This window comes from Nymphalis io, chromosome 13 (assembly GCF_905147045.1).
Source record: "Nymphalis io chromosome 13, ilAglIoxx1.1, whole genome shotgun sequence".
Taxonomy (NCBI): Eukaryota; Metazoa; Arthropoda; class Insecta; order Lepidoptera; family Nymphalidae; genus Nymphalis; species Nymphalis io.
Genome location: NC_065900.1, coordinates 7,821,064 through 7,893,152, shown reverse-complemented (window position 1 = coordinate 7,893,152; position 72,089 = coordinate 7,821,064). Strand labels below are relative to the sequence as shown.

Genomic DNA, 72,089 nt, shown 5'->3' with positions numbered 1-72,089 from the left:
TTCCTATACTTTAAATAGTTTCGCTTTCAAAATTATAATTTAATGAAGTTTACAATAAATGAACAAATATTTTAGTGAATTGAAATACAGGATTGTTTTATGATAATTATAATAAATACTTTACAGACTTATGCTAAGGATTTGAATGGCTTTATTAAAACATATCTTTTCTTCTTACTATTTGACTTAACAACAAAATTTAAAAACCGCTAGCTTGTATAAAGGAAAAGGGCCACAGGTTTCTTTTATATAATATATAATCTCTGTGTAAAGTATTTCTCAGGCATTTTTTTATCTATTGGTAGTACTAAGTTACTGCTTAGAAACACAAACACATGATATAAAATTAATTTGGTATGTTTGCTTATGTTTCAGACGACTTTAAGCCTAAAACAATCGATTGAGATTATATTTTTTTTATGACAATTCAAAATATTTAAGAAAAGTTAAATATTTTAAAATAATAAAATATCTCTATTTAAATCTTCCATAATATACATGTATAAAATCTTTATTCGAGTAAACGTTACAAGTCGTCCAATTTCTAGAACACTTAGATATTCGAATTTCGTACATCAAAGGCATGTTTGCTAAACAAACAAGCGCAAATTACGAGTAAAGTGATAGATGAAAAATTATTCCGGGAAGAATTTTTCAAAAGATCCAATTAACTCCGGGCACTCGAAAGGGTTTTGTGGGAATAGAAGGAGCAGTGACTAACGAATTTCGTTGATGCTTAAAAGCGTTCGAATTTCGAAGCTATAGCCAAAGGAATAAATTATGGCCAACCTCAGTTTACGGTTTTGCTGAAGCAGCGTCTTGCCGGACGTTTTCATAAACATAGACTTTTTTACCGTAAGGCCATTTCTTTTTTAAAACATTGTTCAAATTACAACGTCTAACTAAACTTATTAAGTCAATTCCAGATTAAAAATAGAATGATTTAGTTCATTAGAGATAAATGAAATGTTTGAAAAGGAATACCTAAAATTAAAAAAAAAGTAAAATGGACGTAAAGTAAATAAAAACTGGGAAACATATTATAAACAAAGACTAAATAAGACAGTACTTGTTTTATTTTAAGAAAAGTATATACATTTACAGCTGCGGGCGTGAGAAGCGAATACAAATTGTGTTCCTACATTTCTAAAAGCACTGTCGCGAACGAGCAACAAACTTTCTTGATATTTATCAAATCGTCTTCTCTGTTTCGCCCAACGTATCTATCATCTTATTTCAAAAAAGTATTCTAATTGCAATAAAAATTTGAATTGTGTTTTTCTTGACGTTTGAAGAAATAAGTAAAAGTTAAAAAGTACCCACCTGTAAATGTCCCACGGCTAGTATAAGGAATTTCTCTTTTTGAGCAGAAACCTTGGAGCTTATTCGACCATGCTGCTCTAATACGGGTTTATGGATAAACATGTGGCAGGTTAAGAAGAAATCAATAATTACTTTCCGATTTCGTTTCATAAACGAAGCTCTAAAAACATTTGATTAAATGAACTTATATTTTTAAGCCGAGATGGCCCTGTGGTAAGAACGCGTGAATCTTAACCGATGATCGTGGGTTCAAACCCGGGCAAGCACCACTGAATTTTCATGTGCTTAATTTGTGATTATAATTCATCTCGTGCTTTACGGTGAAGGAAAACATCGTGAGGAAACCTGCATGTGTCTAATTTCACTGAAATTCTGCCACATGTGAATTCTACCAACCCGCATTGGAGCAGCGTGGTGGAATATGCTACAAACCTTCTCCTCAAAAAGAGGAGAGGAGGCCTTTAGCCCAGCAGTGGGACATTCACAGGCTGTTACGGACGGATATCTTTGCTCAGATATAACAAAAGATAAATCATTATTTTATAAATAGAATGAATACATTAAGGTTTATAAATAAATGAGCTCCGATATTTAAAAAAATATAAGACATATTTTTTTAATATCGGTGACTCGATTTATCTTAAGAGCGTTGCATTTTTCTAGTAAAACGATTCAAGTAACCATTGGTCTGTTAAAAGAAAAGTGGCTACTTTTAAGATTGTGTAATAAATGGTATGGTATAAAAAACACGAATAATAATTCTTTGAAATATTTGTTAATCAAAAATTTGCAGTAGTACTATGTGGTGTATTTCATACTTCGACTCGATTTTCATTGAACATAATAAAACTATTATTTGTGTTGTAGTGTTTTTTGCAATTCTTCAAATCAGTTATAAAGTTTTCTTTTATTATAAATAAATATTATATTAATAAGAAAACTAATTTTATAATTGCAAAAATGAATGTTGTTTATTTGTTACGCTTTCACCTCTTAACTATTGAAATCTTGTATGAACGTTCTCAGGGGTACAGAGAAGGACTTATGGTAACACCTCACTCCTTTCCTCCATGCGCACTCGAAGCCGCAGACGAAAACTAGTAAAACTAATGATTTTAACTTTTAACTAAGAAATATCTTTAATACCAGTTATGTGAATATTAAGATTTTATTTGATGTTGTAACAATCCGACTTGTAAGCTTATTTATTTTCAAGTAATAATAAAAGTAAATTGTAAGAGATATCTAAAATAGTAACGATTTTCATTATATTGATTTATTATTTATCAAGACATAATAGAATATGTATGAATTTTATTTGTTTGTTAATTATGACAAATAAAATTGATTTCAGATGGAAAGTAGCATGACAGTGAGGGGTCGACGGTATTCGTCGTAACTACGGATTTAAGGAATGGGAGACGGCTCTCTCCCCTTTTTCTCTCGCGCTGTAGACCGTAGTACCTGAGGAGGCTACGGCAAATAAGTTAAGTACAACATTTGTAAAAGTGCGTTTGTAATGTTTATGGTTAGCAATATATTTTGTAAGTTTCTGTACTTAAATATGTTATGTAAGGGTTGTTATTGTGTGATTATTTAAATTGTATATTAGTACTTTCTATATTTAGTTAAATCCACGAAAGACGAGTCTAAATATAACAGTTTGCATTACACACTTGCAGTAGCTCTATTTTTTATTTCTTCAAGTATGTTTTAGAACCTCCTGCCGCTTAGATAGCAGCATTAATATTAGTTAAGATAAAATGTTTAAAATGGCCATGTTTATAAATTTAAAAGTAGTAGTTAATTTAACTTGCCTAGTAATTTGTATATTTATAAATTTCGTGTTTATAGTTTTGTTAAGCCTTTTATGATTTCCGTATAATCCTTTTCAATCTTAGTAAAATATATTTTAAGTTTAATAATATTGTATCAATTGGTACAAAAGAAAATTATAAAACCATTTATACAAAACATATTTTTTTAGTTGTAGCTTATTATGTCAACGTATTCGAGATTAAATTGTCGGTCCGAAAGCTTTCCAAGCAAAAGCTTCCAAAACTGAAACAGATACACGAAAACTTTGTACGAAAGATTTGTAGATATCCAATATGTTTAATATTATTTTAAACACTTTCTGTAAATAGAATTACCGTTTGCACTTTGTGATCTATCTTTTAGAGATATTACAAGATATTTGATTAAAAGTATGAGGAAAAAAGACGTGATTAAGATTTATTAACAAGGTAAATCTAGATAAATAGGTTGGTTCGATATTAGTAGTATTATAATATTAGTAAATTTACCTATAATTATATATATAATCATTGTGGGATAAAATTCTACTACTACGAGGGCTTGACGGGTGGTACGTATTTTGTATACAATGTATATATTTACTACGGACTCGTAACACTTTGTTTTATTATATCACTACATATCATAAAACAAAGTCCCCCTGCCGCGTCTGTCTGTCTGAACGCAATAAATTCAGAATCCACTCAACAGTTTTTCACACGGTTTTTGTAATGGACGGAGTTGTTCATGAGAAAGGTTTAAGTCTTATATTAAGATTTTGTGTAAAATAGATAAAAAATGATTGTTGAAGATGTCGGGAAAATTCTTGCACTGGGAACTTTACTGTGTACACCGATAGAGATAACTCTATCGGCATACATGGTGCACGCCACGCCATACATATAAATGTATTGCAATATATTATGTAGAAGGTCTACATAATATATTGCAATAAATATAAATTTTCCACCTATAGCTTGAAGTGTATAATATCCACCCATTTTTGCATTATTAACATTACGTATCATCGATAAGATATGTGGAACCAAGCGGTCTTTATAAATTGTACATATATTTTATGCAATTGCAATATTTATGTATCCTCATGAGACTCATGGATTGTTCAGTTGGTGTCATTATTTTACTTAATATTGTGTAGATGGCATCTTAGGATGTCCAATGTCCAAACAAGATATATAAGTAGTTTGACCATATTGAACTTTCTGCTGACGTTGGAATAAGATGATTTTAAGCAAATTATATAGCGACGCATATAACGTATGAAAATACTTTATTTTGGCTGATTTCCAGTAAGATACTTATAGTGGAGATATTTAAAGGTTCTAGCGGCGAAAATATGTCTTCTAATTTAGCTTTCCCTAAGAAGGACGTAAGATTATGAATCCCTGTCCAGTTCGTACTAAGCTTTTGAATATCGATTTTAAGCATAATGTCGACAACGTATTTCTTCATATGAAAATTAATTGTAAAAATGAAATAATTGAAACAACATTGACTGATTAATCGGTTTAATCTAGCTGAAATGCATAACCCATTATATATAGAATAGTAACAGTAACAGCCTATTAATGTCCCATTGCTGGGCAAAGACCTCCTCTCCTTTTGGAGGAGAAGGCCGAGATGGCCGAGTGGTTAGAACGCATGAATCTTAACCGATGATCGTGGGTTCAAACCCGGGCAAGCACCACTGAATTATATATAAATATAGTAATAACATCAAGAACCAAATATTCGCCGAGGCTTTATCCTTAAGATAATTTGCTATAGATTCAAATTTCTTTACCCAAAAACTTGCATAAGCTAAAGTTTTATTACATGGCTTTCTTTGTTGTTATAAAGAGCTAATATCAATATGTAGACTTATTTACATTATGTCAATTCGACGTTATTTTCATATTAATAACTTCAATAGATTTTGCGGCAATAACATATTATATTGTCAACTTCATTGATAAATAATGTTATTACATAAGTTAATTTTTATATAATATAAACCTCTACGTTTTGCGCAAATCAATCACCATGTCATCAGTAGTTTCTGAGATTAGCGCGAATATACATTCAGACAAACGTAGCGAACACTTTAATTTCTATTGATTTACACTAACATAACTATATGTACTTATTTATATAAATGCTATGTATGTATACATAGGTATACAGTATGATAGTTTTAAAGCGTCGATAAAATTATTTTTATATTTCAAACAAATTATTTTTATGTTATTATACGAATCATGTTGTTTCATGTTTTAAAAGCATTTCATTGTTCGAAGCGAGCAATGTAGTTACGTAGGGAAAATGGGATGGTGCATTTTGCTTCCTGTGCCTTGGGCTGCAAAATGAAATGGCCACGAAAGCCTTTTCAGTTTGTGATATTATTTTTAAGTAAGATTGCATATGATTAAGGTTCGGTGAAACTTTATATGTATATAATTTTTAGTATTGTAACTTGTTATTACTTAGATTTGACTTAGACTAGATTTGACTCAGAATAACAACTTATTAGTATGCACTAATTTCCTTATACATTTATAATAAATTTTCTGCATGTTGAAACTTATGTAATTTTAGTGCCCGAAAACCCAATTCCCTAAATTAGTTTTGTGTACACTGTAAATTTTTATAAATCTACTTTTTATGGAGAAATAATGTATGTAATTACTTAGAGGAATAGCTTTGTAAATATTTCAAAGAATCTTATTTTAATACATTATTTTCTACGTAGTATAATATTATACAAGATGTAAGTTATGAGTTTGTTTCGGATTAACTTAAAAACTATTTATCTAATTGGTACGGGTTAAAAATATTATACCATTGTTGGAGAGAAAGTGCTTAGTCCGCAAATAATACAATACAGATACAATACCCATTTTAGATCCCAATTTATTTATAAAAAAACTTATGTTAAATAAAAATATATAATAAAATTAGTTCACTGTTTTCGCCACTTTTATTAATCCTTTTTAAAACAAATAATAAAAAGTATCAAAATTTCACAGTTTGAAAAAAATATTTAAACTTAATACTTAAAAAAAACATCTTAAACACCACAAATACAGTAGAGACAAGACAACACCAATTATAATGTTCATTGCTCGGTGGTTAGAATAATAGACAGGAGCCGGTTGGCGTGGTTGGTAGATACTTATCTTTCACGCCGAAGGTTGTGGCTTTGATTTCCATCCAGAACAGATATTTGTGTGCATGAACATGTCTGTTTGTCCTGAGTCTGGGTGTAATTATCTATATAAGTATGTATTTACAAAAGAAAAGTAGCATATGCAGTATATCAGTTGTCTGGTTTCCATAGCACAAGCTCTGCTTAATTTGAGATGGCCGTGTGTGAATAATGTCCTAGGATATTATTATTATAACACCGGAATGTTATTCGAAGATTGAAAATTCAAAGCCCGGCAAGCACTACTGAATTTTCGTGTGCTTGATTGATTGATATACATCTCGTGCGTGATGGTAAAGGAAAACATCGTGAAAATCTACCACATGTGTATCTACCAAACCAGATTAAAACAGCTTGATTAACTTGGTTCCAAGCCTTCTCTCCAAAAAGAAAGGGACCCTTGAATTCAGCAGTGGGACATTTACAGGCTGTTACTATTTAGAGACTCATAATATAATTGCCGCATATTTTGTCCGCTTAGTGTGCCAAATTATGCGGCTCTATTATTATATTATAATAAAGCAAGTGCTGCATATAAATTGCAGCAATAATTTTATTTAGTTATATTTGTATTTATAGTTCAAATTGTTCTATGAGATTATTATTAGTGTACATATGACTTCTACAATATAATTTCTTTTATAACTATAGTTTATACAAACGAAATCTCGAAAAACATTGCCGGCATTCAATTCGTTTTACAGTACTGATATGAATATCAAATGATCTATCTGATTTCAAATCTATGTCAAATGTTATTCAGACAAGTAACACGTTTTGTATGAGAAAACTACCGTATATTGGAAAAATTGTTCACAATGAGACTCTCATCTACTCATATGAGGATACATTGTCTGGAGCGGAACTAATTAGTGGTTTTATTATTAGACTTGCTCGGTTTAGTTACGAGTGAAGTTATGAACATAAAATAAGTAAATAGGAACTTTAGGACGTCATAACAATGAAAATGTCACTTTATGAAATGGGCCTACTGTTGATTAATGGAGTTAGAGTGGTGGGCTGTTCGGTGTTCTTATTCGTTTATTCATTCTGGTACCCATGTCAGAGCGAAACAATATCGTAAATTATAATCCAGAATATTTTACAGAAACGAGGATTTCGATGAAAAATCCGTGTATTAAATATAAATTTATTATTTCAATATTTCCACACTATATTTACTCCGGCGATATGACGTCATGTTATGTTTTTTTTTAAATTTCTTTCTGCATAAAATACGGTTAAAAATATAAGACAAATAGTTTGTATTATATTTGTACTGATTATTTAGCTTCAAGGTAGATTGATAGATAATTTATTACATATATGATAAGTACATACAAATTCATATATGTTTTCGTTTAATTTTTCTATAATAATTATGGTCGAATTTCGCCCCCTGAGCGAGCACAACAATTCTTTATATAACCTTGGTAATAAAATGTGAAAATAACGTTTTCAATTCAATTAAAATATTTCAGCTTAAAATGAAGCTTACGGTTTCTAATATTTAGAGGTATATACAATAGAGGTTCGCTTAGGCATTAATTATTTAATCAGGGTGGTCTGAGATGGAATAGAAACAATAAATGTCACGCGATATGATAACAACGCGATAGACAGTTTATGAAACGGCGTCGGTCCTGATAAATGGCGCTTCGGGACCCGACGGATGTAGTTTATGCATGGTTCTCGTCAAACTCATTATAAAACCCCGAGGAATTAATTTGGTGTGTCGTTGGATTAATTTTAAAACGTACATAATTATTTACTCGTTTATTTTGAGAAAAATTTGCATAGGTTTATGAAATAATTTAGATTGTTACTATTTTGAACGTGATCGGAATTTTAAATTGAAACGTGAAACGAATAATATATCAATAATCATGGGTTGACCTGGTTGAAAAAGTTTAAATCCATTTGTAATAATTCAAAAAAATTGTTTAAAATTATGTTGTCAGTAATGTACCTGGAAACACTTTATTTTTCTTTGTCATAATTCACTTCGGCATTCGTAGACCGACGATTTGAAAAAGGTGACAGGTATGGGATGGATGCGGGCTGATCAAAAACGGAATGGTTGTTATTCTACGGGGGAGGCTTTCGTCCAGAAGTGGACGGCAATAAGCTGAAAGCTGAAAAATAATATTCAAGATTATAATTGGTATCATGTATTTGTTTAAAAGTGATACGTAACATAGCGAACTAAATGAAAAGTAAATACCGCATGGCGGTTTCGATTTAGATAAAAAATATACCAATAATGCGTAGCACGAAATTAAAAACGTTCAGTAAATATTTTCAAGGGTTGCTTTGAATGAAATTGTATTCCAATATGGCGGGTGGGGCATTGAGAGTGATGTTTAAATAGGCTGCTAATCCTACCAATATTGAAATATCTGCGACAATATTCAGGCGGGATGCGGTGATCCGCTTTTATTAAAACACCGTTTTGCATGCGAAACGGTAGAAAAAACGAAGGTACGCCACTATTACGTGTTCACTGTCGTCTCTGCGTATTAAGGGCACAACAATAGGTATTACTTTTTCAGACTTTCAAATTAGAGCTGTGTTGTCTGCAGTCGCGCGTTTGAATGAATATTAAAAATACTATTTTTAATTACATATTTTTCATTTTTTAAATATTTATATTTTATGCTTTACAAAAGTGGATATTTGTAGCGTGACTTGTACCAGAAATCGATTCACTGAAATTTATCTTAATACCCTCAAACGTGGGATAGTGGTAAGTAGTGAAACGGTTCATTGCCGTAGTTAAAAGTATCTAGATTTAAGATGCTACTAAATATTACTTAGGGTGAATACATAATTTTTCCAGAAAGATGGGAATGATTCCTTTTATGTTTCTATGTAACAAGTATTAATGGTCCTGGCCGGGCCACCTTTCTTCTGTCATTTGCGAGCAATTAGGACACCCTCGTTTCATAAATTGCGTAAGAATATGATTAATATCGTTTTTATTATGTCACTACATTTTTAAGGACATTTCAGATCATAAACATTAGTAATTTTATCATTTAGTCAACTTGATCAGAAATAAGTTTATAGCATTAATGATTTGAATTTCAGGGTATAATCGCAGGGTGTAACTGCGATTATACCCTGAAATTATTTAAATAAAATTTCATTGCAAATTTCAAATTAATAACTCTCTTTTAAGTATATATATATAAGTAATACCAACGGGTATTAGGCTTTATGCAATCTTTATGGAAAAAGTTATTATATTTCAATAGATCCGTCTATAAGAAAAAACTAAAGAGCTTACCGTATCAGGTTGTAAGACGAAACTTCGTTGTAGCTATTTCGATTTTACAACAAATTCTTAGCAGAAACGCGTCTCTTCTTACCAATCCGTTTTGGAACGGTATCCAAAGCTGGATAGAAATGGTAAATGAAAAATAAAACTAGAAGCTTATGCCAAGTTCACGAGTAAGCCGCGCTAGGAGAGAGTAAGGAAACAGCACTTCACTTAACTGCCTTGTTACAAATGTTATAAAGTTGACCCTAGAGTACATTTACACTTTTTATTACTTAACGTGAGTGCTAGTTAAGGTTAAGATTAATTGAAGCTAACAATGAATTTTTTTTACCGAGCGGTTTTTAATATAAGTTAAATATTAGCTACACATAATCGAATACGAGTAAGTAAAATACGTATGGTAAGGGAATTTGCCAACATTTTGGTTTATGATTCATAGCGTAAGATTGAATAATTAAAATTGTTTGGTCCAGTAAATTAACCTCAGAATATAGTTATATGCTTATTATAAAAATCAAAAACAGTCTCAGGATACTTTTATTACGCAAGTGGTGTAAGCTTTATGGGACGTATTATTGATAACACCGTTTCTACACAAGTGTGGATTCCGACCATCGACCATGACACTTCAGTTCGTAGCGTCGCGGTATGTACAAGCGATCCCGTAACGCCCCCGAAGAGACGGTGAGGGTACCGCTGGTTTTTTAGTGGGTGTTCCGGTGCATTGGAATTCCAGGTGCCGGCGAATCCCACATGGGAGGGTTCCCACTTCATGTGGGGTAAACGTGTAAATGCGTTTTTCCAGCGAATTAAAAAAAATGACACTTCTGTTACTCCATCAAATCTGTTGCCATCCTTTTCTGCAATTCATACCGCTTTTGATATTTTCATCTAATAATGTGTTTAATGAGAGAACTAAATATTAACCACAATCTTGATAATTAAAACGAGAGCAAAAATAATTAAAGCTAAGTAAAATGAGTTATAGCTGTTCGAAAAAACAATAAAATTATTATTTCTTTTCTACATTCTGTTTGACAAGGACAGAACTCAAATTTCTTTACGATACATGATTTTAGGCTAAGAATAAATGATTTGCTAGCACAGTTTAAATGACTCTCACTTTCAGATCCTACTCATAACTCTACTTTTCTTTTCGATCCTTTCACTGTCTACGCTGTTTGACATTGGAACAAGCTCCCAATAGACATCACAAAGGCTTCCATCAAGTTCACATTTAAACATCGTCAGGGAGTTTTTTTTTTAAAACACGACCTTAGTTTATTCCTTATCTATTGCTATTATTTATTTATTCTTCTTGCTTGTACTATAAAATTGTTTGTTTTTTATTTAATTAGTATCTTAGATCTTTTTCATAAGCTGTTTTGTTTAAATATATGTTAATTCTATAATGTCTATATTTACATCAAGCTTATGTGTGTTTGTTTTAAAATTATCTAAATAATTTTAGTACCTACCGCCTTCGTGTATTTCTAATTAGCATGAAGGTTGACTAGTAAAGAATACTTTCAGGTATTAAGTCCGCCTTTTGTTCTGCGTAGTCTGTTAGTCAATAAAGTTTTTTTTTAATAAAAGAAAATTATTTATAACTTTTACTTTTAAGAAATTGTTTTTGTTTCAGTTTTATGGATTAAATATATTGCACAGGAAAGAGAGAAAATGTCCATGCTTAAATTGTATATTCATATGAATTTATAGATTTAGAACTATAGAGAACTCTGACGAGCTACCTCGTCCAGGGATGTGTTTGACCAACTTAACTGCGTGTGTAGGGAGTGTGAGTATTTTCCATAGCGTGTTGATTTAAATCTTATTAGTAGCAATAAAAAAAAAACGTATATCTTTGTATATAATTTTAATTGAATATTTCAGATATGATTATTGCTGCTATGAATACATATTTCTACAAAATGATAAGTCCGCTTGAACTCCTCGTTGTTCAGTGTAAAGTTTCCAATTAGTACAAACAGGACGTTACGGCATACACCGTTGCCATTAGACGATGTGTCATAAAATGGTAAAAATGAGTAAGGTTCCTTTGTTAAGAAATATTTATATTACAGTAATTTTTAAGATAGAAGATTTTACAACAATAATTATTAATTATAATATAAAACGCACATTTATACACACACAGAACGATTTTCTATTTTGTTTTACTTTTATTAGAATAATTGATCGATCTGGAAGTGGATACATTGGTGAATAGTAGCTATCTAAAGATCACATATCAGATCAGCTTTAATATGGAGGAATAATTACTAATAAGTTTAGCCTAAAAACGTTAAATTTCGCGCGGAAGGAATATTATTTTAATTGCTAAAATCTACAGAATTAAATAAAAAAAATAATCAGTCGGTCACAAATTGAGACAAAGACTGTCTCAAGTCTCAGTTCTCAACAAAGAGAAAACATTTTAAAAAAATCGTTTAGCACTAATTATTAAATTTTCATATAACAAAATAGTAAAAATGAACTGGTATGTCTTAAAATAAACGGTTTACATTATTTTTATACAAAGAGAACTCGAGTTCGTTTAATAATTCGTTATGGTTAGTTAGTTAAATACTTCCAGCTTATTTAAACGTTTACCTCCGCCCGAGGTGGGAAACGCGGTGCAAATTATATTTAGTACAGAAATTACACGATTATCCTGTTTATTTGAATGGCTAAATAGATTATGTATATGGAATTCTACAACAACCTTATCCGTTATTCATTAGGTTGTGCTGCTTGCAAATTAAGTTGGCACTGTCCCAGAAATTGATATTTTCGATAGTAACTTGTACACAATATAAAAACTAGATAAAGGCTATGTTTATATGCTTAAACAAAAGATGAAAAAACGTTTATAGGTTCAAACCTGGGCAGCACTACTGAATTTTTATAAGCCTAATTTTTGTTGATATTTCACCTCGTGGATGCTAAAAGATAATCGTTGTCAATCGAACGTTAAAAAATTTGCATGTGTCGATTGAAAACCTTGTATGGATTTAGTTTTTCAAATCCAATGTGGTTTGGTGGATACCAACGTAGCAGCGTGGTGAAAGAGGCTCTTGTCCTCAAAAGAAGAGGTCTTCGGTTAGCACTGGGATATTTTTCTTCATATTGCACATACCACCATACACTTTAAAACCGAAATGTTATAAACTTTTTCGTAAATATCACAGCTACTAAAGCATATACTTTGTTTAGCCCTGTCAACACATAAGTTAATAACATACAAAGATAAGCGTAACATGACATTTCTTTAAATAATTTATAAATTTATACATTAAGTGGATACAATCACATCAAACCTATGTTCGTTCATTTTAAAATGCACTGTGAAAAGGAAGTGATTATTTTAATGGTTGGAAGTCATAAAAAATGTTGGTGTTGGTTTCGTCATTAATGTGATGGACATAAAATTATTTTTCTGATAAAAATCTGTAACAAATGTAGGTGAAGTACCAGCGAAAAGACTTTTAAAAGAAAAATGGTATATCATTCGCAGCGTATTTTTATTATAAGGTAGATCAATTTTTCAGTAATGTTTTTAAAAAAAATAGCGAGTGAAAATAGTTTTTCCAGAACGATTAGGGAAATACATACATATTTTTTTATAATTCATATTTCGAATTTCGTTAACAAACTAACTTATAAATGCCCAGTTTTAGTATTTATATATAACTGTATATTCACATTTCACAACGCTTACATGCGCGTAAAAAATTGCTAGCAAAAACACGATAATTTTACTTAGACTAATATTTGAATGTAAAATTTTATTACTATGTTCGTTGTCTTGTACGATTTTGCTACAAAATTCGGTCTTTTCTAGGAATTCTTAAACATTAGCATGGGTATTTTACCCATTGGTAGGGCTAGTTTAGGTTCGTTTGGGTGGATATTAACAATAAAATTACAGTTTTTACTACTGTGTCTCAGCAGAAGGGTGAGTAAGTCAATTAATTATATATATTAATGACATATACAAAAAAAGTAGAGGAGCGGTTTTTTATTTTTGCAGTGCTATCTTGTATAGGTATTGAGTGACGACTTAATCATACTATTAGATGGCTAATTTTGTTTGTCACCCTTTCTAAAGGACAGAGCTTGTACATAACAATGTTTTAGAACTAATTTCCTAACTAACGATCATAATATTGAAATTACCTGTTTAATAACATATAAATTTAATTATTTACTTACTATAACTTACAAACAGTTTCTATACTTTTTTTTGAATAGTTATATGAAATGATACGACAAAAAATCTGAGCCAAACACTAAATTATATTAATTCTTCATTTTCATAATTGTTGCCATACAAAACATATATTATAAAGATTTAAAAATTTAATTATGACAAAATGGCAGGTACTTACCAATTCCAGAAAGTCCAGGACACAATAATCGTCACATTATTGTTCAGCGACAGCTCGGCCGTCGATAAATCCTTGTAAACAAAATTGTAACTGTCATCGATATCCTTCTTTATGATTGTACCGTTGAAGGGGACGTGAAATTCAAATTGTACAAAAGCGTTTCTTCTCACAGAGATAGCTACGGCTGTATGTGTTATCTGGGAGAGCAGTTAAAAGCTTTTAAAACGTACGAGGCCGTTGGACAATGACTTTGACGGGGCGTTATTATTATGTTTTATTCTCCCTCTCGACGCCTTATTATTTTTATACCTTTTCTTTATGGGATGTTATCGGCTATAAAAAACGAAATGTTTCTTGCTTGATTGAACCTTCGTGAGGCGCGTATTTTATTTCCTTGTAAGTTATAGCGATATATTGTGATATATTCTTAATATTAATATTAAAGATATTTTATTACACCTTACGAGAAAATCTTAACAATTTTGTAACGCGAATGAATAAGATGCCATTGAGCTATAAAACTTTATAATGTTGGATATCTATACATTGATAGCCTGATAAGTGGGAACGATAAATTAATAGCTCATTTTCTAATAAAGCATACGGTGTTGCTAGGTAGAAAAGCGGGGTTTATGGCTAAAATGGTGCAACCCGCTCACGGCTTGAAACTTAGTTGCATTTTGCATAAAATCAATATCTTGTAGGGCGCTTGTAATAATAAATGCCTGTGGTGTGGGTTATCTTAGTTTCAAAGTATTTTTATTGTAATCGCTTATAATGTGTGAGAGAGAGTATATTAACAAGTATTTCCAGCATTAATGTTATTTAACATTAACATAAGTATAATAATGCGAATGAAAGTTGAATTATTCTGTTTTTAATAACACAACAAAGATATTTTAATTAGCAAAAAGTTCTTGAATTATTTTGTAATCTTAATTTATCTATGGATAGTTCATCAAATACAGGCACAACTAAATTTTTTGAAGTAAAATATATAAAATTTTATATACAAGCTTCTGGTTTTTATTTCTAAATAAATAACTATTTCGGGATTTATGATTGTGTCGCGGGCAAAGCCGTGTGCGAACCGGTAGTTATTAAATATATTAATATGTTCATTATTCGAAGATGGGCAGAAAAATTAGTATATTAGCATATTCAAATAACATTCAATCATATCTCTCATTTAAACGATTCAACAAAAACAAAAAATTATAATAATTTTAGAATTTTTACTCGTTTCAGTATTCACGAGTCCTTGACAAAATTTTCATATGAGCTTACCTAAAAAGTTCACTGATACGAGAACTAACAAACATGGTATGGACTCAGCAAAACGTCGGTAAAAGTTGTATAAAAAAAGTCTTAGTTTCAGGAGGAACGACAGGCTTCTGTCCCTCGGGCAGCGGCTGTCATCGTATTCAGTTATAAATAAAACTCTACGATACTTCTTCTAAATTTAAAAATGAGCAGAGTTATATTCCAACTCGTCAGTTACGTCATGACTTGGCGTAAGTGCATTAAGGCTTTGGTATAGTCAGTTAAGCAGCCAAGTACCTTCGCTATTTTATTATGCAAAACAAGTTCCACTAGGAATAAATGTGCAATAATTTTGGAAACAATAGAATTTTGTAGCTTGAAATCTCATATTTTCTGGAAGCCGACACTGCATTCGGTATCATCGAGATGCGACAGATAAGAAATGAAAGTTTTAAAGTGTTAGTTTCTATTATCGTAAGTAGGTCGCGGGAATAGTGTTTGCGTACTGTAATAAGATGCCTCGAGGGTATTCGTCATTGCTCTTATGTAAATAAATTCGCTTGCAGAAAATATTTTTAAATGTTTCGTTTTCTTCAACTTTTTTCTGAATTTAATATAAAAGAAATCTAACATTAATAAATAAAAAAGATGAGATCATGCTTATATTTTTCAGTACAATATAAGAAGAATATTTTTTGCATCAGAGAAATTGCGTTTATAAAATAATACAATTTTTTATTAAAGTTTATTTATAACTTTAAACAAACGACTAACGACGACTATTATTTAATTTAAACAAGTTTATTTGTTATTTACATCTCATATTTTATGGAATGTGATGATGGATTTGTTAGCGAAGGTAATCTACGTACAAACAGCTATAAATTTCTACATATAACATTTATTGATATTTTTTAGGCAAACAGCACAAAAATTTAAACATTTTGTTAAAATTAAAATATCTATGAGGATTTACACAATAAGGAGTATATATTATTGAAATATGTTTTGTAAACTACTGTTAACATTCTATATCAGAAGCATGACAAACGATTCAATGTAGGTTTTTTACTATATCAGTAATATATGCTAGAATTTCTAAATGTCCTTGAAAGCTATTTCCGTGTTAGCTCAAAAGCGTATTATAGTTCAATTAAAAGCTAGTTTTAAGAAATATATTATCGATTTTCTATGCTCTAGTTTGGACTTCCAAACATTTCAATACAACAATAACTGTACACAACTAACTATTATTATAATTTGAGACTAGGAGTTTATTTTACAAAGCACGCCATATTGTCTTTATTGCAGAACGGAATGAATTATTATTTACACATTATATAGTTAAAAGAGTTTTCTTTGAAGCGAATTTTGATAGCATTTTATTTGATGCATGCGACTGACACGCGACTTTAGGGAATGTTTATAAGTTAACGGTTCTTAATAAAATATAAAGGTTTTATTAAAACTATTAAGTCGATCATAAAATATTAACATGTTAATTATTTCGACAGGAAAAGTTTTTTATTTGGTGTGATATACTTGTATTTAAACTTAAACAAACATAATAAAAAACTCCTAAATAAAATACAATTAGTTAGTTTCTTAAGCGAAATCCACGCTCTTTGATAGATCTATTTAAATACCATGTATATTTAAATTTATGCCAGTTGTTTTACAGATTATTCCAATATCGATATTCTCGTTGAAGACTTTAAAAACGAGTTTGAAATAATTAAAACTTTGTTGGGCTTTTATTAAATATATTCGGTTAATTTTTGGCGGCTTAGAGTTATACCTTTGACACTGAAAAAATTAAAGTACAACCTTTAAATTTGCCACTGTTGGGTTAAGTCTCTGTCTCTGTTTGAGAAGCTTAGAACGTATTCTACCCGCATTGGAATGGTGTTAAAGTTGAAAAAGTTAACACCGATTCAGAAAAAAATATTTTATAAGTGAATTAACATCGTATGAGTAATTTAGTTTTTTTGTCCCGTAACTAAGTAATTATGGCATTTCATCTTTGATATTGTCTTTCTGTTATGATATATTTAATAAACGATATCTTTAATTAATATTTACAACAACCTTATATGTACATTTATTGGAATTTCGATATATAACCAGATATGGCACAAATACCGTAAAATCTATCAGTCTTTATAAAGATACGAATCAATTAACATCTACTTTCAATAAAATCTAGTCATTGTAATGATAATAAGAAATATATAAAACTAGAAGTAAACTGGTATCTTACAGAATAAATAACTTTCATTACAATAATCTCAATTAAAATTATACCATAACTTAGCTTAGTTGAAAATCGTTTTAAGTTATAATTGCTCTTGTCTAGGAAATTCATTTCACTTATGCCCTGAAATTACAAACCGCACTTAGGTACCGACATATATGTGGATAAGTTTCTTTACCCAGTAGTACAGATATAAACTTGTTTTGAAACAAAGTATATATTCGATGTTTAATGAATTATTTTTAAACAGAAACAGTTACACATACATTTACAGTAGTTATTTACAGAATAACAACTATGAAAAATACTTTCTTGTTCACAGAATTAGTTTTACAGACACTTCAATCAATTGGCACTACAAGAGTTTTTTGAAGTTTTCGACGACGTGTCAGCTAAGAAGTACCACGGCAAAAGTGCTGTATATGAAGCCATGAATGCTAGAAGAACTAGACGATTGAGTTGATTCATAATCTGTGGGAAAAAAAAAACTAATTAATTTTTATCATTCGTTCTATATAACAACATCTTGTTTATTTGTATGTTAAAGTTTATGACTATTAATACGATTTGTAAAAATATTTTTGCGTTAGATAGCCAACGGGGGCGGAGTATAAGTAACGTGTGTGAATATATTACCAAAGTATTTTGAAATAATATTACATTGTTGTTTTGCTTCGATTGTTTTCCCTAATAATTTGGTAGTAGGGCTTTGTGCAAGACCGTCTGGGTAAGCACTCATTGGATAATCTACCGCTAAACAACAATACTTAGTATTGTTGTGTTCCGTATGAAGGGTGGCCTAGGAGAGATTCTACGATTGGCGCATTGGCGTGGTAAGAAACGATTGATATTTTTTAAAGTGCCAATGTATATGGACGGAGATGACTACTTACCATTGGTTATTTAAGGTTCACCGTTGAGTATAGCTTAATATTAACACCTGGCAATTCACCCGTGTTACCCGAAGGCGGTTTTCTAATTAGACAAAAACGTAAACTCTGTCTTTGCATAAAATGCCTTTTGGAAAGACTAACAGTTGGCAATATCAAGTATTTTTGTAAATTGTGTTTATTTTTGTCTATTTACAATTCAATGAACGTTAGCGAGGTACAATTTATTACCTCGTGTCGACATTAAAATATTTATTACTGTCGAATAGAATGTTATTATTTAAAATACTGGTAATATATTTAAATATGAAAAAATGTAAGTTTTAAAAAAATGCTTACATATACCTAGATAATAATACTATAGCGTTCCGAGTCTTAACAAGCTTATAATTTACATTGGTGTTCTAAGATTTTGACAATATTATATTGCTAGAAATGAAAATCGTTATTGTGTAATACTAATAAGTTTCAGAGATAGAAGTAGTGGTAAGTTTTGCGGTTGTATCTTCAGAAAGTATATAAAAAGAAGCTTAGCTTGTTTACATTACCTCCAATCTGTTTCGAGTAACAAGAATTTCCTTTGATTTTTTATATTAAGTTATACGATGCATGAAAATGTTTTGTTATTAATTAAGATAAGAGGTTATATGTATTTAGTCTGGGTATTAACCTTTAAACTAAGTTATAGCACTTATTGTAAAAAAAACTAGGATACGAGTTAATTTATTTGTTAATTTATAGATCATAACGATTTATGTTAAATTTAACATACCGATATCTTTCCATTCTTCAACTTCGTAATCTCCTATTACTCTATTTTCTGCAGAACTATCTCGCCATCGGTTCTTGTGTTTACCTTAGAAAAAAAAAACATTTTCGTATATGATACAGATACTGATTAGATTATTGTTATGAATAAAAAGCTTAAGCTATAATACATAAAGCCTTTATTTCGTATTTTTTGTTTTGTAATATTGATTGGATTGTATTTCCCGTCGACGTCTGTAACAAACGCCAAGTTTATATTGTTATTATTCTAGTATTCTAAGAATAATAAAACGTAAATACACTTATATGAGATAATAGATAAGATAAAGTGTCGTGTCAAAACGAGGGAAAGAGAAATTTTGAAACAAAGGCACCTTTCAATTCTTAATATAACGTATAGTATCAAAGAATATAGAGGAAAACCCAAATCTGTAACAATAAAAATGTACATTGAAAGTCAAAGAGCAAACAAAATCGCTTTTCCCACAATAATATTACTAACGACCCAATTGTACGGAAGCATTGAGCTACGGCGGCAAAACCAATAAATACAGAATCAACCATCGACCTTTCTCGATCGGCAGCTACAGGCCAACGATGAATGTATAAAAGGCACGTGGGGCCAACAGAACTTTTGACTGGTATTAGTCTCCTAACCGTGGTTTACGTGCCTATATTGAATTTCTAAATTTTCCAATAAGCAGAAGGGAGGATGAACATGAAAAATTAATTCTGAAATCACCGTACTTGAAAGGGTTTCATTGATGTTCCTACCTGTTTAAATATTAATTATTCGAATATCTGTGTCTTATTGCAGATTTTATGAAAACAAATTAGTTCCTATATAATTGGTTATACATTTTATTTGTTATATTTACCTTTTTTTCGTTGAGGAAATGTCGGGACGTAATTAATTGTAGTACTTGTTGTTGATGGAGCTGGAATTTCTGTGCGAAATGAAACAAGCAAAAATAATAAATTGGCTCTTAAATAATATCCCATATATACTAATGTAATTTAAAATACTAACGGTAATTTATCAGAATGAATATGAAACTATAAAAATCCCATTTATAAAATTAATCAATAATAAAATCTTGAAATTTATTTCGAGAAGAGTACGTGTTCATAGAAAATATATCAACAAGGTAAGTTATAGTGTCTGTTTTGGTTAAAATTGTTGCTTACCGTCAAGTCGAATAAGACCATCTGTCTCGCCGAGGGAGTTCTTAGCTACGCATCGGTAAGATGAGAAATCCCTGGACGATACTTTACGTATAGTCAGTTTCATTTTTCGACTATAACTATCGTCGTTTAATGCTGTTACATATTTGTTGCCTGTAAAATATTTTTTTATTTAATTAAATCATATATTTGTGAGAAAAAAAATCGAGTAGGCTCTTATAAGCATTTAAGAATCGTTATATGACAGAATTTTTTGAAGAATTGAATGTAAAGCTACATAACATAATTTATTTAAACTAAACAAATATGGTTGCCTATATAAGCTAGTTCATTAAAGTAAAGTAATTCATTTCCACGAATAGGATACAAACCAGATATGATCATATCTCCACGATCCGTGGTCCAGTAGTTAATAGAGGATGGGTAGGCCTCTGTGTGGCACTCCAGCGTAACGTCCTGCCCTACATATGCAGCCTCCAACTGATTCGGGATCGATAACATCGGCGGGACTGCACACAAACATTACATTTCAATATCAATATATTTAATAGCTTTAAATATATTCAATGATGATATTGTACTAAAGATTATTACAATTTTTATTATTTAAATAAACTTGTATTGAGTAATATGCCTTATCTATTAATTAAAAATATCAAATTTTAACTTTACTTTGATCATCGCCAATGGCCACACTACCTTGAAAATTCAATCTTCATTGTTATAATGGAATAAGACAATGAATTCATAAGGGAGTTTCATCGCTTAATCGAGTGAAAGTTACGTGAACATTTTACGTATATCTTATAAGAAACGTAGAGCTATGAATGTGCTAAGATACGGAATGTGAATTAGGGGTAAGGAAATCGCTTCATTGGCTTTCGGGCCGATGACGCGACAGAGGTGACAGCGCGGGCGCGGTGAACATATAGCTATTACAGAGTCCGTGCCATATTCACGTCAGCATAATGTTCTAATTGGCCGCAATTACCTCCGTTACAGCGGAAGGCTCTGTCAGGTAGACGCCTTCCCATCGTAAATACTCGTTAACGACACCCGCATCGAGAAAAATAATATTTTCGAACGCTCACTACCGCCGAAAGAACACGATATAAAAACATTCACGTTCTACCGACGGAAGAATTTGAGGCTGAGTTAACAGGGTGAGAGATATATTACTTTATGAGAAAATGATATTTGTACAATTTGGAATATGGGACAAATCTATATGATCGAATCTAAATAACACTATTAACTTTAATTGTACGTACCTATTTGTTTTGGAGATTTGTTATTAAACTATATTATATAAAAACGTATATAAAATAGAGTTTTTATAGCTTGATACATATATTTTTAGACATAATATATCCAAGACTATTAACTATAACTTACGTGAACGTATTTTAAAACAAAAATACTAAACAAGTGATTTATTAAAGACTTATTAAAACAAATAAAAAGAGCATACATTTTATAAATCTCATTTTATATTTAATAAATGTTTGTATTCAAGTGTCATTTTAATTTGAGAGATCATGACATGATGATACGCGATTGTGATAAACTATTATCGGAGCTTAATTAGAGACCAAAATGAAACATAATACGCTTGTGTCCGTTGTATCAGCTGGCTTATGAATTGATTTAGGCGATGTTAAATGCCTAAAATTATTAACACTGTTAGTTGCTATACGTCGGTACTAATTTATGAGAAATTATAACAAATAAGTAATATTAAGTATGTGCGGGTAATCTTAAATATGATATTAATTTTAAAGCCTTAGACAACGCTTTCTTAGTCAGTAAAAATACAGTGAGTCAAGATATGGTGTAACCTCGATTGTTGATGGCGTAATCGATTTTTAAATTAAGAACTTACAAATCATCTATTTTTAGAAATCGTCAATGATAATATTTATAATCATCGTTTCCGATAGCAGAAAATTATTTATTGGTAAAAAAAAGTACTTTTAAAAGTATCTCCGTTAAACGCCCACTGGTTCTTTCAACGGTGGCACGTCTAGTCGTACTTTTATTCTTTTGAACTTTTTAATTATAATTTATTGGTTCTTATTTATTGTTGTTTTCATATATATTGTTTCCTTTTTCGAGCATGTAAGTACGCTATTTGAGCGGAAAATATTGTACCAAGGTCACGTATAAAGGTACGTCACGTACACATATGATATGAGATCATTCGGTTTTAAATTTTGAATCGTTTAATGATGATGAGTGGAAAATTTGAATTACAAAAAAATATATATATATAAATATATATATAAAGTATATTAGACTGAGAGGCAAATAACTTTACTCCATCTGATGGTAAGTGGTAGTACAGTCCAAACGCGACTACGGTGAGTACAGTCGGGAAAAATGTTCTGCACTAGCCGCTCCCGTCTTGCCAGTCCGCAAGATGCCTCTTCACGCCTCGTTTGAAGGAAACCGGGTTGTAAGAGGACACACGTGACACGTGAGCTAGTAAGAAAGGAGTTGCCAAATTACTTTGTGCGCAATGGAATTAATGTCAAAGCTAGGAGGTGACATCGAGAGCCAGCACGCGTAGACTTATGAAGGAAGGGGGAAGCAGGAATTAGAGAGAATAATTCCTCAGTGCACTCGCCGTGATACAGTCGATAGAAAGCGCTCAGCGCTGCTATCTCTCGATGCAATTGTAAAGGTGTTTGTTGCGTTCTTTAAAGAAAGAGTGTATGGGAAAACACAGAACCATGGGGTACCCCCAGCAATCACTACATGGAATTGTGAGGCGCAACCATCAACTAAGAAACGGAGGCTACGCTTATGAAGGAAGCTGGCTATGCAGGTACAGAGCTGAACAGGCAGACCGTATGCCGGCAGCTTGGAGAGAAGACTTCTGTGCCAGACCCTATTGAAAGTTTTGGAGATATCGAGGCTGACAGCCAACAACTCCCCATGCTTGTCGATAGCTTCATCCCAGAGGTGTGTTACGTTCGCTAGAAGATCACCTGTGGACAGTTTTGGTCGAAACCTGTACTGACGATCATTAATTAGACAGTGATCTTCTAGGTAATGGATCAGTTGGTTGTTTAGTATCTGTTCCATGATGACATGAATGCTTAGAAGTGCTGAAATACCGTTTCTTTATTTTCCTATCCTGAGCTTGAAAAATATTTATATTTTTTTTAATTCGTAAATTGGGAGAATATAATTACTAATATAATAATTATGTGATGATGCAACACTAATGATTGAATGAAATGGTGGGCCTTGCCTAAATTGCATTGTAAGTGATAATTAATACAAAAAAAATTGGCAATATTACATCAAGAAATTGACAATGTCGCTAATGTATTTTTATTGTAATCAAAAATACGACTTATCTTATGTTTTATCAAGTATCAACTCGGTATATTTAAAGATCATAAATCAATCAAATCTATGGGATAAATACATGCCATTGAAGGATTCCAAATATTATTTCATACCAGTCTATAATGTTAACTTATTGAAAATTTAAGATTTTAAATTGATATGGCAAATAAAAAGACAACAGTTTTGTCTAATATAAAAATTATGAATGAAAACTAAAAAGAGGAAAACATGGATCCCATTATTTAATGTCCATGGTTTCAATCTATGTCATAATATATACATGTTGGAAAAATTAAAAGTTATCAATTGTTATGAATAAAATGGTACTATTTTTATGACAAAAAATTTTTAAAACTCATTATACTTATTGCCACAAACAAGGCATCCGTTTTTAAATTTAATTAAATATGTAGATAGCTGTGAGATTTAAGTGAAATCTGCAATTAATTGTCTTTTGTATGATTGATAGCATCAATTTATATTACAGATTCCCAGAGTATAAATATATGTCTGGTATGAAATAATGAAATGTATTTTTTTTTATTTCAGTGTATTGTTTTATTAAAAAAATCCTAAAAGAATTGTTCCTGATACGAATTAAATATTGTAAAACGCTCAATATCAAATAAAATATTATTTAATATTCAGCATTTCATTTTATTTTCTATATGGAAATACTCCTCGACGAATCACCTGTATATAATTAAATATGTGTATAAAATGAAAAGCGATCCATACATAATTAACAAAAATTACTTACACTGTACCATTAATACAACTCGTTTACTGATCGAAGGCGGCACGCCATTGGAAGCGATACACAGATATGCCCCCATGTGAAGTCTTGATACCTTAGATATAGTTAGATTCTCTCCATCTACTACATTAACTGAAAAATATTATTCAATTAATCATATAGCACTAACCACATCAACCCATTAAGCAACAAAGTTTAAGGCATTTAAGTGTGTAAGTGCCTCCAGGTGGCATTAATAACATCCAATGTTATTTATTTCTTGTCTGTATATGTTTATATATTTTTCAAAATTTATTGAGATTTATATGAGACCTGAAGAAAATATAATATAAATTGCTAATATTCAGGATTGATTATTAAATACAATTTGACCACGATTACAATTAATCACTCTTTGATTAGAAATTGCTGTAATTAATTTGATAATTCACGGACATAATGTCTATTCAAATTTAATTCTAAAGTAATGAGATTGTTAGATTGAAACATAATATTACACAAGCAGAGTTCCACTCTACCGCTTCAATCTTGTAAATATTTCGGCTATGCGAAGATTGTACAATTTGGTTGTATTGTACGAAACAATTGGTTCAAGTTGTCATTTCGCCGAAAGGTCGCTCGATATCCCGAACCATTGGATTCAGACATTCACCTAAAGTCGCAAGGAAATTTGTGACTCGTTTCTTACAGGAATTCGAATTATTCGAAAGGACCTTTAAGGTATTTCGTTTATTTCATCGAAAATTCATGGTTAGACTCTCTTCTCAAGTGGTCCGCTTCTTTACGTGATTTTCGAGCTTGTATTTTATCGGTCTTTTTCTTTTTCTTCTGTTTTATTTTGTGGATTTGTCAACATAATGATTTGAGGATATTTTATGTTATTTTTGTTTGAAGTATTTTACCTAATTCCTTATGGTATTACAACAGATTTGATTTTTATAACAAAAAATATTGTTTTTATAAATGACAAAAGTTTTGTTTTTATAAAATAGTTCGTCGGATGGGTAAACGGCCCACCTTATGGTAATTGGTTACCACCTTTGGCCCTTCACGACGGAACAGAACAATAAGCATTGCTATTTGGCGGTAAAATATGTAATGAGGGGCATTCATTTCTATTACCTGATTCACCATTGCAATTAAATTCCTGGCCATCTTCTCGTCTCCACATGACATAGGGTTCAGGGTAACCTGTGGCTCTACAGACCATGGTAACATTTGTTCCTTCACGGACAACCATATCCGTCGAAGTCATGTTGTCGATAATCATGGGTGGTACTAAAAACAGTAGTAGCTCGTATAGTATGTACCCGAAATGTATTTGTAGTACAAAACGATAATATTATAAAAAAACATAAACTTGTTTTATGAAGCATTAAAAAGAAGTTTGCTGCGGCTAACAAAAAAGGCAAGTAGAACTCAAGATCCAGTAAAGAGTTTTAAGATTTACAACGCAATAAAGCACTCGTCTGGTTTTCGCAAATATCTTACGATTTAATGAATATTAGTATTTTATACGAACCAACAACTTGCAGGTAGCCTTTCCTAGAGCGCATGGGATCGGTGTTGACTTGACACATGTACCAGCCGCGATCCACCTCCTGTACGTTCTTGATATGCAGGTACCAGGAGCGGTGGTCGTTGTACGACAGACTGATGCGCGGATTCTGTGTTATTATATTATGATGGATGCTAAGAATTGTTTGAGTGTCCACACGTACCCACGCGACCTACGTAAAATAAATATGACAATTAATTTTCCTTACAAATTACGTCATTTTTAATATAGCGTCTTCACAAAAAGTTATGCTTACAATCACATAGTAACCACGATCCAAACCTCCTCAAAAAAACAGGTAACCAAAGCCCAACAGTGAGAATTTTACATTCTGTTACTGTTACCTTATGATTTTTAATATATTTCTAAATTTAATCTGATGAATGAAGTAGCAAATACGTGCCTTTACATCTTAGCTTCGTTTTGCAACAAAAATTCATAAAAGTCATTTTATATTCTACACTATTATTTCACGATTCAGAACACACAATGAGGTAATTCAATAATCTCTTTGTTCCAGACCACAATGCTACAGAGCAGTGCGCGAGCGTGGACTTGTTTACTCGTCAAAGAATATTAAATCGTCTTCTAAAACTCAGTGCTGGTTTATTCGCCTCATCCCACTTAAATCTGAGCTCACTACATGCCACTCCAATTTCACTAACTAGCCGTCCTGCATGATTAATAACTGGCGAATCGTGCATTCTGAGCAAAGTGATATTAAGTTGGCTTGTTAAAACTTTACTTCCTGTGCCGCTCGAATGAAGTTGTATAGAATTTCTGTAACTATGCACGTCTATATTTATAGAAACACTATGCATTTGTAGTATGTAACAGGTTACATCTTTTAATTATAAATATTGAGTGATAAAATACTAAAACGGCTTTACTTTAAATTTTGTATAGCGGGTGCTTAGTTCAACACTGATTTATCTCTGTCTGTCATGATTGATTTTATATTCCAAAGATAAAGTTATAGTTAATACAGTTTAGGGATGAAATCGCATGCATATAAATTTAATATTTATGTTAATAATTTACACATTATTACTTGTATTACGAATGAAAACGACTTAGCGCGAACGTCTTCAGAATAACATTTCTTCTTTGGTTTATTTTCTAACTACTTTCGATTATCGTATATAATCGAAATTAGTTCATGATACCTTGTATCCTCTTAGATCCTCGACGACGCACGCAAGGAGGGCGTCCCTTCCGACCGTCACCGTAACGTTAGGCACGGGTTCCACGAAGCGAGGAAACAGCGATTCTGCAACAAGTCAGTAATAAAATATTCAATTGTGCAGTGTTTGCGTTTGTCGTTATTTGTTGCTTTGAAATTTCTAAAATAAAAGTCAAAGTGAATTATTTTTATACAAAATATTCTATTTTTAAAATTGTATTCAATACAGATTACTACTAGTAAAATTGAAATTGTGATTGGTTTATGTGTTTAAAAGTAACGTTGTTTTGTAAATGCTTTTGTATAACTGCGTTTTTTAGATAAAAAAATGATTGTAGCTGGTAACAGTGTGTAGTTGTGAAATTCAAATGTAGATGTATATGAAAACGAGTCCAACGCCCAAATATAAACTTTGTTAAAACGAGGTTAGTTAAATATCTTCTTCATAACATACATATATTATATATATCACAAAGAGTGCACTACATATAATCGGTGCACAGTGCTACTTAGGAAATGCGCTGTATTACGTAGGTAATTTAATAATTTAACTGAAAATAGCAAACTAGGTTTCTATCTGGTTTCTAGAGCACTGCCAAGTTCTGTATGCTGTGTGCCCCTTACATCGAGTTCAGCGTTTTTAAAGTTTACGTTGCCTATTGTCGACTACAATGCCTTGTACAAATACTTAGTTATTTATTTAGATCTTTTCTTTGACGGCACATGAACCTTGTTAATATGAAAATGTTTTGTATTTGTGTCGCAATTCACACATTTTTATGTTTCATCCGTAAAATTGATGTTTCCAAGCAAAAAAACACAAGGTTATATTATTTTTCTTTCTTTTTTTATTATTTATAAAAAAGGAAACAGATGTGTATTTTTATTAAGGATTTAATGTTTGTCTCATATTTTATGCCAAAAGATTTATGTAACAAACAATTTAAGTTAATGTAGGTCATATTTTAGGTTTGAAACCAATGGTAGGCTCATAAAGGATGCCTATCAACCGACATCGATCCCACTTAATACAATTTTATAGCTCTTTTGAAAGTTGTATACAAATGTTTTAAGAAGAAAATATGAATGCTGCAATGCTTTAACCTTATTACAGTTTTACTTTATTATACAATATAACAATACTATCTTTACAAAGAAGCAATTATTATCGTGAATTTGTTCGATTGTATTCATTTTAAATTTTTTTTCTTTTCTAGGGACGGTTTGTTAACTATAATTGTTATGATATTTTTTAATATATTTGTGATTTTTATTAATAATAATAATAAATGTGAAAATCATTCATAAGTTATTATATAAATGAAATTAAAAGAAAAGAAAGGCGTCAGTTAAATGATGCGTCCCTTATACTTTTATAATTGAGTAAACGTCAAAGTTAATGCGATACACATGTCGATAAATGCGATACTCAAAGCCTGCAACAATCTATTTAGGCTAAACAACCTGAGACACGGAAAAATATCCGCGAATGATTGATGAGTAAACGCGAATAGAACAAATCCATCCAGAGCCCATCAATCTTGGCTGTACAGAGTACAGCCTTCTCTGCACGACGTCTCCCTCTCTAATGAAAGAAGAGCTCGGAGCACATATAAACAATCGGAAAATGTTGTTTCTAATATCCAGCGCATGATAGATAGCTCAGTATGAGACTTACTTAAATAAGTGATAAACTCTCTCAGTGTAATTGAATTGCGAAAATATTTCATTTTCAAGTGACTTTAAAAGTAATAAATTATGGTTTTACGAGATAATAAGTAGCAGATGGTTGATTTCTTTGAATCCGTTTTAAAAATGATTTAATGTCATGTATTACAAAACAAGCTTATAAAAATAAATTTGGTCAGTTACATTATACGAGACATGAATTTAAAAAACAAATGTATTGAATACTGAACAAAACGATTAAGGTAAAAACTCAAACGCGATGCCAATCTCTGCAACGATGCGTATTTGCTACAGTAGGTTGTTTAACGAGAATGTAATTACCATCGGGAAGTAGATTGTAAGTAAAATACAATTAATATAAAACAACCATGAGTAAATATAGAATCAAGTTATATATTTTTTTTTATAGAATAGGAAGGCGGACGAGCATATGGGCCACCTGATGGTAAGTGGTCACCAACGCTCTTAGACATTGGCATTGTAAGAAATGTTAACCATCGCTTACATATCCAATGCGCCACCAACCTTGGGAACTAAGATTTTATGTCCCTTGTGCCTGTAATTACACTGGCTCACTCACCCTTCAAACCGGAGCACAACAATATCAAGTATTGCTGTTTTGCGGTAGAATATCTGATGAGTGGGTGGTACCTACCCAGACGAGCTTGCACAAAGCCCTACCACCAGTTTAATAACCTATTGAATAAAATAAATAGTAATCACGTTTCTATTTGTTCTACTATTATTCAATAACTAATATTTATGTTTATATGTTACATTCAACTATTTATAGGCAACTGAAAAACTTAAAATATAAATAAATCAAGTTTGATCATTGTTGGTAATTGTTGGTAATTAAAATGTTTTATTGTGATATCGTTAATTATGTTATTTCATTAAGGGTAATGTTTGATTTAAAGAAGCTTGCAAATCTACTCATCAAATACCCAAAATCGTAAAAGGTGTTAATTAAAATGTTCTCTATCGCTTACCTTTTCGTTTCCGTTTTATAAATTTAATTAAATATACTATTAACATATTCAACTTTAATTAGAGACATTACGCAGGCACTTGAAATAACGTGATTATGAACCGTGAATAGATCAGGTTGGTAAGTGTTTGAGAATGCAAGTGATGGACCGGCCTTTCTCGGTATCCGTATTTACCTAATTGGAACAGTGCGCTGTGACAAAAGTCCACGTTGTCCACCCCAGTAAATTAGATTCTCCGTCCCACGTTCCGTTGCTCTGAAAATTCACATTCGCTTTACTTACCTCTTTTACCCCAAATTAACTACCCTTCGTCCTAATTGAAAAACGCGTCAAAGCCCCATTACCCTATTAAATTCTGTCCGCTTTATTGCTATTTAATATAAAACATGTTAACCTTAAATTCGCTAAAATGACATATTACAAATATAACGTCGTATTTAATGTCGGTTCATTTTAATGCAATCAGTTTTGTGTGCTATATTTATGATTATAGAAATGAAAAATTCATTTCATTATGACATTGGATTTGTTTCCATTAAATTTCCAGCAAATGAAAAACAATATTATTCGATATGCAATCACCATAAGCTTATAACTATGCAACAGTTATGCGTTTGAAAATTGAATTATCTGTTTTCCATTCGAGAATAGTGTTCTAAAAATAAAACCGATTTCAGTAAATGCGATCTGGCGAGTCTCATGCAGTACCACCGCGGCTTCAGCGTGGGTACATTCATGAGTATCGATTTTATGCAAAATGCAACAAGATTCACTTGAATGTCTATAGGTACGTATTACTCGAAACATCTATCGAGCAATTACACGGGAATCGCTATCGGCCTTGTAAATGGCTAGAAACGGCGTCAGGGTGTTGAAATGCGATGTCCTATTCGATGAAATTGTGAGGATTGAAGTCGTGTATAAACATGAAACACAATTAGCGGTTCGGGTCTAATTACGCCGTGAGCTTTAATAGCTCATTTGTGATATCGCGTAGAAAGCCAATTTAGAAGTATCAGATTTTAAGTACTTTTAATTAATAAAGTGTTTTACAAGTTTCTTATTTTTATTTGGGTATTTAATTAATTTGCTTTTTTTAAATTATATTATTAAAAATTTATATTTATACAATTACATAGGATTATTTTATTATTTTTAACAATGACAGAGACATATTGTCACATAAGGAGATCGTAGCTATTTTGTTTTTTCAAGCAACTTTGTACTTGAATTATAAAAATTATAAAGTTTTAACGATCTTAGTAATGTTAAAGGTAACTTTAAAAATTACTATCATTAAACTATTTATTATTATTACAATTTTTTTAATCTGTGGTTGATTCCTTCTTCTTCTTCTTTAGCATTGCTGCAACAATCACGTTCGACGTATTAGCAACATCAGTTTCAGTTATGTACAAACATTATCATGCTTTGGTGAAATTTGTAAACATTAACACGTAGATAATTAATGTTTACACTTGTGTACTGTTTCAAACAATGTACATAATATTATGTATTACACTAAACCACCGAGATTGTTTGCTTAATTTACTTTGTTGAATTTAATATACCCATTAACCAATATAGCGTAATATGTATTGTGTATGAATAATTGTGGAATATGATTTTAAGATTGTTTTAAGTCACTTATAACCAAAGCTATCTAAACTATACAGTGTTATAAATATTTTATATCATCATTTTTGTATGCAGGTCTGTAAATGTGTAACTATATTAATAAATACAAATTTTTGACTATTAATTTGTTTAAGCTCTTATCTGAATTTATTAATTTTAACCTTTTCATGTCGAGCTTTGTTGCTCAAACAACATTGAATAATATCCATTTTTATATATAAAGTATATAAATATAGATATCATTTAGGTTTTTGTAAATGCTAAAAATTATACACCACAAACAAAGAAATGGTGCTAAATCGTGCTATGGAGCGAGCTATGCTCGGAGTATCTTTGAAGGATAAGATCAGAAATGAGATTATCCGGAAAAGAACCGGAGTCACCGACATAGCTTGCAAAATTAGCAGGCTGAAGTGGCAGTGGGCTGGTCACGTATGTCGTAGGACCGATGGCCGTTGGAGCAGACGAGTCCTAGAGTGGAGACCGCGAATCGGCAAGCGCAGCGTAGGGCGCCCTCCAGCCAGGTGGACCGACGACCTTAAGAAGGTGGCGGGCACCAACTGGATGCGGAAGGCGGAGGACAGGGAGCTTTGGCGCACCTTCGGAGAGGCCTATGTTCAGCAGTGGACAACGATTGGCTGTTGATTGATTGATTTGATTGAAACAAAGAAATATTATTTTATATATATTAATAAATTAGAAAAGTGAGCCGAGATAACCTAGTGGGTAAAACTCGTAAATCTTAATCGAAGATGGCGGTTTAAGTCCAGATAAGCATTATTGAGTTTTCATGTGCTTAGTTTGTGCTTCTAATTTATCTCGCGCTCGACGGTGAAAGAAAACATCGTGAGGTGATCTGCACGTATCTTTCATATGTATCTACCAACTGTAATTGAAGCAGTGTGGTGGACTATGTTCCATACATTCTCTTCAAAAGGAGAGAAGACCTTATTCTAGCAGTTTGAAATTAAAAAGTATATTAACTAATTTTTACATTATATTAGACACTTAATATAAATAATAATCTTAAAACCAGCACGACTTAAACAAAATATTTTTCAACCTCATGTTTTTAGTAAAAATGCGTTCAAGCTTTTTACGTATATTTTGAAATGGGAAACAAAATATATCATCTTCCGGGCAAAAGTCACAAACGAAAATATTGAAGCAGAGTCGTCTCCCCGGCTTATAAAAATACTCTGCATGACAGCTCAGCGTTATATTACAGTTATAAATCAGAGACATCGCGACAGAGGCGCGTGGCGCGTGGCGAGGTGGTGCCACCTCGTAGGCGACACCAATCAGATGCATAAATATCCCCCAGCACCTCTATGCCTACATGACACGATACGATTCGAATCTACAAATGTCAACTGTTAGATAACATGCATTCGCTTCGACTTATCTCGAACCCAGTGCTTGCTGTAATTTGTTTACATGTGAAGACTAGCGTTAAACGTCGAATTACTTTGAATAATTAATTTACTATAAGAGCCTTTAATAATACTTTATATTATGTTATTTGTATATTATAATATATAATATATTGGCGTGGTTGGTGGATTGCCTTTCACGTCGAAGGTTGTGGATTCGATTGCCATTCAGGACAGACATTTGTGTGCATGAACATGTCTGTTTGTCCTGAGTCTGGGTGTAATTATCTATATAAGTAATTACAATGGAAAAGTAGTATATGTAGTATATCAGTTGTCTGGCTTCCATAGCACAAGCTTTGTACAAGCTTAATTTGGGATCAGATGGCCGTGTGTGAAAAATGTCCGAGGATATTATTAATATTAAGTATTATTATGTTAAGCATCATTTTTGTTTTTATTTACAATTTTTAGATTTTTATTTTGATAAAAATAGCCTGCAGTTGCAGTTTAGTTTTTCGTAAATTCATTTTATTTTTTGCGCTACGGGAAAAGTGTGTACCTATAGAAGAGCTATCGTCAGTAAAGGTTTTTTCAACAACAGCAAAAAAGAAAAACATCGAGGTCAACACTCGTATTGTAAACGAGTAGTAAAACTTTAAAGCGCTGTGTACACTGTGAACGCTAGTGCCTGGCAATGGTTTCCGGCTCATATCGTCAAATTGGAACGCGCGTGCCTCGCCAGGGTGAATTACGTTACGGAGAGAACGGTGACGTTGTGAGATTCACTTATAGCATTCTCTTCCTAGTAATATCCAACACAATGTTGTATTGTTGTTATATTGTTAATAAAATACTATTGTATAGCGGAAACCGCACATCGAAAAATCAGAGAGCGTCGCGTGAAATGCCAGTGCCGGCATCGGCATAGACGTCAGAAATATGACCAAACGTTGCACACATACGAAATATATGGCACAATAGAACGCGGCTCGTGTCGAGCCGTGCCGGGCTCTGCGATTTTTTTCATACCTACTGGTTATTATTTTAATCTCCAGGCAATTCTTATAAAGTTTTTACTGAACGTAAATCCTAGCATTTATTTTGGCTATAAAGCAGCATTTTAGCATAATCGTGATTGCACATTGGTTCTCTTTCTTATTATTGAAATAAGAACATTATTTATCCTTCATATCTAGACATGGGGATTTTTATTTTAATTCCAATTTTTAAGAACAAAATTTATCTTATATATCTTAATTTTAAACATTAAAATTTTGTTTGCCAACAATTTTTAAATGAATTTTTACAGTTAAAGATATATAGTTTTTTATTCAGTAAGTTTTAGGTGAAAAATAATACAGTGAATCAAAGCAATTATTGGCAAAACACAGTGTTTTGCCCTTTTTGTACAATTTTGATATTCAATTTTTAAGCTACATTTTCTTAAAGAACGCAATGAACAATATTATTTTTAACTCACATTTATGCTACTCTTAATAAACTTTTATGTAAGTACTTATTTATTTTGTTTCATCTATCCTAAACGGAAAAAAATATGTTGCGCGTGAATATCAGTTGCGCGATCATTTGTGTTTTGCCGCGCTCAAAAAGTGTTAGCGAAGTATAAGTAATTGCGATTTTTTATGAAATCTTAATAAATAATAACACTCGCCGTGTTATTGTTACAGATTTTCGCATATATTCAAATAGAAACATTTTACTGATACTTAGAAATTCTAAAAACTGAGATATACAGAGTAGTTCTAAGTTGTGTTCTAAATGTAGAACATATGCATTTCGTGTAGCTCGGCTTTAAAATCAAAATACACTTCCTGCCTTGTCTTCCATAATGACAAGAATTTTGGCTTCAACAAATACTGGCGTCAACACTTTGAAAATCCTTAATATACTTACTTGGTGGTAGATCAAGTAAGTATATTATACTGTTTCAAACTTACTGATTATTTTCGATTTTCGATTTATTTTCGACCAAATAAACATTTGAAGTTTCTGTTATCTTAATCTTGAATTTAGAATACTAATTATACTTGATTTTTGTGCTAAAGCAAATGACCGCAGTGTTTAGTAAAACAATTGTTTATACAATCGACGTAAGTTTTCTTTATTTATTTCTTCAATTACCGACTTTTTACTTAAAATGATTATTTTTCATATTTGTTATGATGTCTGCTACTAAATAAATTTAATATTATATAAAGTAGCCGATGGCTGGACATTTTTCACTTTAATAATGAAAGTATATTACAACAAAATTTTAAAATGCTTCCTATGGTTTTAAGTACAAAATTATAACATACATTTTGTAAATTAGTTGGGTCATTGAAAATAATTTGTGAAACTGCATTTCGTGACTTTAGTGAGCGTTGTGGCGTTGAAGCTGACTTACGATGCAAACTGCCGTTAACTTTAAGGAAGAAAACTTGTTTCGAAATATTCTCAAAGACGAAAAGACCGAGCAATGCAAATAAGGAAGCTTTATCTACATTGCGATTTCTTTAAAAAATATCGAACTTGCCTTGGAACTTATAAAAATTAGTTGCAAACTCGGTGAATATAATGTTTTCAGCACGGCAACAAAAATGTCAACTAAGCAACATGCATAATATATGATCTCGAGAAAAGTTTAAGAGAGGGTCTGCTTTGTTTTAAGATTTTCTCAGATAATGTCAGTTTTTATATGAAAATTTAATATTACGTATCTTTATGTAAGTTATTCTGAGAAGTGACATGTTTTATATTTTTCATTTATGTTATCGTCTACCGATTTTTTTTTAAATATATAAGTTAGCGCTTGACTGTTATCACACCTGATGGAAAGTGATGATACAGTCTAAGATAGAGCGCGCTTGCTTAGAAGATGCCTATTCACTCTTGACTTGAAAGTACCCATATTATAGGTGGTGGGGAAAACGGAGGTCGGGAGGGTATTCGTAAGCAAATCGTTTCGTACGTGTCTTAAATACGTCAACTACGTATGAGTGCAGATCTTTACGATGCCTCGCAGTTTTGTGGTCAAAAGGTGAAGGGAGAACCAAACAAAATAGTTCCTGAGCACACTCCGAAATATATTCTGTAGAATACCGACAGACAGGCAACTTTACGACGGTGTTCTAAGCTTTGGAGTTATGTGACCAGTAAAGGGTCGCCAATGAGCCTTCTAGCACGATGTTTCACTGAATCCAAAGAATCAAGCTGGTACTTAGCAGAGCCGTCCCATAGATGGCTGCTGTACTCCATGTACGATCTGACTAGGGATTGATACAATGTCAGAAGCTTTTCACGTCTGAAGTACTGTTTGACCTTATTGAGGATGCCAAGTTTTTTGCCAGCAGTTTTAGCTTTGGATTCAGTGCATGGTTCAAAGTTGAGTTTGGTTGTTAAAGTAACTCCTAGAAGCTGAATATTGTCGGTAATGGGTACAGATACATTTCGGAAAGTTGAAGTCAGGGGGAATGGACTCCTCATGGCGGTGAACAAACACGCTTGAGTCTTGGTAGGATTAAATTTGACTTATCTTCGCGTCATGAGCGAGCTTCAAACCCCCGCCCATCTGGGGGCGCAAACACTTTTCGGGAGTGCGGCCGAAGGATCCTCTCTCGCATTGGTCTCTTCAGTCATGAACGCAAGTGCTTTCGCGATGCTGCTTAAAAATTAATTAATTAATCTGTCGAAGATGCAGATGCCTAAATACATCGTCGCCCCAATCCGATACTTCTTCCAATGTACCAAGACCTCCCTGTGCTCAAGAGTTTCTGTTGCACTAGATCGGGGACTGGATATTAATATCTTCGTTATAGTGCTGCGTACCCAAAATACTGTCATAGATCATTTATATGCAGCAGGAAGAGCGTAGCGGAGAGAATTGATCCCTGAGGAATACCGGCATTAATTGCTATTAGACAGATGAGAAGCCATCTAGGATAACTCGAAATGATCGTCCACTCAGGAAATCTGATATCCAGTTGCAAAGGCCAATAGGTATCCCATAGCTAGGAAGCTGGCCATCATGCCAGACCCAGTCGAAAGCTTTGGACTTTTCAAGTGAAACGGCGAACCGTACCTGTTCTCTTGTTGATCGATTCCGACGAAAGCCGTACTGTTGGTCCGATAGGAGATCGTTTTCTTCGACGTACGCCAGAAGTTTGTTATTTAATACACGTTCCAAACCTTTACAAAGTATGGAGGTGATTGCTATTGTTCTGTAATTGGCCGGGTCAGCACGACTATTCTTCATAGGTACAGGTTGTACGTTGGCATTCTTCCAAGCCTTAGTAACTTGAGCGGATTTAAGAGAAAGGCGGTACAAGCGTGTTAGAACAGGAGACAACTCAGGCGCACAATTCCTCAAGACTATTGCTGGAATCCCGTCAGGACTACTGGCCTTATCTGGTCGAATCACATTCAGGGTGCTGAGAATTTTTAAAACCTTTCTTTGGCAAACTCGTATCTCTGGCATGATTGAGTCGTAAGGTATGTTATGCGGAGAGGCACTTCCTGCATCGAAATGCGAATTTCGGCAAGCAGAGCCGCTAGTAAGTTCGCCTTTTCTGTTGCCGTGAAGGCCAGGGATCCGTCGAGCTTCAGCAGTGGAGGCAGCGATGGACGACAGAAGTTCGTCTCAACCGATGTTGATTGATGATATATGTTATCAGGTTTCTGCATATATATGCAAGTTTTCTCGTCAAGTTTTCTTTACCGCTGGGCATGAAATTAATGATATCTTCATTCATGGAACACTTTTATTGCGACTAACGCGGTGCGTGCCTAATTTGAAAGCAACACCGTTAGTGGGAATCATAAACATACACGTACTATAAACTGGCCCGTCTCAGCTCATATAAAAGCTGGCATATTAGATATATTTATCATTTCGTAACATTATTTTTTTATAACATTATTTATTATATTAAACAACAATTTACTTTTCTCTATTTAATATATCTATATAATTAAACTGTTCTATAAGAGTAACTACCGAGTTACTTGAGTTGCTCCCTTGCGTGTGTTTGTTGAACCAATGCCGGGGGAAACTGTATTGACCTGCCGGACAGGGAGACCCGAAGAAACGGCTGTTCCGCTGGCCGCCCGTGGCATAGTACAGGGGCCCGAGCGTGCCTAACCAGCTCGTGAGGCTGCCCCACCAGGCCACGCATAATCTCGGGGTGGACCGTCGTGCCGGTTGGTGACCGGTAGGTGGGGTCCCGGCGGCCACTTCCGGGGGGGTTCGGGGGCCCTTCCGTCCGGCGGGTCAGTGTATTTTTCCTTTTGGCAACCACTTGGGGAAACACGCCTCCACACTTTGCCCATCCCTATCGTGGCAAGTCATCGCTCGCTTCACGTCTCTTTTCCATTTCATTTTTCCCAAATGGCGCAACAAAAAAGAAATAACGGTCGTACAGCGGTGCACACCCCCACCATACCCTCGCTGTTTGAGGTCGAGTTCTCTAACATCCGAGGACTCCACACTAACCTCAACGCTGTCCACCACCATCTCGAGACAGCACGGCCAGCAATGTTGTTTCTCACGGAGACACAAATACTCCGTCCTGCCGATACCAGCTACCTTAATTATCCCGGCTACACGCTTGAAGAATCCTTCAAAGCGAAAGCCGGAGTATGCTTGTTCGTCAGGACGGATCTTTGCTGTCACCGACTGCGCTGCTTGGAGGACCACTCCTTCTCCATGTTGGTGGTACGTGTGGACCTGGTTCGTCAGAGCCGAGTCTACGTGTGCCTCTACAGATCCCACAATGGTGACTTGGAGACAAGCCGATTATTTGACCATCTTAGTCGGGTGGCAGATGCTGCGCAAGAGCAATTTCCTAACGCGGAATTGATGTTTTTGGGGGATTTTAATGCTCACCACGAATCCTGGTTGAAATCCCTCAAAACTGACCATGCTGGAAGGACTGCTCATGCTTTTGCTCTCACACATGACTTGACCCAACTGGTTGATCAGCCCACTAGGATCCCAGACATTGATGGGCAAGCACCTTCTCTACTGGACCTTCTGCTGACTTCTCACCCGGTGGAATATCAGGTTGTGGTTCAGGCTCCTCTTGGCTCTTCGGATCACAGCCTTATTTCTACCAGAGTGCCACAGGCCAAGCTGCCGCCACTAGCGGTATGCAAACGTCGCGTTTGGCACTATAAGTCGGCGGATTGGGACGGTATGCGCGATTACTATGCGTCGGTCCCTTGGAAGGAACGTTGCTTCAGTGGGAATGACCCGACAGCTAGTGCCGCTGCTGTTGCTGGCGAGATCATGCTGGGAATGGAATACTACATTCCTAGCTCAGATCTCGTCAGTAAGAGTACGCGTAACCGTTGGTTCACTCGTGAATGTGCTGATGCTGTATCATCTAAGCAGGCGGCATATCGCAAGTGGATCAACGGCTGCATTAGCGGGGCATCTAACATTGACTCACTGAAAGCAAACTATAATAAAAATTCCAAGTCCTGTAGAAAGGCATACACGAGAGCGGATGCACAGCGCATTGTACAGATTGGTCATGACCTTGTTTCGCATCCTAGGGGCTCCCGTAGCTTCTGGCGTCTGACCAAGTCTGTGCAAAACAATTTCTGCCAACCTTCGCTGCCACCGCTCAGAAATCCGGACGGATCGCTAGCTCACAGTCCGCAAGAGCAAGCTGATCTCCTGGCTAAACTCTTTGCCGACAATTCCGTCATCGATAATTGTAGTGCACTGCCACCTACAATACCTGCATGTGGCCATACGATGCCTGACATTAAAATCAGGCAACGTGATGTGCGTGCGGAGCTGCAATCACTTGATGTACGGAAAGCTAGCGGTCCCGATGGAATACCAGCCATAGTGCTGAAGAAGTGCGCAGCGGAGCTGTCTCCTGTGTTAACGCGCCTGTTCCAACTTTCTCTCTCTTCGGGAAGTGTGCCGGAGGCTTGGAGAAGAGCTAATGTGCAAGCGGTTCCCAAAAAAGGGGATCGGTCTGACCCGGCAAATTATCGGCCAATAGCTATCACCTCAGTACTTTGTAAGGTGATGGAACGGATTTTAAACAACCAACTGATCCATTACCTAGAAGATCACTCTTTAATTAATGATCGTCAATACGGGTTTCGACCAAAACGGTCCACAGGTGATCTTCTAGCGTACATAACGCACCTCTGGGGTGAAGCTATCGACAAGCATGGAGAATCGTTGGTTGTCAGCCTCGATATCTCCAAGGCTTTCGACAGGGTCTGGCACAGAAGTCTTCTCTCCAAGCTGCCGGCATATGGTCTGCCTGCTCAGCTATGCACCTGGATTGCCAGCTTCCTACACAAGCGTAGCCTTCGTGTTTTAGTTGATGGTTGCGCTTCACAATTCTATGTAGTGAATGCTGGGGTCCCCCAGGGATCTGTGCTATCTCCCACGCTCTTTCTTTTGCATATCAATGATATGCTCTCTCTTGGGAACATACATTGCTATGCAGACGATAGTACTGTGCGTGGTGGATACCACGGACGCGCAGTGGCTGGGCGAGCGGAAATTGAGGAGAGGCGGAAGGATCTTGTCATTGAACTCGATAGGACGTTAGAGCTCATCGCCAAATGGGGCTCTGATAATCTTGTTGAGTTTAATGCCAAGAAAACACAGGTATGCGCTCTCACGGCGAAAAAGTCAACATTTTCCCCTCTTCCCTCCCTCTGTGGTACTCCGCTGGTGATGCAAAGCAAAATCGCCATGCTGGGGATTGACGTTCGCTGCGACCTTAGTCCAAGGGATTACATCGAGGCTGTTATAAAAACAGCTTCACGGAAACTCGGAGTTCTGAACAAGGTGCGGCGCTTTTTCACGCCACAACAACTGTGCCTGCTGTACAAAACACAGGTACGGTCTTGCGTGGAATATTGCTCGCACCTTTGGGATGGCTCCGCTAAGTACCTACTTGAGGCCTTGGACCGGTTGCAGCGACGTGCCGTACGCATTATTGGCGACGTAAAGGTCACAAACACCCTTGAACCTTTACAATTGCGTCGTGAGATAGCAGCACTGAACGCTTTCTATCGACTGTATCACGGCGAGTGCTCTGAGGAATTATTCTCTCTAATTCCTGCTTCCCCCTTCCTTCTTAAGTCCACGCGAGCTGGTTCTCGATGTCACCGCCTAACTGTGACATCAATTCTATCGCGAACAAAGAAATTTGGCAACTCCTTTCTTTGTCGCACTTCCAAAAAATGGAATTCCTTACCAGCTCACGTGTTCCCCTCCTCTTACAACCCGGGTTCCTTCAAATGAGGCGTGAAGAGGCATCTTGCGGGCCGGCAAGGCGAAGGCGGCTAGTGCAGAACGTTTTTCCCGTCTGTCCTGGCCGTCGTCGCGTTTGGACTCTACTACCACTTACCATCAGGTGGAGTAGAGTCATTTGCCCTCCCGGCGAATATAAAAAAAAAAGTGTTCTTTTCGGTGCAATCGACCTACCAAGCCAATGATAACTTTAAAATCATATAAAATGGCTATTTAAAAATGGCTGTGAGAGCTATCTTGAAGATATTTTGCTTTAGATTTAATAAATGGACGAATGAGCGTAAAAGTAAATGGTAGTAAAATATAACTTAATTTCATGTGAAATATGCATGTGTCCTTATTATATTTTCCTGTGACATCTCGTCTAGAATATAATTAATGTTCTATGTGGCTGTATCTCTTATATCTCATAAACAGATATATATCTAATATCATAGATTCACCTAAAATCTTAGGCTAAACTAGCTATATAATGTTGCCATTTTAAGTAGTTTTTAACTATTGAGTTTATTGCCCGTTCTTCATATTACTTTGATTTAATATGATAAAGAGGTAAGACTCATTTGTTTATTTGTTTGTTAGTTACAGTTTTAGTATGGATATTTCCTATATAGTGTGTTCATATTTTTTAAGAAATAGCTCATTATGTCAACATATTCTTAGAGAAATTTGTCGTTCGAAGTAACCGCTACCAAAACTATAACCAATGCATTAAAACTATGTATGAAAGATTTATAAATCTATAAAGGACTACGAGTGCTGCCAGGTCCCAATCTGGATAGGAAAATTTATGAGAAAAATCAAAAATCTTCGAGATAAAATTAATTTCACGGAAACGCCGGAAACAAATAGTAAAACAGAATTGTTTAAAAATAATATTGATGCTACGTAGAAGTTCGGAAAAATATAATAAGATTTGCATAAGAAATAAATTAAACGCAAAAAAGAGTTAAACATGTTGATTTTAAGATTAAAATGCTTCAAATGTCTTCGTATTCTTCTCGTATATTTTTGACAGTTTAATAAAAATAATTTGACCAATTCAATTGTTAATTAAAGCATTATTATTGGTATAACAAATTACTAAATGGCTTTAAATCGAATTTCATAAATGACAAAATATTCTTGAGCCTATGATATTCAAGTTTTGTATATAATTAGAATAATTGAAAACAATTATGCATTGTAAATTTAATACAAATGATTAATGTAAACGAACAAACTTTTCTATTAAATATATTCAGTTTAAATTGAAAACAGTAGTCATTGGCATGATAACTTTTCGAATAATGGCTTATTATCTACTAATTAACTATCAATGGATCCAAATGGCAAATTGGATTCCAAATTATATGCAGAAAAACCTATGTTTTATTTCAACTGCTTACAAATAATATTAAGGCTTAAAATATATTTAAATTGGATCGTGATGATAATTACGTCTTCTGCCCGATTTCGGTCAGGGTGGTTATTATGACACAGTACAAAGTAGATATCATTGTCTTCTGTACTCAGACTTGTGTACAATAATATTTATGTGTAATATCATTTATTACATCTATTACCAACTCTTTTAGATAATCTTTGACGACTTGAGACAGATGAGATGCAGAGCCAGTAGCGTCCGTCCTCTCCGACACATAGGAGTATAATACTGCTAACTTCCTAATTCTTAATAGTTAGTATAAATTTCTTGTCAGAAAAACTCAATTGCTTTTATTCAAATTATCAAGGAATTAAAGCGAGGACTTCGGGATCCACAGGTAGCTAGCTACTATAGATGCGGCAGTTAAAACTATAAATATGTAACTGATACAAGAGGACTTGATTTGTATATCAACACGTAGGCTGGATTTCTATTGATTTTTTTTCTAATTATTCAAGAAACAACTTTTGCGGTGTCGTTTTGTAAGACTAGATAAAAGCCATCTGTGGTTCGATGTAATGTTAGATTTAAAGTAAAGCCAGTGGCTCAATAAAAAAAAATATTCGTTATTTCTGATATTGAATGTTGTATTTGTTTCCTGATTCAAAAATATTTTTGCGTAAACGACTTAAAACTTAATTACTCAAATAATTATTTATAGTCCAATAAATTAATAGTGAAAATTTTAAATATAACATTTGAAATTGGTACCTTGTGGAATAAATTCGTGGATTAGTTATAAAGCTTTAATATTACCAGAACAAAAATCCAAAGATGTTGATTTAAGCTTTAATACTAATATAATATTTAAATGGAAGCATCCAAAGGTCATGGAGTTATTTTTACGAATTCTATAATTAAAAGTATAAATATTTTATCTCGAATGTTCTTACCTTTTTCTTACAACACAAAGTAAACACTGACATATCTAAAAAAATGACGTTTCTTACAAATCAAAATATTTAAAACCAATGCAATAAATTTCGTTCCAAATGCCGACTCTCTTGTTATGAAAAAGGACGAAGGACTCATTCCACTACGGTGTTCATTGAATTGATATTAATGTATACTTGTGTATATTTACCAGATTTCCAAAAAAGATGCAGATCTTTAATAATACTTTCTTCAAACGCCGAATATTTTACGAATAATTAACGACCTACTGTGAAAACCACATGCTACAGTAACTAGGTCATTACAGATTAAAAATAAGACACACACATATAAATTTTATGATTTGCAAAATATATGCAACGCATGAATGCATGCTATGAATACTCTGTTAGCTGGTAGTTAAGTAGCCAAGTTGTCGTTTCTAATATTTTTAAATGTGTCTAGAAATGCTGTTGTTGAAAATAATATATCGTATAAATAATTATGAAGTAGCAAAACCATGAAGGATAGTTTAATTAGCAGAGCATATTAGCTATATATTATTTTTAATTAATGCGATATTATAAAATACACACAAATGCATAGAATTTGAACACAAAACACGCATTTTTTTTATTTGACGCGGTGATGATTTCTCACATAGTAGGTACTATCGAAGTAAGTGCAATTTATAGGTCACCACCTATCATCCGAATCAAAACTGAAAACTTTATATAAATATAAAGCCAGTATTAAGTTAGTGTTACAAAATAATTAGTCTAGAAAAACAATTATTATAAAGTTAATCTTTTCTATGACATCTTTCTTGACTGGAAGAGGTCACATGATGAAAATAACAGATTATTTTTCGTGTACGTTTGTTAAGCTCTTCTTTTTGCTAAGCTCATTCTTATTTTATTACAATAATATTATATAAGAGGATGCATTCATGTTTGTCACGTAATGTTTTATGTAATAAATTTAGACATTAGACGAGCCGGTTGGCGTGGTTGGTAGATACTTGGCTTTCACGCCGATGGTTGTGGGTTCGATTCCCACCCAGGACAGACATTTGTGTTCATGAACATGTCTGTTTGTCCTGAGTCTGGGTGTAATTATCTATATAAGTATGTATTTACAAAATAAAAGTAGTATATGTAGTATATCAGTTGTCTGGTTTCCATAGTACAAGCTCTGTTTAATTTGGGATCAGATGGCCGTGTGTGAATAATGTCCCAGGATATTTATTATTATTATTTAACGTAATAAAAAAAAATCATCACTCGAACTTTTAATCATCTGTTTAATGTAAGTTATTTTGTTTTTATTTATTTAATCTTATTTTTGATTTCCGCTTTAATTTTTCTTGTATGTTTTACCAATTAATATTATTTATTATAATGGATATGAGGCATTTCTATATTATAAATCATAAACGATCAAAATCGGTTATTACCTCTATAAACTATGATATTAACCAATAATGTTTTTAGGAACTACTTTTATTTTAATAGAGAATTCTTTAACGGAGAAAACTTATAGTGCTTTTTTAAGTGAGGCAATTGTTAGATCCATTAGACTTTAGAAAGAAAAACAAAATTTCATTCTAATCGCACGAGCGGAGAGGCGAAACGTGACAAATAGTCTGTTGTACACTAAATCAATGGCAGCGGAATTTGAAATCAAAAGTAATCTGCGTACGCGGAAACACGGAAGGAGATGGATGCCAAGGAAAATACGCGAGAAAATTCAAAAGAAAAGCAAGGTGAAGCGGGCGTGGAAAATTGGCTTCATTAGATAGAGGGGAGGCGTTAGACTGAGCACAAAGTACTGTGCTCTGCGGGATATATTCCCTATGAACTAATTAGTGTTTCAGTTACATTCATAATTTATCATGTGTAAACAGTCAATAATAATGATGAAAAATGGGCATACTTTAGGTGTCTAAAAATATAAACACTTTCCATGAATAAAAAAACAATATATGACTTAGAATTGTATTTTTAAAAGTCTCTATAACTCTGAAATCACTTACTGCAAATTACCTTTTTTAATTTTATGTTGTTAATAAAACAAAATAACACGTTAAAATGATTATAGGGCAAGCTGATACTTAATCGGCAAGTTTCAGGATAATGATCGTTTTTAAATAATGATTAAATTTCCTAAAGATATTCGGCCTTACTTATAAACGTTGCTTAGCGGCTGGTTAGTAGAACACTGATTTTGCTCTTTATGAAATTATTGATTTGACATTTGAAAAATGGGGGAACACAGCGTTTTTCAACTAATCCTACGCTAAACAACGTTTATAAGTAAAACCGTTAATTAATAGGAAATAGCTTTTTTTATATAGAATAGGAAGGTGGACGAGCATATGGGCCACCTGATGGTAAGTGGTCACCAAACGCCCTTAGACATTGGCATTGTAAGAAATGTCAACCATCGCTTATAGCCAATGCGCCACCAACCTTGGGAACTAAGATTTTATGTCCCTTGTGCCTGTAATTACACTGGCTCACTCACCCTTCAAACCGGAACACAACAATATCAAGTATTGCTGTTTTGCGGTAGAATATCTGATGAGTGGGTGCTAAGATGGCCTAATGGTAAGAAGACGTGAATCTTAACCGATGATCGTGGGTTGGACCGGCTTGGAGCCGGGCAAAGAACACTGAATTTTCATGTACTTAATTTGTGATTATAATTCATCTCGTGTTGACGATGAAGGGAAACATCGTGAAAAAACTTGCATGTGTCTAATTTTATTGAAATTCTGCCACATGTGTATTCTACCAACCCGCATTGGAACAGCGTGGTGAAATAAGCTCCAAACCTTCTCCTCAAAAAGGGAGAGGAGGCTAAGGCCTAGCAGTGGGACATTCACAGGCTGTTACTGTTACATGTATATGTAGAAATATTCAGTCTTGCGGGATCGTAAAGTAATAAAAATAATCAACACTAATTTATGAGTAACATGAACATTCAGTTGAACTAAGGCGACCTAATTACCAGATTTTAGAGAGAGCTCGACGCTCGGCACATCACTACGTAATCTACTTATCGAAAGCGTGCGGTGCAGCGAGTGTAATAACAGATCGATGCTAAGTGAGCAAAAGTTTAATAATTGACAGAAATCATGTGAATTGCTCAACTACATATGATTTTGTCAATAATTAATTAATGTATTTTTTGTTACTGAACCGCTTCAGTCCAAAACACGTTTATTAAATGGCAAGCACCAAAGAGTTTTCATATGCTTAATTTATAATTCATCACACACGTTTATTAAATGGAGAGGAGGCTTTACTTACTTAAATAATATGTAAAAAATATATATTATTTGTCTTGTTTTATACACTACATCTATCATATCTACTTCATCATCATATAGTCCCGTCGGATTATGAGAGTTAGGGAATAGAGAGTGCATCTGTATCGATGTATGTGTGAAGTCGAGATGGCCTAGTGGTTAGAACGCGTGAATCTTAACCGACGATTGTGGGTTCAAACCCGGGCAAGCACCAAAGAATTTTCATGTGCTTAATTTGTGTTTATAATTCATCTCGTGCTTGACGGTGAAGGAAAACATCGCGAGGAAACCTGCATGTGTCTAATTTCATTGAAATTCTGCCACATGTGTATTCTACCAACCCGAATTGGAGCAGCGTGGTGGAATAAGCTCCAAACCTTCTCCTCAAAAGGGAGAGGAGGCCTTAGCCCAGCAGTGGGATATTAACAGGCTGTTACTGTTACTGTGCTGTACTGTATTTGCGCACACACTTGTGCACTATAATATGTCTTGCGCAGTTGGCTAATCAGGAGGACATAATATATTGTCTACATTATATACTTGTAGTAATAGAAAAGTAATTAAAATATTAAGTGTTGCTTCTCAAAATATATTATGTAATGTTTTGTATGTATGTAAATATATTTATGATTTTTTGATAATATGTGATACTCATAACATTGGTACAAGGAACAAACACAAATTAATTACTCCCGTTACTTGACTGCGTAGAGTCAGTACCTTTTTTGTGGGGCAATGTATACGGTTCTACAACAGGATTCCAGAAAGCGTTAAAAATACCTCGGATGCTAAATTTAAAAAAAATGTACAGGAACGCTTGTGTGTTACAGGTTATTATACAATTAATGAATTTATGAATGATAGCACACCTTGGGAATAAGACGATCGCCACATTATTATTTCCTTTTTTTTTGTAAATGAAACATGATACATGTAACAAAACCCGCTGTGTTCCTTTCGCTGGTTCTTCTCTGGGCTATCAATAAGCAAGTGTAATGCCTCAATGTTGAATAAATCATTTTGATTTTTATAATTATTAAAATTATAAATAATTGATATATTTAATTCTTAATTTTATTAATTAATTTTAGTCACGACTTTCTAATATCATAATTATCTTGTAAAACTTATATTTACTAACGAATTAATTACATTGAAGACTGATGTAATTAATAATAAATAAGGATAAGGAAAATAAATGTATCTTTGCCAACAATTTAGTCGTTTGGGTTTCCCTTTTTTTTACGCAGTGGAAGCTTTCAGAAAGGTACCCAGCTCCCATGGGGGAGAACTGGATTATGTGGGATTCTTACCCACTAAAACCACTCCGATGGCCGTCCTCGGCACGGATCGGAGAGGCTGCGAGATCGTGTTGATATAACGCATTCGCGGCCTCTCCCGTGCTTTGCTCCGTTCGTGGCTCGGAGGAGCTCTCCTCAGGGGGCAAAGGTAATTCCGCCCCCCCCCGCACTCCTCGCTAGTGCGTAATGGCAGTGCGGGGCCATCCCGGCTGCCGTCCTCCTCAGGGCCGTCTGAAATAAGACACGCGAGGATCCCACGCCCTTACGCCCTATCTTTTAAGCCCCGGGCATCGGGGCTGTGGGAGGGCCGAGACGACGCCGGCGTCGTCTCCGCCAAGCAGGATCGGCCCTTTCCCGTTCCCGCTCCGCGGTCTCCTTCTGGACCATGACGGTCTCACAGAAGGAGGATACGGCCCTTCACGCCGATTCAGATTCACGCCGACAAGTCTTGCCCGACTTCGCGGACCAGGCTCTCCCTCTCCGCATTCTACGCAGGGCACGCCCCCAGCGTATGCTGAGCGGTGTCCCGTTCCGCACCGCCACATGGGCGCCTTGTACAAGACAGCGAGACAAACTAATTTTTAATTTAAAATTTTTTTCGAGGTCTTTCTTTTGCTGACCTTTTTTTTCGATAAGAAACAGCAAAAAAAGCGTCATGTAGGTAATTTATTTCTGCACATTTAAACTATATTCTTTTTTCGAGGATAATGAGGAATAAGATCTTATGGTTAAGTTTCACTACCACAACCACAGGTTATGATGTGTGCATTATGATTGTGTCATATATAAACGGGGTCCCCCAATAAGGGTTTTTGTATTACAGCCCAAAAAATCTAGTTACGCCACTGCTACCACTTATCATTTAACGAGTTAAGTCAAAGTTAATATTATAGACAAAACGATAAACCAAAACTTTGTAAGAAACGTGAAAATCACAAAAATACCTTATACTAATAAGTTTTTATGTAGGACGTGATTTTTATAAAATATGTTTTAAGCATATTAATCAATTAATATTTGTTCCGTTTTTATTATGTTGTCTATTTTATTTGTTCTTTTAGTATTTTGAGAATTTCATAGGCTTACTTTTTGTTTATTTTTTTATTGTATATAAATTATTAATAGGTTACATTAATTATTACATTAAAAAATGTATTTATTGTTATCCTAAAAAATAAATAGTAGTATTATTTATGAAAAAAAAAACTGCAAGTTAATCGTTGCTACTTTGACCGTTAGCCACAAAGACAAAAATAATGTAGATAATACTAGAAAGATATGTTCGGTACGTTTAGAGAATGCTTTGTGGGATTCATATGTTGTTATGTTGGTATGTAATATAATAAGCATTTCCAGATAAAACCGATAAAGTTTTCCGTATTTTTATTTTTTCATAAAGGTAGTCAGTAAGTCAAATGGGCCTTCTAATGTGGGCCATTCCGTACATTACTGATGCTACCATGAGAAGTATGATTCTGTGTCGTTATCTGTGTAATTACTACTACTACTACTACTGCTCTAAATATTCATCCTTTAAATCGAAACTTAGCTTGCACAGTCTTATCAGAAATGATTGAAAATTATCAAAAAGCATGTTTCCTATTGAAATTCGTTTGAAGAATCACATCCCATAATTATATTTCTATTAAGGGAAATTATTAAGAGCTTATACTTGTATGATTTTAATTTACATACTTAATTTTTTTTATCGCTTTTAAGATGAATTCAAGAACTGAATAGTATGTTTGATATTTCACGTGATAAAAATCAACGGGTTATTGGTCAATCCAGACAAAATTATTATAAAACTCTATGTTAAGATGTTTTGTGTATCCCCTATGTCCCAATTTCTATATTTGAATTAATCATAATTATTAAAGTAAGTAAAAATCTAAAATAGAATTATACAAATATAAAAATAAATGTTATATTCGAACAACGGATTTATAAATATCGCATTAGAAATAAAAAAGGGTAGGGCGAACAGTGAGATTAGAAATGAGTGACAGGGAGGCGGGGTAAGGTTCGGGAGATAGCTTGGCGCATATAGATCATACAATATAACATCTAACACTATGCTAAAAAAAATTGCTTATACTAAAATAAATATTCCCTTTTTTTTTTTGAAAAATTCATGTTTATTACGAGGAAATAACTCAAACGGTATAAAAAGTAAGAGAATTAGGATTGCTATGTCATTATCTACTTTAAGTTACAAACGCTTATAAATTATTATTGTATGTTTATTAAGTATTTATATTCCAATTTAAAAGTATACCTAACATTTTATTACTTTACCTTACCTCATATTATATTTTGATAATAAAAACGAACATATTTTTATATTTATGAATACACATTGTTCAAGTAAACTCTTATAGACTGTTTTGTAAAAATATATTATTACATTAAATGTAAAGTCACCGCTGGTTATAGTTTCCACTGAGAAGGATCGACAACAGACTCTAGTTAACATAGTTACGAGGGTCACATGGTAGTAAGTAGTCGCCACCGTCAAAAGACATTGGCATTGAAAGAAATATATACCATCTTACTTCGCAAATATAGCGTATTGGTAACTAAAATGATATGTCCCTTGTGCCTGTAGTTATACTAGCTTACTCGCCCTTAAAATGCCTGGAACGCAACAATACAAAGTATTGCTTCTTGGTGGTAGAATATTTGATGAGCGGATGGGACTTACTTAGATGGTCTTATCATAGAGCTTTACCACTACGTAAATATGGGATATGGATATCAATGAAAAAACTTCACCCATTTTGTCACCTATATATTATTGTCTTGCATAATAAATATTATCTATGTTTATATTTACGTAAAATTATAAATAAGTAAAGCTAGAAATGACTGCGGAATTTAATACAGAGACTTATACCGTCCTTAGGAATGACGTATTTGCCTAGTCGGAACTCGATGTTAGTTTAGGTTACACAATAACTTTATTAAGGTACTTTATAATATAAAACACTTTCTAAAATAAATAAAGAAAACGGAGTTTTTCATTTAAATACTATTATTTTATATAAATATCTCAACATCCATACTTACACGCAAATTTATCATAAATCCAGAAATTGTGAAATGGTGTTAGGTGTATTGACTAACTCTTTAAAAAAAAAGAAAAAGCGTGTATTATAATATTTACAAAATAGCAGTATTTGATGTATTACAATTTAATTAGTTAAGGTATTAAGATAAGACCACTTGGAATTTTTTTTTTTATATAATGTGATGTTGTTTAAAAAAGAGAAGTTTATTTCTATTGAAAACACTATATGTAAATAAGAACCAATTTCATAAACATAGAAATCTTAGTCAAGATTTTCCAAGCACGGAGATTTTAATGATGTGTTATGAGAAAAGTGAACGGAAAAGTTTTGCTATCACGGCCGCATAGCTGGTGTTAGCAAGGCTTGTTTATGTGGCAATTGGCATTGCAATGAACTGGCATTCTAGCGAGAGGAAGTTCCAAAGGCGTTCCCGAGTTGAGTAACAAATTGAAGCATAGCGCTGGCAACTCGCAAATAATCATACACAAGGTACCAACCTAGGTAAGTTTTGAACCGAGCGAGCGCTGAAAGTTCATCCAACTTTAGTCTGATAGTAATTTACTTAGGTGCTGCGGTCAAGACAGATGAATATGATTATAGAATTCATTGTTTTTATGTAAATAGCTTTGCGAATGCCTTTTTCGGTAAAGAGTTAGAGTAATTAAATGAATGGTAATATTATAATTATCATTTGATAACCTTTTATACCAACAAAAATCAATAATTTCATTCATCGTTCAATTTAAACATCAAATATTGTATTTTTATTTAAATCAAATTACTCTATTACTTCTAATCCACTCAATATTTGCGTTTCATTCTTTTGTTTGTTGGCAGAGTAAACAAATAAAATTGAGTAAAGAACAATGAATATTGAAGATAGAGGTCGATTTTAGAGCAACACTCATACAGATTTAACAAAATCCAATAATACCCTTTTGAATATTCTACGGCTCATCCAGTAAAAAGCTAATCCGCTGAATAATGGCGTTATAGATATCAACGTCGAAGCAGACGTAGTGAAAAATATGCCAGTTGTTCGACGCTCAACGAGTATATAGTATTAATAATGATAAAAAATTTGTTAAAGCTTTTATTGTTTTCATGATAATTAGGCGCTAATAGAGTTGTGAGTAATGAAACCATTTTATTATTAATTGTGTAAATTTGTTCACTTAATCTAAAAATACTTTTACTTATTTTCTTTTTTATAATAATTAGCTATCCTAGACAGATAAGCTCGTTAAACATTATATTTATTTATTTTTATTCTATCTAATATAGTCAAAATAATTTAAAGTTATTATTTATTTTCTTTTTAATATTTAAATTTAAATTTATATTAGTATTGAATGTGATTAGCTTCGGCTGTGGTAAACTATTATTTTGTCATCTCATAATCTCCTATAATTAGAAGTACATTTAATCTTATTTTTTATTATTTCATGTATTTTATATATTATTACTATTGTTACTTACGTAGGATGTAACTAAACTAGTTTGAAATAATAAAATATTAAAAACAAAAATATAATGATACAGTTAGTACGCAGTCGATAAATAAGCGAACTATACGCATGTGGTATATACATCTTATGTCATTATATTGCACAGTAATTGTGAATGTCCCACTGCTGGGCTAAAGCCTCCTTTCCATTTTTGAGGAAACGGTTTTGGAGCATATTCAACCACGTTGCTCTAATGCGGTTTGGTGGTGGTGTTTTCCTTCACCGTCAAGCACGAGATGAGTTATAATCACAAATTAAGCACATGAAAATTCAGTGGTGCTTGCTCGGGTTTGAACCCACGATCATCATTTAAGATTCACGCGCTCTTACCACCGGGTCATCTCAGTTTCGCATGTTGCACAAGTATGTTGTAAGGTATTTAAATTAAAAAGAAATACCCACTTCAAAAAAAAAGAAAGTTTAATATCGGACATTATGTAGAGCACTGCTTAAATGAGAAAGTACCGCTTAGAGAAACAAAAAGAGAAAGAAAAAGAGAAAGTGTTGTTTCTTCTAGTTTTTTTCACCCGTAGTGCTAATTTCTTTTTATTTACATGGAACCACCGTCATACTAAACACTATAAAGGACATTGAATTATGAGTCAATACAGAAACAACGATGTTGTTGATTTAGATTTTTTCATTTTATGCTATACAAATATTATCCCTTATTTATATTTTAGTTTTGATTGAACTAAGTAAAGAAAGTAAAAAAAGTACTAAGCCTATAAAATCTGGGAAATAGTTATGCTTAGATACGATATATGTATATAATGAATTATGTTATAATATTATTATAATTACTTTTTTTATAAAATAGGAAGGCGGACGAGCGTATGGGCCACCTGATGGTAAGTGGTCACCAACGCCCATAGACATTAGCATTGTAAGAAATGTTAACCATCGCTCACATCACCAATGTGCCACCAACCTTGGGAACTAAGATGTTTTATCCCTTGTGCCTGTAATTACACTAGCTCATTCACCCTTCAAACCGGACTGGTACCTACCCAGACGAGCTTGCACATAGCTCTACCACTAGTAAAAAAATTTAACGGTTTCAATTTATTTCTAATTTTTAATACAGCATACAGCCAAAACTGTTTTTAAAAATCTCTCAAACAATGGCTTATTTTATAACGTAAGCATCCGCTACGAAATTTTTGTAAATTTCAAATTTAAGGGGAGGAATGTTCTAAGTGAAACCCCATTTAAATTAATCCCCAGACTCTCCATGAAACGAAATAATAAATTATTACTTAACTTTAATGTTAATCGGTCAAAGGGAAGGTTTGAACTCTCAATTAGCCACTACCGTGTACCGAGCGCTAAGATGTTTACACATAAATAATTATATGTAGAATTCCATTTATACATGGTAAAGTCATTCTTACTAGTTTTTACGTCGGGGTCATCGATACATGATGTTACTTTGAAGCTTTTTTACCAATGAAAAAGAGGGAGGTTCTCAATTTGACGCATCGACGGAGGATCACATTTCGATATATACGCATCCACCTCAATGTTGAGTAGTTGATTTTGATAAATTTATTAAGATGCTTTTGAGTTACGCTAGTGAACAATTCTACCGCCCAGAAGCAAAACGTGACGTACCATCCGAAACAATATAAATCTATTTATTTGAAAGATAATTATATTGTTGCGTATCCCAAGTAAAACTTAAAACCTTACGCAGCTCAGTAATCCTTTTTAGTTTTATTTTCTACACTCCGTACACCAAATACAATCGGGGCGTTTGTTGGCAATTTATCTTGTTGGCTTTAAGTAGTTGTTGCTTATACGCCCTATTTATAATAAGACGTTTAAATTGTATTTTACGAGATACGTAACTTTGTTTATAATCCCTTTTTAAAGAGCCGTAACAGTTTGGTAATAAGTAAATAATAAAAGGCAGGTTTTAATCAGATCGTGACAAACTCTGGTGGAGTGTGCCGCTTGCTCGATAACCTCATAGTACCTCTTACTGCAAGAAGAAAGTCTCCTTTTGCGAAAACGTTATGTCGCAGAACGAGGCCGTGGAGCGGGAAGATGACTAGTGTGCCTCGGCTGACCCGTACTCCGAAGAAGCCCGGGGAAAGGCGTTATGCGCATCTTCTCTCCCCGCCGTAAGTGTTACCAGGGTTAGGGGGTTCTTTGTATTTCGGGAACCTTGCTTGGTATCGGTACGTATTAGAGACCCGCATTGACACCCAACCGTCGGGGCGACACGGTAGTATGTGTAAGCGATCCCATGGCGCCCCCGGAAGAGACGGAGCGAGTATCGATGGTTTTTAAAGGTTTGTGGGAATACCCACAATCCTTCATGTGGAGGTGACGTGTAAATGCGTTATTTCAGCGAGATATAAAGGTTTCATCTGATCTGACCAAACACGAGGCACTCTGAGATTTGAATGCTCTAAATTTGTTTTATCGTGTGTAAATGTAAAAAAATACTTAACTAAAACAATATCGATGAACAGAAGTGGCCTTTGCTTAGAAGACTTCCAAACTTAAGTTTTTAAAGTTTTTCTAGGGGATACCCCCTATATTGTTATTGCTACGTCATTGCTACGTCATATTTTACCTGTGGTAGAGCTTGGTACAGGCCCGCTTTTGATATCTACAATTATATTAGCCATTAACTATAAAGTAACCTTTATCTCCATACCGCAATACTTTATAGTATTGCCTTTTGGAGGTTCTTGACAGTTGGCTAATCTCTTTCGAATGAACAAATGATATAAACATTCTCTATTCCCTCACTCTTATAATCCGATGACACATCGATGACGGCAATCAGAGAAGACTGCAAAGAATTGAGGCGTAGAACCAAAGGCTTTACGCACTTTCTGACTTCCACTTTCAACTTCTAGACTCCTGAAATTCTTCGACAAAAAAATCCTTTTTATTGGCCCGAATTGGGGCTAAAATCCAGGACTTCGGGAGCTGTGGTCTTATATCTCGAGAGCTACTCGACTTACGAGGCAGTTGCTGTATGCAGGTAAAAACGACCTCATACAATTACCTCCTAAAATATATTACGTAAAGCATAGCTATTTCAATATAATATATTATTTCTTGGTTACAAAATTCAAATACCAACCAATAATCGGTACACGCGTTTCAAATAATTTTCATAACTTACAATCCCAGTGGTTAGACGACTAATGGATCATTTGTGAAAATCAAATTGATGTTCAGAATTAACACAATTGTTACAATCTGAACAAGCGATTGAACTTATTTATATATAACTCTACTTGTGTATTACTTGGATCACATTTTGTTTTATATAAAAATAATTTAATTCTTTGTAAATAAAAAAATAATATTTTCTTAGGTGATCTCGGAAGATGTAATACATTTTTTAAGTTGTGACTAATAAATGCCTACCTTAATTAAAATACAATTTGATATTCATAATTTTATTATCTAAATATTGTATTGGCTCGTGATTTCGTCTGGTTATCTAGGATCCTTATTTTATTATATATTGTTTTAGTAATAGCCGTATTCTTTTAAAGCGTTAGAGATCATATATATTCAACAGGCTATAGAGGAGTCAAATAAAACTATGTTTATCTTTTAAATACGTTTTTATGATAAATATTTGTTTTATGTAATTGGTTAATAATCAATTTCAGTTATGAGATCCCAGTTTGATTTCCGTAGTAGTAAGTAGTCGAAACCACAAAAATAATAATAAAAATAAGGAACAAAATCCAAAGTTCAATCAGTCAAAGCTGAAGAAAAACCGAAGCCAAAGGGACAGACCCTGGGTTGTAATGATACAGTTAAATCACTGGTTCTAATACCAGCTCAAGTGCATAATTGCCAGGCAGCCTAATGCAAGCAAAACGCTTAACGTCCCTATCCACTGACTCGGGGCGCCGTTATTATAATAATATGTATTAATTCCAATCATAGTGAAATGATAATCAATTATATAAATATTGCATCAAATTCATAAATACTACGTAGGTGTGGTACCTACGTGGTAAATCGAGGTAAACCCCGATCATAAATTATATTATTTTTATAAATTATATTTTATATGTAAATAATGTCTCATTGAGATCATTCATTCATATGACGGCCCCACATACCGTCTTTTGTAATAATAATTTATATTATTTATAAATACAGTGCATAAAGCACATCTAATGTACGTATATATACATTTTACCATACAACATCATTGATATAAGAGTAGGCACTGAACCGACACACGGCTCTGCACCACCACCTTGTATAAGAATTAACAACCACAGCTAGCAACCTCGCGGTGTTACCGATCTGCTTTAAAGCAGCGTGTTGATTAAAACTCTAAACAGGAGAGGAGGCCTTAGCCTAGCAGTGGGATATTAAAATGCTGCTTCTGTTAATATATAAAAATACTAAGTATTAATTATATACGAGTATAGCATATCCTTAAAAGGTGAAGACATTTCTATTCATTTATATATTTATATATAATATAGATATTTTAGGGTTAAAAATATTATTTACTAATGTGTAAAAGATATTTCAAAATAATATTAAGGTTTTCATCCTTACATTTTTCATTTTATCATTCATTAAATCTCGTTCTTTTAATAATATGCTTCAAAGATACGTGTCTTGTATAATAAACATGTTTAATCAACATAATGATGAATAAAAAAAATACTTTCATTTGATTAAACCATGTAAAGAAAAATGTCTCAGCTTATTCGCTTAAATAAATTTGAAAATTATACAAGACAATGTGCAAACAAGCTCAACTTTTTCATACTAATATTATAAAGTTTTATTAATTTTGGATATTTATTTAAACTTACGATACTGATTATAATATAATAGTTTGGTTTGAGTTTCCGAACGCTACAATGAATGTTTCATGTTATACTTGTATTTCAAGGTTTTGTCCACTTATATAATATGTCATTGTAGTAGTAATAATAATTAAAGATCAATTTAAAAATCAGCAAATTTTAGTTTTGAAGTTAACGTTTCCATACAAATAATGTTTTTGTGTATACAGGATTAATGGAAAATGTATATTTGATATACAAAAATACTAAAAATAAAATACTGCTTTACTAATTTGTATTTGTAATTTTAAGTCTTTCTAAAAATCCCGACAACAGACACACGGACAAATGGTTGATTTGGTTTTGTTAACTCGCAATAACCTAAATATTAATTAAAAAAGAGGCAGTTATTTTGAAATCACAGACAGATGCTTCAATTTTATTTATTGGTATAATGAAATAATTTTAATATGATTATATATCATACATAATATTTTTATATAACTCTGTAACTAAAACAGTTGTATTTTATACTAAATATTTATAAAAATAATTTCTTACCCAACTTTTTGCTCCACTTTTTATTTGTATTAGGTACATTAATGTTTAAAAATGTTTTTTGTTCGGTGAATTCGATAATTATTATTTATACAAAAAATGTTACATTTGAAGCCTTGGTAAATAACGTTAGTTTACTTACTCTGATTTATTATTATAATTGTATTATGATATCCACGGTAAAGTTACTGAGGTCGATACAAGATTATGAGACGGTAGCTTTAATTTATTTATAAAAAAATACAATCTACTTTTCGATTATAAGAAAAATAAGGAGACAAATGTAAACCTAAAATCAATAGAACTCGACTGAACAAAGTATGTAAACAAAACCCTATTTTGTTTACCTATCTTGTTTGAATCCCTGAATCCAAAGGTAAATCTTAAGCAATCTTCGGTTGTAGCAAAATGCATAAAATAGTGGAGCTTGATACAAGCGTTTTCACCTATAAAATAGAGCTTTGACCTCGAAAAATTCAGATTTAACTAATTCTTCGGTGAACTAGAATAGTCATTTAGTCAGTCAAGAGTCAAGTCAATCATGTATGCGTCTCAATTAAGTCGTATGATGACGAGGAATCACCTCAATAGCGAAGGCATTCCGCAAAAAAAAAGTAAATGTAAAAAAAGTTAATATCAGCATTTTTATTTAATTAATTTAATCTAAATAAACAGCAACTAATTTAGAACTAAAAATAAACTATCGACATCTTAATTTTTTTTTGTCTTCCTCGCGTACAAATATGACTAGATAATTATTGTGTTTTAATATATAATACTAAATCTACATATGTTTGTTTTATGTTTTATTGTTTATAATTATGTTTGCTTTTATTGTTTTCATTTTATCAAGTCATCTTAAAATTAATAAGTAAAGTATGTTACTATATAAATGTAGTTTTCTTTTAAATAATTTTAAAGAGTAGCGTTTATAATTTCCTAGTTATTGCTTTGTTAAAATTCAAACCAATTAAAAAATTTTAAGCTACTTTAATGTGATTAGAATAATTTAATGTATGATTAAAGGCTTAAAGATAATAATCATACCATTAATGGTTTCCTCACTTTCATCTTTTGATAAAGAAATTTCAAAACCTCGGAAGAACATAAAAACTTTTATTTATTGCCCATAACATCATTATAATTTTATTAGTAGAGAATTAAAATAAAAGTGTCAAGTTAAAAAAATACTTTTTTACTTTTATTTTTAGCTTTCAATGATAAAGAGTTAAAGGTTATTATTGTAGCTTGTTGGGAAATTAGCTATGCATATTAAAGAAAAATATTTCATTTAAAAATGACGTTATTATAAACAGACTACAAGTTATGTGTGTGTAATACGGGTCGAGCATAAACATATGCGTCTATTTAATAAAATATATATAACAAGATTTTTCTTTTATTTTAAAAACGGACGAAATTCTCTCTTGCTTAACATAATTAACTTAGTGTCTACATCAAGCTACACTATTTTTTAATTACATGATAAGAACATTTGGCATAATGTAAATTTTTTCGCATTTTTGTATAAATGAAATAAATATATCAACTTTTTTGTAACTCATTAAAGAAATGGCAATTAACAAACAATATTGCTACTAATTGATGGTTACAACTGCCTTTTATAATCCTTTTTAATCCATGGCTGGTGATAAGAATCAAATAAAGAAGTCCAGATGGCTTTGAGCTTTTTTGACAATTTCATATGGAATCTTATCACAGGAAATATAAGCAAGCTTCCATCCTTTTCACTCATTATTAAAATAGTTATTAAAAAAAAGTATTTAATTCAACGAAATATTCATCAATTTGAACAACTGGTACCGAATAATCACTGTGATAAAATTGTTGTTCTCAAAACTTCTAAAAATTAAATCTTCTTCTAGCCTTTATTACATAAAAGAATAACTTTATTTATCAAAAGTTTAAAACATGAAGTTGTTCCAAAAAAGGAAAACAAGAGAATAAATAAAACTGCTAACTTTCTAAGGCGAAAAGTTTTATCGTGGCTATAATTTATATTTTTTTATTCGGTAAAATAAATAAGATAGAAAGTAAGTTTAGAAATATATAAATGAAACAACTATATTGTGTTTTAAAATTAATGCAATGTTTAAAATTTAAATTACTTACAACGTTAAATATATGAATGATAAATAATGAAGTATTGATACAATACTGATGATTTTTGGTGCCAATATAATATTACTAATATTTAAATTTAAATATAACTTGATTTCATTTTTTCTAACTTACCGTCGGATGATGTAACAGGACTGGCATTCATTAAAAACAATAAAACGACTGCACACCGACAAGCGCATCCTAGGCAGTTCATATTGTTTTATTATTTATTTAACCCATCAGCATTATAATGAAGAAAACCTCAAACTTTTGTAGCTATTGTTATGTCAACAAAAGTTTTATCAAGAGTTTGTTGGTGTGTCGAAGGATTCGCTCATTGATTTGCCGGTTCAAAGTAGAAATCGGTTTGATTAAATATTCATTGAATGGTTGTGGGTTGAGCGGGCGGCAAACAGCGAAATCGTGGTCGCGTTCACCGTACGAAGTGGCGTTAAGGCGTCGGGGCGCGTGGCGGCAGCCTCGGGCCGCTCTGGCTACGTACTGCCCGCGCTACACAGAACCTCGCCGCTTTGTCTACGAATCTTCTACGCTCGCGGCGCTTGCGTAGCCCCGCCTCGCTCTCGAATGAAAGGACGGAACATTGCCAGTATTTGTAACAGTTTGCGTCAAATTGATATAAATGGAGACGGTTTTAATAAAGTGTAATTGACTTTTGCCGACTTTGCGTCGCATTAATTTCGGCCACGCTAAGACGCCTCGGGCAGGTGCGGCATTAAATACCATCGAAGTAACTTCGCTTTTTGCCATGAATAATCTCAAATTTAAATGAATGTTAATTATGACGAGATTTTAAGTTTCATAAGATAGCCAAAAGATTCATGCTAAGTAACAAAAATAATTTTCCCCTCGTTTGACATTGCATCTATTATTTAATATGGAATTTAATTTAGAAGTTGTTTTATCCCTCTTTTTGTCGAAAAAAAAGCTTTAATAGAGCCTTCCTGAATTATACATTCAGACGTATAACTTGATATCGGCATCCGTTTATGTTATAATTGAGTTCATTTTTCCTGTTAGGATCTATCTCATACGAGGAAGAAAGAGATAATTATAATAGATTTCTTATTTAGCTTACAATTCGTTTTCAGAATTTGCTATATTATAATCACTGTTAAGAAAGATAAATACTAACACTTTAGACAGGAATGTTAACTTTGTAGCGTTGTATTAGTTGTATTTCTGTAACCCGTTTTCTCAAGGGTGTTGTTATTTAAGGCTTTATCACTAGTTAATATAATCACATAAACTTCGCAGTGGGAAGGCGAGATACGGTGGGAAAACGACAGGTGATACGCATTAGACACTGACTTAACTTGTTATCGTCATGAAGGAGGACAATTTATGCCGACTTTAATAGTAGTATATTTAACAGTAGAAAAATAACTTCTAATGTTACTATCACTAAAACGATTAACGATTTAAATAATAATAAATTTTCAAATTAAATGTGATATTTATAATTTCCTGTATTTTATCATATCATTGGTGATTTTATAACCTTCTCACCAAAAAAAGTAGAGGAGGCCTTAGTGCAGCTGTGGGAGATTCACATGTTGTTACGGTTACGGTTTATAATTTCAAACCAAAATCATATCGCACTAGTATCTAAATAATAATCAAACCTAGATTCGGTATTCGATTCGAAAAGTTTGTCATCCATGTAAATAACTAATTAGTTTTGCGCGTAAGTAGTTAATTGAAATTCATGCATTTGTTATGAATACATGAAACCATGAATGTACGATTTTTTATCATTTATTTAGCAGTTTATTTGTTACATTTTTTTAACATGAAATATCTTTGTTTAATAATGAATTTAAGAGTTTACACGTTTTGTGTTCAACAGCCTATGTCAAAATTAAATATTCAATATATTTTATTATCGATTTTCTTATTCATTTCCTTGAACAATAATGTTTTAGAACAATAGTCTAGTGATATATTTTATCGCTGAGATATGTTTATTATACAACTTAGTTTTGGTAAAACTTATAGTGTTATTATTGCAAAAATTTAATCACAATAAACAATATAATATAACGATAATACAAATAGTTCCGAATATGAATATCTTAAAGGATTACATGAAGGCAAATCCTATCTTGTACGAAACTCTCTTGATTTGGATATATACGGTAATATTATTGTATATTACCAAATAAATAGGGCTGAGCGACGATAAGCGCGGACAGAAAGCGGGTCGGTTATATAGGGGATCCGTCGCGACTAAGCTTCGGGAACCCTTTTTTCCGTCTTCGCAAATCGTCGGAGATTAAGCCAGAAGAGCTCACACCTTCTCGCCAATATTTTTTGTGGTTTAACCGCGGGTAAATTGCTGTGATACAAAGTGTTTGGTTGGGATCGTAAGCTCTTTTAAAAGATTTAAAAGAGAGAAATGCTTTAGAAATAATTAATATAAATCTAAGTTTTGTTACTTTATTTTTTAGATAATTTTATATGAAGTTTACTAATTTTCTATTATTAATGCTCAGTTTAGTCAGGCAGACTAAAATAGAACACATAATGCTAAATGGTCAACTACGTTCAAAGACATGACAATATATTAAATATATATAATAGATATGTTTAAAAGTGTGCTTCCGCAGTCAATGTGCCGCCGACTAAGTTTTTTATCATGTTCTTGTAATTATAATAACATGAAAAGTAATCCAAATAATTAAGGGTGATTTTTTGTTACTTGTTGTGATATTCAAATATTAATACACGCGCGTTTGTAGTATTAGACGACATTTCACGCGAAGTGAAAAAATTGCATTGTAAACATTTAGAGAAAATCTTTTTACACGCGGCGAGAAGAACGTTAAAGTTTGTTCGTTTCAAATTCAATATATTATGGCGAGCGTGCTCTCGCTCAGCCGACACCGAAACTCACTCGAGCGTTGCTCACAGAAAATTTATTGTTTTTCTAAGAAAATTTTCTTCGCACAATACTACATCCTCACTGAGCCCTTGGGAAAAAGTCAGAAAAGCCTAATGACATCAGTGTTTCTATAGTATTTGATAGTCAAGTACGATTAGAGTAGATAAAGTAATGGTAGATAAGAATATTATTTTTTTTAATTTTTTATTTTTCGTAATAAGATCAAATATTGAATATAATAAAAAGAATAATTCGGATAATTTTCTCAGACGCTACTTTATTTTAAACGAATACTTTTCTTTAAACCTACAAACAATACACAAAATAACAAGCAGGTATGATACAATCTTATTGATATTCAATTAATATATGAATTTTTTACGCTAACAATATTGTTCAAATATTATCTTGTTACGAAGGTAATCCCTACATAGGTTAAACATTCAATAAATAGAACATGCATACTTACAAAAAGGGTCCATACGCCAACGGCACAGTTTCCAGATAAAGTCTTTTATCGGACACATAATAATGTTCTGTGAAAAATCGTTAGCCCGTGCTCACGTCGCCGGGACACGTGCGCGCAGGGCACTCCTGAGACTGATCCCTCCATGTGCTTAGATTAAATTTGTTCCTATAAAAATGTGTCCTCTAGTCGATAACGTCGAAAATGTGCAGATGTCGCCGGGCAGTGTATGAAGTTCGCGATAGGGTACACGACGTGCCGTGCCTACAGAGTCACGGGTCCTATCCCAAACATTGCTGGTTGAATAGGAGAAATAAAATAGACTTGCTGAATCTTTGTTCATTCGATTACGGAAAAATATGCCTCAGAGGCTATTACGATGTCACGTTGCTTTTACAAGGTTAATATTGTCTTAAATGAAATTCTGTAAATACATTAATATTAATTTATTAACTTTTTCATCAGACAATGATAAAGCAAGAAAGTGGATGGATGAGGTACATTCATCGCATTAAAAAGAATTAAGCAAAGTGCTCCGACAAAAAACTTTTATTTTGTGATCGCGAAAAGAAACTTGCGCATTTAGGTATGAAAAAATGCGAATCACTCTCTGAAAGCAAATCAATATTCAAACATAGAAAGTTTGGAACAGGCTTCTTAGGAAAGAAATTGTTTAAGAATTTTTTATATAAATTTATTACATTGAAATAAAATTCGTAACTAAAAATATATAACTAAGTGACAAGTAAATATATCTCACAGTCTGGTCACGGTTAACTTAATCCACCATGCCACTATAGAGCGGTTTAGCGTTATAGTCATATTTAGTCTGTAAGATTAAGCGTAATTTGTTAAGTTATAAATGTGGCAATTTATTTTAATTGATAAAGATATATTAATACAAAGTCATACAAAAAAAATACATTAATTATATAACCGAAAAAAAAGAAAAAAAAGGTGGCCTAATAGATAAAACACGTCAGTTTTACTTGAAGTTTTTTTATGTTTATATAATAGGTTGGCGGACGATCAAATGGCTACCTGATGGTAAGTGGTCACCGACGCACATAGACATTGGCATTGTGAGAAATGTTAACCATCGCTTACATCTCCAATGCGCCATCAACCTTGGGGACTAAGATGTTATGTCCCTTATGCCTGTAATTACACTGGCTCACTCACCCTTCAAACCGGAACATGGCAATACTAAGTACTGCTGTTTTGCGGTAGAATATCTGATGAATCTGTGGTACCTACCCAGACGAGCATGCACAAACCCTATCACCAGTATACCAGAAAGTCACGGGTTTCAATCCAGGCAGTTAACGAGTTATCATTGACTTGTTTTATGTTCATATTTCGTGAGCTTGTGTTAGATGACAAATAATTATATGTCACCAACCTGCAATAGAACATTGTGGATTAAACTCCCAGGAGACATTTACGGGCTGTTATATCGCTTTACTTTAAAATAATATTTAACTTAAAACTCATTTCACAGTTTGTTTATTGTACACTTAAAATGCAATAACATTCATTTTTTTTCAGTATATTTATTTACTACATGTCTGTGTACAGAAACATGCAACTTTGACGTTTACGTCAGAATATGAAATATTTTTACTTTATCGAATACATGAATGTATAAATTGCATACACATATGTAATACATATAAATATCGCATGTATATTTATTGCGTTAAGAATACACAAACGTATTATTCTTTATTAAAAGTCTTAAGCATCACAAAGTATTTTAATTTAACAATTTGTTTAAAATTGCTCAATTGTTATTTTCAATGAAAATATTCTTTCCACGAACTAATAACAATTAGATCAGAATAGATTTTCTACGGCGTCTATTGTTTGGTTTGGAAAGTAGGCGCGGAGGCGGCGAAGGCATTGCGAAGCACAATGCCTTCGTCCGATAATGCTTGCAGCTCGAACGATCAATCTTTGGGCTATTACGATGTTTTAGCGCCTTGATGTATTGTTTCAACTTCAATAAAGTTTTGATGAATTTTCTCGTGTTACCCCCAAGCCTTTGTTAAATTGAAGCCTGAGATATTGATCAATAATTTGACGGCTACGTAATGTTGACGTAATTATTAAACATCTTTTATCTTATGAGATAAAGCGTTTTAATTTTGTTTGATAAATATACTCTAGGTATTTGGGGTGATTTATGCATTATAATTTATTAAAACATTGTATTGGAAAACATTAATTTTATAAATATTATTGTTATTAATGAAATCTGTTAATTAATAATAATAATAAATTATTGTTATTACTGTACATTATAGTAACAACAAGCGATTTTCCTAAATTAAGGCAAAGAACTTTTCATTTATTAAGCTTATTTTAACAAGTTGCTTCACAGTGAATTCAATATGGAAATTCATTGGTTCAATATGGAACTTTTTCAAAATATTTTAAAGGAAAAATATTATAAATGTAGCAGAATCGGTATCGCACTAAGCAATCTTTATAAATATTATCAGTGATAAAGTATGACCTTCGATTTTTTATAATATTTCAAATTTAAGACAATTTTAAAACTACAAATACTCGGGATTATTATTTATTTAATTTTAATAAGAAATATTATAATATTGGTTATGAATGTAATTATGATAATTGGTCTTTGTTTCCTTTCTTATTTGGATGAAGTTAAATTTTACAATATAATAACTATTTTTACAATATAATGAACTAAGTCATTTTAAATGTTTTTTTCAATTTAATTCAACTTCTTTTATAATCAATGCTAATAAATATACAAACAAATTCTTTGAAGAAACAAAAAATTAAATTAAGTTTAGCTTACCTTTCGTTAAAGGGAGAGAAGGTCGACATTTACCGAATGTTACTTTACTTTTTTTACTGTTAGTTTATATTTTGTTTTTGTTACAATAAAGAGAAAACTGTTACACATCTATGAAAATCAAAAAATTTATTTTATAAGTTAAAGACAGTTATTTTTAAGATATACGAAAGCTTTTTTTTTGTGTCTGTTCCAATATTTCTATATTTCAACATAATTGTCGTATATTAAGTTATATACTCTACGCGTAAATGAAAGCTTTTATCATGTAAAATTTCCATGTTAAGCCAAACTATTTTACGAATCCGCAATGAAACAAATAACCTCTTAATAGTAAAAGTATTATGATGCAATATTAAGAATTATAATTTAAAACAGTGCTCAAGTAAAAGTACTTAGATTTGGTAAAATAATAATTAAATGAATTATAGGAAGATATTCGTATTTTTTTTAAATTCCATAGACAATAAACGAATATTTACGTAACTGTTATAAATTTGTTTTAAAGTAAAAAGGGAAAAAATACTTTATATTCTTCGTTTGAAACATAAACATATAATATTTAGACATAAGCGCCATCGAAAGCAAATGGCAACAATTGTAATACCATTCGTTTCTGAAGACAGCCTTTCTCTTCAAATTTTCTTATATAAAACTGCGAGGTAATATGCGTTTTATTGGCCCGTTTTTCTTTTGAAATAAAATGGAATTGTTGTTGTATGAAAATGTATTTTCACAACAAGCTACTAACCGACGATAATTGCTTTTGCGTAATTTAAATATAATAACCTGACGGCGACCTTTAAGAATACGTCATGCAAATGCGTGAAATAATTTGCGTTCTATTGATGTACGTGTGCAAATATATACATCATATGGATAGAAAAGAAAGATAGTTTAGTTATATTAAGGGATTCGTTAGAAATATTTATTACGACAATATACATCTTCAGAAATTTACTTATATTTAGTTACATTCATATTTTGATTATATTTAGGGTAGCGGCTAAAATTAATAACAGAATAGTGTATAAATAAATAAGAGAAGCAAATCGGATTGAATGTACAATTGAACATTCTAGAGCTAAACGAATTAAAAATAAACATCGCATTTATACGTTACAGCAGGACAAAGAGCAATTTTCCATTCCATATTACAAGCCCATCGATATGACGAATGAAAATTCGAAACGTTACAGGCTCTTCGTCTCCCGTGGTTTTCCTATTTTCTCTTAGTAAACCCGAATTGATAGATCACTACTGGTAGAAAAGTGTTACGAAAAAATGTAGAATACAATCACAGTGAACGGTGCAGGATTTCGTTTCCAACCTACGTTTCGCTTTACGCTGTGGTTGTGAGCCCCTGATAGATCCATGAATTGTGTGGCCGAACACACGATAGACTTTTCAATACTGCCTTCTGTTTTCGAAAGAAACAAATTTTTATATTTATGGAAAGAAAAGCTAGCGGTAAATTGTATTGCCGTTAGCTTAGTATTCAAAAGCTTATTCTATTTCAGTAAACAAATCTTACAATAATAATATACCTTGTTTTATGTACAAGTAATGTGAAACGACGATTATGGTTCAAGCCCAGGTAAGGACTAGGTACTGAATTTTCACGTGCTTGACATGTGTTGATAATTCGTAAAACGTTGATAGGAAAACTACATGTGACGGATAAAAATTTGCCCCATATATATACAGCACATGTACTTTTTTTCAAAAAGAGGGGACCTTAGCCCAGCAGTGGGACATTTTGTTACTACTTTCTATACATATATATGTATTGGTGAATTTGATGGTAAGGCTTCGTGCAAGCTCGTTTAGGTACCACCCACTCATTAAATATTCTAACACCAAACATCAGTAGTTAGTATTGTTTTATTCCGGTATGATGGGTGAGTGAGCCAGTGTAATTACATAAACAAGGGACATAATATCTTAATTCACACGAGTGCTGACGCGTTGTCAGTGACTGTTGATATTTCTTATATTGCCTATGTCTACAAGTGGTGGGAACCACTTACCATCTCACTTACTGTCTATCTTCCTATAAAAAATCCAATGGGAGAATCTATTACGAAATTTTAAACTTTCGGTAACATTAGTATTTGTACATCATCCTGTTTTTATGATAAGAGAAACATTGCGATGAACTCAGCACTGTTCTCAATCAGCAGTTGAAATAAATTGTAATAAATGTATAGTCATCAGTCAACAGATGGGAATATTACTTTATGCATAATAAGAACAATAGTTCTGTATTTGTATCCTCGAAAAAGTGAAGTCAAAGTTAAAATATAAAAAGTTGTGATGAATTCAAGTGCTTCCAACTTAAATTGTATTATATTAGTATTACTATTTATTCCTATTTTAAAAAGAGAACGTTGAAAAAATAAATGGCAACAATGTTATTCTTTAAGAGATGGCTAATTAAATTTAAAAATAGACATTTTAATACAAATACAAAGAAAAACAATTACTGGTTTCTCATTACTCATTATCAATTGTAAATTCTAACACATTATAATTATTTTTTTCATGTTAGTTTTTAAACAAAATTTAGTTTCAATTCCTTTTTTTTGACGATTTAAATAAATTTAATATTATTTAAAGCATATGAAAAAAAATACTAAAGTTTTTCATTTTTAGTACCTACGTGTCGCTAAAATCAAATATGAAAATGAAAATCCAGCAAAGTCGTAAAATTCACATGGAACATAGATGAAAAATATGAGCTTCGGGCGTGATAAAATAATAGGTATCGCGAACGTGCAACTTGAAGAACGGCTAACAAATGCTTCTGACAATTGCTATATTAATAAAAATTTGTTACCATAAGAACTTTATATTTATAATATATCTTCTTTAGTTATTTTCATACATATACACAATAAAACAATTTTAAGCATAAACCAAGTCAGATGGTAAGTTTAAGCTTATCATAATAAAAAAAAAGCATACAAGTAATGCATAAAAATGTTAAAATATAATCAGTTTATAAAAACTTTTTAGATCAACGGGTTCGATCGCTTGTAGTATCCGTATTTTTCTGGGTACAGAAATTTAAGATTGTTTTTGATTACTGTGGTCGTGAAACTTAAACTAGCTTATATTAATAAACAGCCTAAATTTTTTAAACTTTTTCTTACCTGTAATAAAAGGGCGCTCAATAGGTTTCTCGTTGTTCTATCTGAGTTATTTGAATGACAATATAATCCAGAAAAGAGATGCTATAATTAGTGCTATAATTAGTGTCACGAAAATTGTTCGTTATAGAGTTTAGTTAGATACCCTATCTATATTTATTAATTGTGTGAAATCTTTGACTATATTTACCCCAATTTACCCCATTTTTACCCACCAAACAACAAATACACCTAAACAAGCAAAATATATCTAAAAAAACCGCATATATAATGATTATATAGACAAAACAATACATTGACATAACCACCTCGAATTTAATTATTTATTTTTTTCAATTTGAGAAAATATTATGTACCTTTAGATTTTCGTATGCGTGTTTTTAACCAAGACATAATATAACTAAACTCATATTTTCCCTAGATGATAAGGATATTTCTTGTTATGCCAAATTTTATGAAAGTTTATACAATAATATATTATAAAGACTGAGATACACATAATATAAATGAATAATAGTAAAGTTTATTCTATTATTTTAGACAGCAAGAGCATATATTTTTTATTTTTCCTGTAAAATAATACTAAAAAAAAATCAACCTCTGGATTCCGTAATAAAAAGAGTGTAAAGCAATACACGAATTACAAAATGACGCCCGATATTTTGTGAACGGTACAATGCACGCGAATTGAAATACCGCATTCGCTTTGAAAATGTCGAGATAAAGACATCAATCACTTACCTGAGAACATTCAATTCCCCACCGACTACAACTGAAAAAGAAATAAAACTCTAATAAATGGCATAATCGTATCGATACCAGTATTTACATATACGTAGATATTTGTTTGCATTTATCCTTGTTTCCGACGGAGTGTGAAACGAGTGTAATTATTAATAAGGTGAAAAAATTCCGAATTTTCTGCAGAGTTTATTTTTGCGTAAAGTAGCACCCGTTCAGTTTATTTCACACGTCATTAATATCGAGATTGATTTCGACGCAATCCTTAACGATACATGAAATATTCTCACTCATTAAATCACGTGGCACGGAAATGGAGAGTTTGCGAGGGCTCTCATGCAATCACGACCCAATAAATATATGATGCTCAACATTTAATAATTAATACAACTTTCAGGCTTGATAAACAAAACGCATTCAACGCAAACATCCGGTTATACTTTATAGTTCGCCAAATTGGTTAGCCAATGTATCATAATGAATTGTAGTTGGAAATTACAGAAATTCAAGCAATTATAAAGTAATAATTTAACCTAATTTACTATATTTGAGTTTGGTATTTTTATAGCAAACTTTTACAAGAGTCTCAGACATGAAATTTACAATTCAATAGAAACTGCACAAGGCTTTGCATGCCAATACGTCCATTTGGGGCACACACGATCGACTTCCCAATTGAAAGATGAATGAAATCATTCAAATAGGATATTCCATTCAATTTGAAGAGGTACTATTTGTTTATATAATGAGAATTTCTGATACAATTTTTAAGTATACGTATAAACGTATAGACATATAAACTTCTAATGTTTTAAGTGTTTTATTATGAGTTTGTTTTAATAAATATGTATATAAAGAAAGATAGTACATATATAGAAAGAACTTTTATCACTCATTTCTAAATTAAATGACTACATTTTATGTTAGAAAATTTTGTTGTCAAGCTTACATACATTAAATTCTTCACTATAATATTACAAAATATTATAAACAAACATTATTCTATAAAATTGTAAGTAATTGCAATATATTTCACAATTATGTGTTTCAATATGTTTATTTGAAATTATAACACATTGAGTTAATCTGGTGAATAATTTTTGATAAGTATGATAGCTGGTCTAAATGAAAGATAGGCAAAAACGCAAATGCCATATGACCATTATTCAATCGAAATGATGTGTCTCAATCGTAGCTTCGAACTGAAGCGTAGCGATAGCTGGCTCCGCAAAAGTTGGCACGACTGGCGTACCAGACCACTGCCAATTTCCATTAGCCATCATCCAAAACGAAAAAATGCATAGACGATCACTTTTTCATTCAATTAAAATTGGCTTCCAACCAAAACGGTTACACATTTTGAGGGATAAGCATGACTGAGTTTTAGAATACGTTTAATTGTGTTTCACGTGCGGAGTTCGGCAGGTGTATTTTATTTAACCATTTCGCAGCCGTGCGATATCGTAACGATTCATATTTTCCATCATTGATTACAACCAAATTGTTGCTGGGAACATTGAAAATCCATAAGCTTTCAATATTGCGAAGTTAACTGGGGTTTTGTTCCCAGTGGTTGCTTGATCTGAATATCAAAAATGTGAAAGTAGTCGTCAGTAATCGAGACACGTATATTGGGACCCTATCACTTCGCTCTTTACTTACTTACTGGGCGCCATCTGTACATTCTACGTAATTCAGTAACAAATTTGATTATGTAACAATATAGCCTTGGTTTTTCATACTTGAATAGGATTTTTAAGGTCAATATAATACGAAAAGTAACTGAAGGGCAAAATAAAGAAATTTTAAAGGCATAGATTAATATGATTAATAAA

At 32.7% G+C, this 72,089-nt stretch overlaps 1 protein-coding gene across 1 annotated transcript; it reads right to left on the bottom strand.

Moving 5' to 3' along the window:
* Nucleotides 1-17,586: 17,586 nt before the first annotated feature.
* Nucleotides 17,587-69,906, bottom strand: LOC126772962 (lachesin-like). The gene is made up of 10 exons (XM_050493567.1): nucleotides 69,870-69,906; nucleotides 27,198-27,301; nucleotides 25,996-26,203; nucleotides 25,596-25,751; nucleotides 24,477-24,605; nucleotides 20,731-20,868; nucleotides 20,363-20,512; nucleotides 20,053-20,121; nucleotides 19,179-19,262; nucleotides 17,587-17,987 (listed from the first exon to the last, which is right to left on the bottom strand). The coding sequence occupies exons 1-10, from the start codon at nucleotides 69,904-69,906 to the stop codon at nucleotides 17,905-17,907; spliced, it is 1,158 nt and encodes a 385-aa protein (XP_050349524.1). The 3' UTR covers nucleotides 17,587-17,904.
* Nucleotides 69,907-72,089: the final 2,183 nt, after the last annotated feature.

Excerpts from the sequence above, each read along its gene's own strand:
- LOC126772962 (XM_050493567.1), bottom strand. The coding sequence starts at position 69,906 with ATGTCTTGGTTAAAAACACGCATACGAAAATCTAAAG. Across the intron at positions 20,513-20,730 it reads TGGAGATATGATCATATCTG|GCAACAAATATGTAACAGCA; the intron begins GTTTGTATCCTA and ends AATATTTTACAG. Across the intron at positions 19,263-20,052 it reads ATTTCCTCAACGAAAAAAAG|GTAAACACAAGAACCGATGG; the intron begins GTAAATATAACA and ends TTTTTTTCTAAG.